General features: G+C 31.3%; 2 protein-coding genes across 2 annotated transcripts; one reads left to right on the top strand and one right to left on the bottom strand.

The window, feature by feature from the left end:
• Positions 1-37,177: 37,177 nt before the first annotated feature.
• LOC107445005 (protein toll) lies at positions 37,178-55,516 on the bottom strand. Its single transcript, XM_043054908.3, has 6 exons — positions 55,252-55,516; positions 49,207-49,518; positions 45,294-45,432; positions 41,637-41,828; positions 39,136-39,265; positions 37,178-37,591 (listed from the first exon to the last, which is right to left on the bottom strand). The coding sequence occupies exons 2-6, from the start codon at positions 49,429-49,431 to the stop codon at positions 37,300-37,302; spliced, it is 978 nt and encodes a 325-aa protein (XP_042910842.1). The 5' UTR covers positions 49,432-49,518; positions 55,252-55,516; the 3' UTR covers positions 37,178-37,299.
• A 1,530-nt stretch (positions 55,517-57,046) lies between these two features.
• Positions 57,047-57,595, top strand: LOC139426528 (uncharacterized). The gene has a single exon (XM_071185754.1). The coding sequence runs from the start codon at positions 57,047-57,049 to the stop codon at positions 57,593-57,595; it is 549 nt and encodes a 182-aa protein (XP_071041855.1).
• The last annotated feature ends 14,494 nt before the right edge of the window (positions 57,596-72,089 follow it).

The following is a 72,089-nucleotide window of genomic DNA, read 5'->3' as shown; positions in this document are numbered from 1 at the left end:
GCCTGAGGCAATCCTCGTTTTTGCCATTCAATAGAGTACACCCAACACCGTGTCTCTCTAAAAACATGACGCTTCACAATGAAATCAAGTAAAGATTATCATTTTTGTTTGAACACACGTGCTGTAATATCATGACGATCCGATGATGATTGTCCTGGTAACAAAATATCTCTAATTTCAACCCAAGCAGAATTGCACGTAAATGTAATAAATAAATCTAGGAGCCCATATGCGAGAACATATGTCATTGCATCCTGTGAGTATTCATACATGTACCTTGGAGTCCAAGGCACATGTATGAATACTCAGACATGTATGAATACTACATTTGCAGGGAGTCCAAGTTTTTCTCCCTGCAAATGTAGTCGGCAATATAATCATTTTCCCCACATCATTAGGATTAACGTTACCATCATTAATTATTGCATCCCGTAAATGAATGCATTCTTCTGAACGTAATTTGGTTTGATTTAATTTAATATACAGTAGGCGTTCAGTTTCAATTTTCGCATACATATCGACAATGTGTTGATGAACTAATTGTCGACATTTTAAAGTATGATTATCAGCGTTTTGGCAATCATTAATCTATATGCATAAAAACTTATTGCACTTGCTTTCTTATTGGTTTTCTCGCCTGTTTGCGGACTTCTTAATTTTATGTTAAAATAATATCCCTCCTCTCCTCACCAAAATAAAATAGGATATTGCAATGCATCATATGATCGATACGTTTCTGAGAACTCTTTGAACGTCACGATTTCTGCGATGAAGAACTGTATCGCGGGAGGTAAATTCTTCGCCAGCTATAACAATAGCCACTTCATCCAATGTTGGCGCATTGTATTTTTCTTTGTGGTGGCCTACAGGTGTTTTTTCAGCTCTAATAACAACTTTGTAAATATCGGATGACATTTAGTCTAGGGCAATTGTGAACAGCCTAATTAACTGATTATGTTGATCGAAAAATTTTTGTAATACGGTAACAATTTTTCGTTTAGTGCCATTGTTTACCTGACAACGTTGATTGACTTGATCATTTGTGTTATCCATGAAATAAATTTGTAGAAATTTATGATCTGCGTTAGGCATTGAAAGAAGTGATCCTTGCACGATGATAAATTTGGCCTTGCACTTTGAATGTTGGGATGTAATTCTCGTTCAGGATACGTGTAGCACCGAATAAAGTCATTTAGAAACACGAATTGTACCGGCGTATATGCGCCAAAAAATGTTTCGATTGGTTTGTTTGACCTGATACGAAGGTTGATAATGTCTCGGCAGGCGACGTAAAATCTTGTAGTTTCTGTATGCTTCTAGAACAGCAAATTTCAGCTGTTTCATTTTTAAATTTGAGAGCATTACAAAACATACATAATTGATATATTTCTCCGATGATGACACTTGGGGGAAGACTATAGTTTGTTGTCGGATCATAGTGAAATGCACTGAAATTCAAATCAGAGTATTGGCAGCGTCTGAATAGCGAAATGCGTTCTCGGTCGGTTTTCATTCTTGCTTCCCGTTGCTCTGATGTTTCCGACGAACGGGCTTGTGTAGTTCGTAGTTGATTTGTTGACAGTCTTCTTTCCTGTTGCTCAGATGTTTCTAAGGAACGGGCAAAAGCATTCTGTTCTCGATTAGTTTCAAGTCTTTTTCCCGTTGCTCCGATGTTTCTGAAACACGGGTAGTTCTCTTTTTGCGCGCTTGAGATGTCGACCGACTAAGAGCGATTTGCTTAGGCGGCATATTTTTGCAAATATTCTTTCTGACAACGAAAAAGAAATGTAAAAGTTGGCAGTGGTCGCAAATTTGCTAAATCGAAATATCACATACATATTTTAAATAATAAAAAGAGCAATAAGAAGATGAATAAGAAATATGAAAATTATAAGATTTAAAACAAAAATCAATTTTATAAATGAAAGAAATAAAATGGATGAATTCGAAAACTTTGCATAAATAAACAAACAAACTAATAGTTTTCAAATGACAACTGTCACAGCACTGAAATCTTCGAAAAGTATATTTAATTTTGCTAACCTAAAATTACGTACTAAATATAAATATTTCTGAAAACGTGCAATTTGAATGAAATTTGCTTTTGTCTTTATATTTATTAAACAGTTTTCACAGTACTGAATCCGTGATACGACCAACAATTAAGAAATCTATTCTCGTTGATTTTACTTGCTTGTGCTCACTTGACATAAAGAAAAGCGTGAATTAAAAATTAAAGTATATGCAATTTACTTTAATTTACTTTTCTAAATGAATAGAGTTATAAGATAGAAAATATCACTGTTGTTATCTTCAAGATATTTGAAAATTGAATCGTTTATAGCAAAATTTAAAACAATGGCTAGCTTTTAACCAATCAGAAAATTCCATTTCGACTTTCACTGATATCGCTGGAACGGTTTATCGCACGGGATAAAAAGTATCCTATGTCCTTCTCCTGGCTCTAAACTACCTCCCTGCCAATTTTCAGCTAAATCGGTTCAGCCGTTCTTGAGTTATAAGTGAAGTAACTAACACGACTTTCTTTTATATATATATATATATATATATATATATATATATATATATATATATATATATATATATATATATATATATATATATATATATATATATATATATATATATATATATATATATATATATGACGCCCGGTGGCTGAGCGGTAGCGCTTCGCGCTGCCGTGCCGCAGGTCCTTGGTTCGATCCTTGGGCCGGGCAAGGCCGACTCAGCCTTTCATCCCTTCAGTGGGTCGATAAAATGAGTACCAAGCTTGCTTGGGAACTAACACTGGGGGTTCCGCATTCGGCTGACCACCTGACTGGAACACATGCTCCTGCACCCCAGAGCCCAAGGTCAAGAAAACTGAGATGGGCACAGTCGGCCTTGGCCCTCTTAATGGGCTGTCGCGCCACTGAGTTAGTTAGTTATATATATATATATATATATATAGATTATTTATCAGAGCGAAAAATAATTGTCTTGTATAGTGACCGTTGAACAAGCAGTTTAACAAATTTTATCCGTAAAACAAACAAAAATGGCTGTTGAATCATTATAACTATTTGTGTTTAGTGCAGTGTAAATTGGATGGATATATATTTCTCAGGGAAAATCTCTGAAGCATTGTCTGCCAAAAATCAAAGGTTTTCAACCTATCTGAGAACTAAGGGCAAAAAGAAGCCATACACTTATGAGAATGTGGATGAATCCAGCATTTTCCTGACTGGCATTGTTTTCAAAATTCCATCTCAGAGAAAACAATTGAGGCCGATGAGAGAAAACAAATTGAATAGAAAATTGAAGTTTCGATTAGAACATCGGCGAATTGGATAAGAGAAATTTTTTTTTTATCCTGAGGCAGATTGGGAAAGAAAATCTTTCAAGATTTTGACAAACAGCATAAGTCACATTACGTGCCAATATGTACGTTTTCTTTTTTTTTAAATTATATCTTCTCACAATTTTCAATTAGAATTTTAAAACCAGGAACTAACAATTGAACGACTCTCTAGCGCGTAAATATGATTTATAAAAATAATAAATATTAATAATAATAAATAATTCAATGAGGTAGACTGGAGAAAAAACTTTTCAAGATTTTGTCAAACAATGAGTCCCATTGTACGTTAATATATATTTTCTCATTTTTTAATTATTTCTGCTAACAGTTATCTATTAAAATTAAAAAAAAATATCTAACAATTAAACGAGCAAAGAAGATTTATAAAAATAATTAATGATTAAAAAATATTTAACTGTTTAGATGCATACTTTTGCTTATTTGACCCCCCCCCCTCATAAAGGAAATATTTCCAAAAAGTTGACTTTAGAAGCAGTTGGCGTAACTACGTTACGTGACAACTTGGCGTAACTACGTTACGTAATAAAGTACGCCGGTAGTAAGGATATGTTTGCCTAACACATTTTTGAATTTTTACTAAAAGGGAAAGTAATGAAAGCGAATTTAAATATTATAATACCAATTTCTCCCACTAATTGGCGATTTTAATTACTCTCTTACTGAAGTAAGCGAAAAATTTAATCGAAATTTAAAACTAGGCAAAGTAACCCTAATTGACGGATTAATGCCATTTTAGAAAATTTCTAAAATTTCGAAATATTTTCAGATTTTAGATGTAAACGAGACACGATGCAGCTTTGAAGAAGACAGAGAGAATATGAGAGGGAGAGTAATAATTACTCTAAGTGAAATCGAGCTTTGTCCTAAACTAATACGGAACTATATCTTAATGGGGGTAGGTGGTGCGGGTAAGTATCAATATCAAACATGTCTTGAACTACAGAAAAGTTATGTTAAAAGATGCTTTTCTTTTATCATTTATGTTGTTGTTTTTAATGTCACTTGCCTATGTAAGCAAGTAACCTCGGTGAAATTTAATGCCGATGGTGCGTTTCTTGCTTATCAGTGCTATGTCCAAAAGTACGACTTCAGCTGTACACTCCTCACAGCCCTTTTTATAGGGCGGAGCCATTCACATATTCATTCATTCATCCACAGAATCGTAATTCTAACCTGAACAATAGAACAATCAATCTCCAATTCAGTCCTACGAGAGGTATAATTTGTTATGGGAACATGGAGGACTTCATGACCCGACAGATTTAATGCGCACCAGTTACCACATACTACAAGAAGAATCTCCGACAGAACGGGATCGAATTCAGTACCTCTTAGATATGGGCCTAACACCTTTCCAACCAGGCTATCCCGGCCCTTCTATCATCTATACCAAAGTAAAGCTAGTTCAAAAATCGTCAAAACCCAGAAATCTCCTCCAAATAAAACGTTATTAAACCAATTGCAAACTGTTGTGTACCTTTTACATTGTGAATGAAAATCCAGATAGTACGCAACACTATGTTAAACGTTGTATTTTCATTTGGTCGGCATAGAAAGATTGATCAATCAATCTTTTTTAGACTTGGAAGAAATATTAGTATGCAAAATTTACAAAAATGAGATATTTTCGTCTTTTACTGTAAATCTTCTTTTTGCCTTTTTCTTCTCTCTAGCTTTGTCCAAGCTCTGAAATGCAGAATTATGTTTGCGTTGAAAACTTGTGATTAGGCTAAATTGGTTTTACTTTTTCACTTTTAGAGCTTTAAAGAAAGTGTGAAAAGCGCGAATAAACCTTGTTTAAGTGAGGGTTATAAATTCTAAATGAAATCTTGGAAAGGTGAATTTATCCTCGGTTTGGAAACGCTTTTCTACTGTTGATTTGAAAAGGATGATTTATTCGTGATTTCAGAACGTTTTTCTAGTCTTGTTTCGCAAAGCCAGATTCAATCTCGATATAAAAGGGTTGTTTTTGCGAAATTAATGCGAACATTGGTAGCATAGTTAAATTTCAAGCTTGCATGGTTTATTTGCTAATCATTTATAACCCTAGTACAGGGGTTGCGATAAAGGTTGTTGATGTCATTAAAATCAACCTTGCACTACTATCTGGGATTACTCGACCTCATGTTTTCGGCTTTGGATGGATTGGGTAAGTAGGGGGGGGGGGTGGGGGATAATATTACGAATCAACTTTGTAAAAATAATTTGCATTTTAGAGCTTCCTTTTTTTAATTTATTAAAACTTACGCATTAAATTGTCCATAAGAACAAAGCAAGGAAAATATAGCAAGCATATGAAGTTGACCTTATTCATGGACAGTGCATATTTCGATTTTATTAATACTGCTCAGAACTGTATGCAAAAATCATTATCTTAATATTAGTCCCATGTCTCGATATTGTTATCCAACGGTTCAGGATATTAAAAAATACAAATGCAGTTTTGCACAAATGCAGAAGCAAATTTAGAGAGGAATATTTGTTTTCTCTTCCCCGTTTCATTTAAATGTAGTGGTGTGTTGAATAAATTTGAATCAAATTTACAAAATAAAGAATCATACATTAAAACATTAACTCAGCTACCACTAGAAGAAATTTTCACAAAAAGATCAGAAAGTAGGCAGCCTAGCGTTTTTTTCACCCCCCAGATTCGATAAAACTAGAGAGTAAGGTTAATGTGGGCAATTTTTATTAATTTGCCAGTAAAGATTCCTAATCATTATTTTGAGCATATTAGAAAAACTGTTATTTCAATTTGAATGGTTGTCAAAATTTTGAATGATATATAACCTAATTTTGGGTGTATATATTACTAATAAACAATTTTCAAAAATAATTGTTTTTTTTTATTCATACCTTGCAGTGATTCTAATGATGACAGTGGCCTCCATTTTGTTGTATTTCCGATATCGATATCATTTAAAAGTGTGGCTCTATTCGAGAGAATGGAGATGTTTCAAGAAACGAGACAAAAGAGATGACGGAAAACTATTCGATGCTTATATTTCGTTCACTGATGAAGACGCTGCTAGGGTCCGAAAACACTTTCTGCCAGGTAAGTTTAAAAATGCCTTAAAATCTCAGCTTCTTGCTTTACATTTTCTTAAAACAATTCATAATCGTGTGGTAGCAAAATCCTCAGAATGCCAGATTAAACTTTTATATTATTTTTAAGTGCGACAAAAGCAGGCCTGCCAACTACTAACGCTTTATTCAAAATATTTTGTAGAGTAGTAGACATTTAAAAACCAAAGCTTTCTGTGTTTTTTCCAATGTAGCCAACATTTTAAAAGCCTCACCATGAAAGAGCTGGAACAAAATGGCGTTGAATATGAACTTTTAAATCATTAATGCACAGTGGTGTGGAAAATAAGTTTAAAAAAACTAAAATTAATACATTTAAGCATAATAGTAGCTACCACTAAAATAAACCTTTTAGTGACGTTCTGGGAAACATTCCTGAGGATGATCTGAAGACGTGCCATCCGAATTTTGATCCTCTGCAAAGGGGTGCTGCCCTGATTCGGTAACAAGACGACCTTCGAGAAGTCGAGCTTTTCACGGTAGAACAGTTTAACGCACCTCACACTCTAGATCCATTTGCAGGCAGATCAAAGTGGTCACTCACCCGCGCACTGACCACAGCCAGTGATGCTTGACTTCGTTGTGCTACTATGAACACTGTCTAAACGATCAGCTCAATGAGGAACTGTTTGCAATTATAAATGTCATTTCACAGAGTTTAATGAATTTTTTTGTCAAATTATATAATTGAACATACGGTGGTTGCAATAGTTTTATTTCTTATGACATAAATTTATATTTTTATACCATTTTTCTGAGCAACATAAATTTATATTTAAATTGGTTTTCACCGGCATTACAAGTAAATAAATTAAACATTCATGTAAACATATGATAGTTAGATGAGGGTGTGTTTAATATCTCGCGAAATAAAAAAAAGGTCTCAAATTGTAATTCAATTGCCATTTTACGAATATTTGGGGAAATTGATTTTGGATGAAAATTTTCTATGTTGGGTTATGGTAAATGTAATTTTTGTTTTACTACCACTAGTAAAAACATCTCTTATTTCGTGTAAAGTTCGGCAGCTATGTACTATTGTTTCATACATATAGGGAAATGTTCAAGTTTTAACCCTAAACAGGTAGACGGGATTTGATAATAACATGGGATTTCATAACTTCTATTCAAAAGAACATATAATGCAATTTCGCCATGAAAACTACATACTGCTGTTTCTTCATTGATCAGCATTTAATTTTTTTTTATCCTCTATTTTTTTTTCTTCTATATTTTTTACTTCTTTTTATTCTTTCTCTTCATATTCTTTTTTCTTCTTCTTCTACTTCTACTCATTTTCTTCTTCTACTTCAACTCATTCTCCTCTCTTACTTCTATTCATTCTCTTCTACTTATTCTCTCTTTTCCTCCTCTCTCTCTTCCTCGCCTTTCTACTTTGTCTTCCATATCACCATCTACTTCTTCTTCTCCTACATCTTCTTATTCTTATTCATATTCCAAATGGGTGAAAAATATTATTTAAGTTAGAAGGAGGTAATAAACTGCATTTTTTACCATTGTTTATTTTGCTTTTCCTTAGAACTGGAAGAGAAACATCCATTTTATAAATTATTTGTCCCCCAGAGAGACCTCAAAGCTGGAAATTTCGAAATAAACAATCTAATGGAACGAGTGGTGGATAGCAAACGAATCGTCATTTTGCTCACTAAGTAAGTGTCATTTCTCTTAACTATTTTCAGCCTAAATTTAATCGATATAATAGCAGTTTAACACAGTGAGATAAGCTGTTCATGTGGTTGCTGAATAAGTAGTTCGAGTACTTTGCTGGAGTTAATTAAAATAATTGGAAATAATAAGAAACAGCATGCTGACAAACTTTGGTTTGAAACTAAACTGATTTTAAAAATAGAAAATCCCTTAATAACCAATAAATTTAATTATTGAAAGAACAGTCTCTTTTATCGAAACAAAAAGGTAATTTTTTTTTCTTCTTAATTCCTAGATTTTATTCTTGCAAATATAGAAATGGCAACTTGCTAAACATTAAGTGATAACCAAATTCATGTCTAATATTTAATATCTGATACTAGGTTTCAAAAATTAAGGAAAATTAATTTTATTTACAACTCCATACAACTAATTAACATATATATATATATATATATATATATATATATATATATATATATATATATATATATATATATATATATATATATATATATATATATATATATATATATATATATATATATATATATATATATATATATATATATATATATATATATATATATATATATATATATATATTATACTAGCTGACCCAGCAAACGTTGTTTTGCCATATGAATTATTTCTAGAGTATGAAAATATATCTTATTTATTGTAAGTGTGTCAGTATGTGGTATATGAGTGGAAGAAGCATGGAGAGCTGTGAACGATGACGGAATGTGAAAATAACAACACACCAAATAATAGTTTTTTTTAATTTATTGTAACATTTTTTTAGAAATTATATATATATAACGAATTCGGAAAATATTAGTCAACAAAATTAATCTCTTAGTGCAATGGAGTGTACAATATTTTATGCCATTCCATCTTTAGCTAACACAAATAAACTGAATGGTTTGCCCACTCGAGAGCATGCCGCGTATAATTGTACGTGTGAAAAACATGGTGTGCTCAAATCTAAGACACAAACAGACATAGTTTGGCTTTGTCATTGAAAATGTCAATCTAATGGGAAACTGAATGCGTTTAAATTGAATTGGCACATCTGTGGGTATAATAGGGATTCTTGGAAGTAATATACTTTCACCCCGGAAATTGTCATTTAAAATAATGACTTCGATTGCGTTGTTCATTAATTTTGTAACGACTAATCGCGTGCCGTTGCACAGCCGTGGTGGGTTCAAATTACGAAGCAAAATAACCGGAGATCCAACTTTGAGTGCTAAATTATGCGGTGGTATGCCTGGTAAATCCAATGAGTTTAAGAACTCTGTTGGAAAATGTGCAGCTTCAATGGGATCGAAAACTGCATCAACGGATTTATTTGTCACCTAGTTATCTGGCAATAACTGTTATATCTTCAGATTCAATTCGTTGACGTTCACATTTTTTGCTGCTAAAATCACCCTTTCTGACAGCCACTCATGATGAATGTATTGTGTGTGTACAGTCAGCAAAAAAAAAAAGATATCACCCTGAATAACTTTTGTTACAATGATCGGATTTTCACGATCTAAGTGTCAATCTTAATGGTTCCCGGAGGTGACCTCAAATATGCTAATTAATTAGTGCTAACTATTAATTAAGTTACGAAATCTGACACAAAAACGTACTTTCTCTGAATAAACATGTATTTTTTTTTACATATTTGGATTCCTAACCTTCAAAATATAGGGGGTAGCCGCAATCTGGGAAATGTGGTCCACATAGTTTGGTCAGGAGAGCGATCCAAAGTTCGTACCCCTTAATGTTAATTTCGCTTTTTGCGTTTTCAGTCATATTTTCGAAACTAATGAAGCAATTCAAAAAAAATTGCACCCACTCATAAAACTCATTTACCCAAAGATAATTTCATGAAAAAAGTAATTTTTAATAATTATTAATTATTTTTTATTATTTAATTAAATTGAGGATGAAAAAATTTTGAATTATAAGGTATGAATTTTTTTATACCATAATAATTTACATATTTTTCAATAGAAAAATCTAAAGTTTCAACTGTTTTTATTTATTAGAAGCTGAAAAAAAATTAAAATTAATTATTTTTAAAAAAACAATTTGGCGACAATAAAAAAATGATTAAATGGGGCGATTAATATTAAAATGTGATAAACTTGCGAGGAACTTGACTTCGCGCGCGTAGTGTAAAATTTCATTCATATTTTTTTCGCTAATAATCGTTTGCTAATCTTTTTATTTTTATTTCTTTCAAACTATAAAATACGATGTTTCTTTTTAGTCATTTAATAACGTATTTGTAATTTAGTAAAGAAATTATGAATAAAACATTTCGAATAAAAAACACTTTATTCAACGAATGTCTAGTTTTATAAAGGCGTGCTTCTGATAGAATATGATTATGCACCAGATTGTGCTTACTTAATGTGATTATTTTTTTAATTTTTGATTTTCTTTTTCAATAACTGATACAATTCCAATAATATACACACGTATGCATAGATTTGGAATAATATATTTATCAATTTCCTGAATATATATTTTATAATTATTAATACGAATGCGTAGTCAACATTTTTAATCATCTTAAAACTTCCCCCGGTGGCTGAGCGGTAGCGCTTCGCCCTGTCGTTCCTCGGGCCGGGCAAGGCTGACTCAGCCTTTCATCCCTTCAGTGGGTCGATAAATAAGTACCAAGCATGATTGGGAACTAAACACTGGGGGTTCCGCGTTCCGCTGACCACCTGACCGGAACATCTGCTCCTGCACCCCAGAGCCCTAGGTCCAGAAAACTGAGATGGGCATAGTAGGCCTTGGCCCTCCATGGGCTGTCGTGCAGCTGAGTTTAGAGTAGAGTTTTTTGAAACTTCTTTACATCTTATATATCGCCTTAATCTTAAAATAAATTTGTAAATTACCTGTCTATGCGTGTTTCGCAGAATTATTTTTCTAACTTTTTTATTGAATTTTAATGCAATTTTTTTTAAACTCTATTATGTATATTTTTTTCCAATAATATACTAATCAATTGTTTAAGTACTTTAATTTATGTTTTTCTTTAAAATAAAATTACTTTTTAAATTATTGCTAAGTTCTTATTGAAAGAAAACTTAAAATTATTGCCAGCTATCTGAGAATTAAATCTTGTTAAGAAATTAAAAATATTCTACTGATCACACTCAATATCATTCGAAGCAGAACAGCTGACTATTTACTAAAAATACTATTGTTTACGAAAAATGTAGATAAATTATTAATTTTATTTTTTTTATTACTTCTTATTTATTCGAGTAATGAAAAGTAAATGCGTATGTGCGTACAGGGGAAAAATTTAACAGATTGTTTTGTTTTTTAAATGAACAAAAAACTATGGGCATGCAATTTTAATTCAACATTCAAAGTTAATCTTGTGCGCTAACCCTTTTAAGTTACCCTTTTGTCTTAAAAAGTTGAAAATATTTTCTTTAAAAGTTGTTTGTATAATTTCTCAACTTTTGCACAGTTCAAAAAAATATTGCTATATCAGGAAAATGTTCGATATGCCTTGTTTTGTTAAACAACTACTAAAATAAAAAATTGCACAAAGATTTGAAAAATGTGCTATTTTTAGAATCATCATCTCAAAAATTGTTCTTTTACTCCATTTGACTTTTTTCTTCTTAAATAACTTATAATCATAGTTTTAACACACGTTTTGAAGAAATTATGTATACAAATTTCTCCTAATATTTCGTAATAAAAAAACAAGAATATTAATGATTTATTTATACAGTGAAACCTGCCAAGTTGACCACACTTGTAAGTTTTACACCTGAATAAGTTGACCTCAATTATCAAGAACGGAAATTTTCCTACATAATAAAGAAGCAAAACCTTTGTAACTTGACCACCTGTCTATCTTGTATGTTGACCACTGAAATAAGTTAATTTTGTCTAGGAGTATTATGAAATTCTATTCTAAAACCCTCATAAATTGACCAGAAAAAAAAAATTCAGAAAATTTTCTGTCATTTCGCAATGTATGTTAATATTTCACTTGTTTGGTGAAATAGTGTAAAAAGCTAATCTAAACCTTTTTGTGAGTTGACCATCTGGGGAAACTGTAGGGAGTCAGCTTTTGACCATTTCTTTCATTCATTCATTGAAAACAGGTGTGTTAGTTGAAAAGTTGCTCTTCCAGTTGCAATAGTGAGCAAATAGGCTTGTATGCGTAGTAATAACAGAATAAATTTTAAAGTGTTAAAATAATTTTGTTTTGTTAAAGTTTTCAATGTTTTCGTGTTCTGATATTTTAAGAAATTATTTTTATTAAACACTTCACATGCATAACTAACAAAATAATTTTTTTTTAAAAGTTAGTTAAATATTAAAATTATTTCTGTGTAACAAATTGAAGTTCGTTTAGGTTTAAACACATTTCTTGAGATATTCATTTGGCCATTTGCTAAATCAAATTTTTAAGTCAAGTAAAAAAAAAAATTTTAATGTATAGCAACATGTAGGAAACGAAAAAGTAAACAATGTCCCACCCCTTCTATAAGTTGACCACTTGTCTACGTTGGCCACTAAAACAATGCACATGAAGTGGTCAACTTACCCAAGTTTTACTGTAATTGTTTCATTGAACCAGAGTAGTTAATTGTTTTCGTAATAATCGGCCTTACAACTATTTAACTTAGATTCTTTGGACTAGGCGTCACTTCATGCATGTCTTTCGAGATTGAAATTTCAAAGATAAAATGTAAAAATTACAAGAATGCGTAAGCTGGTTTCAACTAACAAAAAAAAAGGGACAAAATCGTTGGCAAAAGAAGTTATCTCATGAAAAGAGTGTCAGAGTTGAAAAATTATTGTAAAAACTGTAACAATTGTTACTCTTGTTTAATTAAGGGTATTATAAACCTAATTATCTTTTAATCATGTTTTTTAAAGAACTAACGAAAGGAGTGTGTAAATAACATCAACTCTTTTTACTGCAAACTAAGTTTACTTAATATCATTTGCAAATATTAAGAAGTACAAATTCTTGACTTGCTCCATAAAATAAAGTTTTATTTTAATCGTAGTTGAAGAAGTACGGATATAGTTAAGGGAGGTATGCGACATTCGGAAAAAAAAAGTCGTGTGATAGAGATAGTTTTAAACAGAACGAATTAGTTCTTTTAATTGAAATGCTGACAATATCATTACAGCATTTTGGTTAACAAGTGCCATGAAAAAAGGTTCTGAACTTAAGATATGGATTTTAATATATTTTCCTATTTACATACCTCCTTGATCTCCGCACCGTTTTAATATTCTGTGAAGCATAAAATGAAATAATGTTGAATAAAAAAATAGATTTCAAATGAAATATTTTATTTTCCTTAATACAGGGTATCTGTTACATTTTAGATTTTCAAATTCATAACTTTTCATGTCTAATTCCAAGAATTTTCATGATTTAACGAAGTTACTATTTTCTCCGATAAAAACAGAATAATAAATTCAAAAAGCATTATAATCACATTATATAAAATAGGTATAACCAAAACACTGCAGTAAGAACGCACTTTAATACAAAACCCCTCTATTTAAGCCTTTAGCTCAATTTCCGCTTTTGGTTTCATATTTTGTAATGTGGCAATCTTTTTCGAAAATATTTTAAATAATTCTTTAAAAATTTCACGTTCATGTAATAAGTTCATTTGAATTCGCAGCTCGCTTTATAGATTTCGTTTCATGTTTTATTCTGTTTCTTCTTTATACTTAATTTTCTGATTTCGCTTGATATTTTTACTTATTGTGTTCCATTATGTTTGTAATTTTTTTGTAAAATTTTTTTGAGTGCTTCTCAAACTATTGCATTGATATATTTTACTTTGGCTATATTGATACAATAATAGAAAGTACTATTTTTTTGCTGATATAATCGTGTAAGCTGATGAAAAGATTATATCTTTTATTTTCCGGATATTTGTAGAATTTTTTTTCCGGTTTCTTGCTGTTTTATTTTTTCTTATTATTTTTCTTCCCCCCTTTTTTATTGTTCCGTAATTTTTCCCAAGTTTTTTCTACATTTTGAACTTATTTACTTATTTTATGAGTTCTATTTACTTGCAGCTTATGCGCAATAAATAAAACTTATTATTTTTCGTAATTTTCTTCGTGTTTTTCTTGTTTTTATTTATTATGATATATATATATATATATATATATATATATATATCAAAATGCTTTTAAAATGCCTTATAACATTTATTAAGTTTTACAATTTTATCGAAAATAAATACCGTGATTTCTATAAAATTTTGCGATTATGCATCAGAATAGCTATCTTTTTTCAGGTCCACCTTTGCTTGATCACTTTTTTTTCCTTTCCTAAGAAACTCGAAGTGCGGGGCAAAAGCATTTAACCCTACAACTCTTCATAAATTTATGATAACTTATGAAAATTTGGTTTTAATTCAAAACTGTCATACAAATTACATTAAAACAGCTTTACAAAAATAAATAATGTCAGATAAAAATTCAAAGATTCTATAATCTTGGAGAATCAAAAATAATTTATTAATTTATTTAAATTTCCTTTTTAAAGGAGATTTAAAAAAAAAAAAAAAAAAAGCCCAGAAAGCAACGTGAAAAATTCTTTTGGTTGCTTAGCAACGAGAAGCACTATCTTTTCCCATCCTGTCATTCATTCAGTTTCTTTATGGTTGTTATAAATTATTTCCCCTTCTATGGCGAGGTAATTTGGCATATTTTTAAACCATCGCCAGATATATAAATCCCTATTGCGACCTAATTTACAACCCATTTTTTTCGAAATTTTGTCTACCCCCCCTATTTTAAGGGTCAGAATTCCAAATATGTAAAAAAAAATACATGTTTATTCAGAGAAAGTACGTTTTTGTGTCTGATTTCGTAACTTAATTAATAGTTAGCACTAATTAATTAGCATATTTGAGGTCACCCCCGGGAACCATTAAGATTGACACTTAGATCGTGAAAATCCGATCATTAGAACAAAAGTTATTCAGGGTGATATCTTTTTTTTTTGCGGACTGTACATCGGGAAATATTAGGTTAATGAGACCATGTTGTGAATCAATGATTGTGCAGAAATTGTCCGGCAATCTTATGCATCCAGTCTCATCCTTAGTAACTTTTCCATCACCGATATCTAACAATTGTTCTGAGAATGTTTCAGCAGATGGATCTTGAGGCATTTAGACACGCATATTTACCTTCAGTTGAATTTTTTCAACATTACGCAACAGTGGAGATGATTTCAAGCAAGCATTGATCTCATCTGCGTACGTTGAACGCGGAATGACGGGAAGTGTTTGGCTGAAAACACCTGAAAGGAGTAACAGAGAGCAGCCAAATAATTTGTCATTGTTTTTTATATCTTTCCATGTCCTGCTCAACGCCTCAAGCGAATGTTTGTGAGTCATAGTGCATTCATCCCAGATGATAATTTTACAGTGTTTCAACACTATGGCCATAGACGATTGGTTTTTTATGTTGCACACTGCATCTGGGTTGTTTTGAATATTCAGTGACAATTTAAATACTGAATGAGCTGTTCTGCCTCCATCCAATAAAGTTGCCGCAATGCCAGATGGTGCAACGGCCAACGCGATGCCATTATTTGATCGTATTTCAGCGAGAGTTAGTGAAATAATAAATGTTTTGCGAGTTCCACCTGGTGCATCCAGAAAAATCCACCTTGACCTGCCGAAACTGCAAGCATAATGCGTTCATAAATGTTCCTTTGTTCCTTATTCATTAGTGGAACATTGCGAGTAACAATCGCTGCCTTTTCTACCGTATTGTATTGAAGTTCACGACTCATGTCAGTGTTTAATAACTCAGAGGCACTTCGGTTTGGCTGAGGCATAACGAAATGAATGAGTGGCAACTTGGCAATAATGATGCAAAGATCCTCAATAGCAATCAGTGCTTCATTGTACATAGCATCGCTGAATGCTATCGTTAGATCGTTGCAACGTGTGCGATGTTCATACCGCATATCATCCGTCATCGAATCTTAGTGATTGTCCCATAACGTTTCTGTACGGACCGGGAAACATGTAGTTAATACTATAGCAAATAGAAGGCGAATTTGCTTTGCAGTACAGTTCAATGCTGCTTCAGCAAGCATACATTCCCATTGATTGTCGTCTTCCAGCAAGCCGATTGCAAGGCATGCATCTTATTACGTTGGATGCTCATGTCCATCGAATTTACGTATATCTTGAAATGACAATGAGTCGGTGACATTAACCAATAAAAGCACTCAGTCTGCCTTGGATTGACTGTAAATACTATCCCCAAGGCATTTGATTTGAATAAACCGTGACAGGCATCAATCGATGTGCCTTGCTTGCGGGGTGTCCATTTTTTTTGTTTGAGCCCATGTGAAATAGTGTGGTACTTCTGAGTAGAGTAATGTCCGTGCAAAGGCACCAAAAGCATCCGCACGATTACACAATTCAAAAAAATTCTATGAGTGTAGTTTTTGGTGGATTTAGAGCTCGGTCAATCGCTGTCTCGTTCGTGAAATATACGCTCTGACCATTTTCAAGATGGACGGCTAAATGACTAACGGTTGGATCCCGTTCATGAATTGGGAATCCAAAGATACGCCAAATAGCTTCATTGGGGCTGATGTACTGTCCAATTTGGCACAGCGTTATTCCGTCATGGTTATTCATTGGAAGAGCAGTCACTTTGGTATTTTCAACTCGAAATACTGCCATACTTGCAAATATGCTTGATGCTCTTCTTTTAAGGGCGAGCATAAGTATTAGAGTTTAATATGACTTGTTGCAACGTACTTGAATAATGTTTTTTAATTGTTATGTTTCTATGTCTAGCATGTATCCGAATACGATTAAATAAAGATATATTTAAAATATACTTTAAATTTGTCCCAAAAATGAAAAAAATTAGTTATAAACCTACTCTCAGACCTACTGAATATACACATAAAATTTCATCAAAATTGGTCAAGCCGTTTCGGAGGAGTTTAAACACTAAAACTGTGACGATATATATATATATATATATATATATATATATATATATATATATATATATATATATATATATATATATATATATATATATATATATATATATATATATATATATATATATATCTTATTTTATATATATATATATATATATATGCTGACATTCACCGGTGAAAGTGAGAAATAAGGGTATTACTCAATTAAAAAGTAAATTAAACAATAAATAGATGACGATTGACAGATTCGGTAGCCTATCCCCGAGAAAATTAATTAATATCCACTTTTTTTAAAAAAACACACAACTTTGTTGTTTCATGTCATATTGAAATATGCAGAAAAAAATGGTCTGAATTAAATCTGATGTCTGATTCTATTCTTGGATAGGCGCTATCTGAGAAACGAGTTCTGCATGGAGATACTTAGAGTGGCATTTGCGAATTCACTGGAGGAGAAATCGCATCGGATCATCCTTGTGAAATTTGGACCCTTTCCTCCCATGAAAGAGATGGATCAGAGTCTGAAGATAGTGATGGAATCTTCAAGGTGTCTCAAGTTCAGAGAGAAGTTATTCTGGGAAATGTTGCGATACGAAATGCCTGAAAAAAGACCGAATATTGATGATTATGAACTGCTAGATGACCAACCTAACGATGTGCCTTTGATACAAGAATTCTAGATGTGTCGGGAAGTTCTAGTTTTATAAATCTAACCTTTTTTGGACCTATATTTTTATTTTTTATAACTGAAAATTGCAGTTGGTAAGAAACATTGTAATTAATGTACAGTCAGAAAAAATTAAACACTATGGAATACGTTTTAAATTTTTTCAATTTTGATTGTAACTCAAAGAAGCTCACATGAGATAGATGCTATTTAATTCATGGAAGCTATAGACGCAATCATATTAACTATTCAGAATGTTTTGGCCTATTTTCTCCTTTTTGCTGAAAATTATCACTCAAAATAATGTATCTATGAGTCAACATTTCTCATGTGTAACAAAAACAACAGTTTTTTTACTGTTATGCACGAAAACATTGTAACATATGCTCAGAAAAATAAACACCATGAAATGCACTGTAATTTTTTTACATACAGGGGGGAGACATAAGGGATCAGGAGAAAATTTCTTTCCCCTACGTATAATTTGAGGAGCCTCACAAATTGCGATGGCATGTCTTCGGTTCATCCTCAGGGATGTTTCCCAAACCGACGACAATAGCTCATTGTGCAGCTCAAGTGCAACGTGAATTAAATATCTACCTTCCTATGTTAGGGTATCACAAGCAAAATAAACGTCAAGAATTTCACGAATTATGGTGATGAGGCAATACCTCCTGAATCAGAAAACCTTCACACGGTTTTTTATAAGTTATCTGCTCAAATTATTTAAAAAGTGAACCAGTTGTGCGCATGAACCCAAATTCTATTTCGAAACTAATTGAGAGCAATGCGTTATATATATTTGAGAATTGAATCTGCAGTGGTTGACAAGGAAATGAAACGAACCAATCATATTCATAAATTGAATAAATTTTTTAGACATATATTTGCTACCACTTTCTTAGTATTACTAGATTTTCTATTAAAGAACTCTTTCGTAAACTGGTTTACTTTGATAGTGGTTTGATCGGACTACCTATAAGAAACCGTGTGGAGGCTTTCAGTTGTAGAATGCGTTGGATGAAGACACCGAATTCGTATTTTAAAAGGTATATGAAACTGCGATCCTGTTATAATAATATTTTCTCTTTTAAAGCATGTTTATATAAACTAAAATTATAGAAAGGGAACTAATAAAATAAATTTAAAGATATCAACTAAGCAATTGGAAAATTGTCGTAAATTCTGAATAACACGTTTTAAATAGTTACAGAAAAAAAATTATACTTATTTTAGTTTATTTAATTGTGTTGTGATATGCTTTTCAGTATTGAGCATGATTTTTATTTTGTTGATTAATACGATTTGCTAGTTATTTACTTTCTCGTTATTTTTCATCCCTTACGAAGAACTAGCATTTAACTAGTTAATAACAAAAAAAAACCATTTAATAAATTAGTTTATGAATAAAGTGCAGTAAAATATGAACCTCGAGAGAAAATTATGAAGTTTGTATGTACAATTTAAGAATAATAATAATCCGTAACAAAAAAAAAAGAATCATGGAAACTTTTGTTTTACAAGAAGAGGGTGGAAAATTATGTATTTCTGCTTTAAAATGAAAAAAATCTGGAGTATTGCGGTTATTAATTATAAATTTAAGTCATATACTTGTTTACAGTCGTAATTATGTTTTTAAAGTAATACTATAATTAAAATAATTAAATAAGTAATAATATAATTAAAATAGCCAAAATAATGCAGAGTTTAAGTTCTTAGTAAAAAAGGCTTTTGTATGGAATAAATGTTGTCTCATTTCATCTCCGCTAGTTTTTTTTAATTCAAGAGAGTTTTCTTTAAATGCAGAGAAAATGACTTTGACTTCTTAATTCTAAGAGTTTTATTAGTAATATTCCATCCTCAATTTCTTTTTCAAATAAAAAGAATGAAACCTCTCTAAAACCTCTATCTAGATTTGCGGCACTCTTCGACAGGGATTTGCAAACTATGTCCTGTGCAACAAAATCACAGTAACTGGCATTACATTGTTAAATATCTGGCATAAAATAACGTATTTTTATTATATTTTAAAATTTAAAGCGTCAGTAAATCTTGCAAAATAATAATCAGGACAATCGCAATAATTGGGGATCACAATGAAATGCACGGTTTGAATTGTAATTAGTTATAAAATTTGTCCTGAAATTAATCACGAAAAACAGAATAATTTTTTACTGATTTACTCTTATATCCAGTGCTAGAGGCTTGTTGGCTTGTTTCAAAAGCACAAATTATCACTCATTTCAAAACTACTGTACGTTTGTATGTGATGAGCTAGTTAAAAGGATAAACGCCTTAGAATACCCATAATGCCTTAAATCAAAAGACTTTAAAATAGGACTACGAAATCGAAAATGAGAAAAATTTTGAAGAAGTTGGAAAAATTTGTTGTAAATTTTTCGTTGTTGTATTTTATTTATTTCGTAATACAGCAGATCGATGGTCTATTGGCAACGGTATGAGAAACATCCCTGAGGATAATCCGAGCACATGACATCACAGTTTTGATCCTCTGCAGAGGGAAGGGAGGGCATCCCCGCTTCGGTAGCTCGACAACCTATGTGGGAAATGGAGCATTTTACGGTAGAACAGTTTAACGAGGATCAGGCAGGATTACATAGTTGACTTTTTCATCTTTGTTGAAGTGGAAAATAAATTAATGTTTTTTTTTAGTGTAACTTTTTATATTTAAGTAAAACTATTTATATCCATTTGTTAGAAAAAATATCTTGCAATTCGAGAGGGGTTGAATCCAAAGATTCCTAGGTGCTTTTATGCCAAAAAATGCTTTTATACCAAAAAAGAACCATGACTTCGTTACCTATTCACTGTTAAATATTTTTATACTTTTTATTATTTTATGCTGATTTGAACCAAAGATATCTGGATTTTATTTGTTCATAAACGAATGTATCATGTGAATTTTCTATACACTGCCTGAAAACAGGAACTACTTGGAAAATGAGTTATACATGGAGATATTTAGAGTGGCATTTGCGAATTCAATGGAGGAGAAATTGCATCGGATCATCCTCGTGACGCGTGGACCCTACCCACCCCTGAAAGAGATGGATCAGAGTCTAAAGAGAGTGATGGAATCGTCAAGGTGTCACAAATTCGGAGATAAGTTGTTCTGGCATATGCTGCGATACGAATTGCCTGAAAAATCTCCTGATACTGGTATTGATTACGAACTGCATGGCGATAGCTCTGATGATGTTCCTTTAATACAAGAGTTCTGAGTGCTTATTATATCTAGAAATAAAGTGTGTAAATATATTTTGATTTCCTATAAAAAATAAATGTTCAAGAATCTGTATAAACTTTTGCTTATTTAAATTTTAAGCAAACATGGTAACATGCAGTCGGTAAAAATAAAGCAACATTTAATACATTCTGAGTTTTTGTATGTGACTTTCCCGACTCAGTTATGAATATAAATATAGTTATTGTTTTAATTTATTTATTGACCTTATTCATAATGATTATTTATTTCATTCTACTTAAAAAATACGGTATTCATCTAATATTCTCATTAACATGTGAAAAAGGCATAAAAATAATATAAATAAATTTTCAGTTTGATATAATACAGGGTGTTTATAAAGTCCCGGACCCATTTTGATGCTTAATAACTCATAAAATAATAAAGGTAGATTAAAATTAATAACATAAATGGTTAGATAGACTCAAAAATTTACATATCCCTTGTCAAAGAACTTCCACGTGTGCCCTCTTCGTCGCACGGAGAATATCAAGTCGATAGTCAATTTCACGCCAGGTAGCGGCAAGCATATCGGCATCCACAGAGGCTATTGCGGTTGTTTCCAGTTTCTAGAAAATTCGTTTTCTAGAGCAAGATGCTGCTTTTGGATGGAGGATCTTTTCGGAAAATTCTTCAGCAATTTCTCTGTGCTTGCACTATCGATTTCGTTTCTATGAACCACCATAAAATCTGTGCTTTCTCTTGCGGCGTATGCATTCTCTTTAATATCCGCTCGAATAAAACATCATATGGAAAAGTATTACATAGAACAAACATATCAAAAGTAAACATAACATTGCAATAAATACCAAAAACAAAAGAGAGAAAAATGCAATTAATAAGCAGACAATATTTAGAAAAGTATAGATATTTAGACTGGAAAATGAAATCATCTGAAACTAAGCACACGCGCGGACGATATTTACAAAAGTAAAGATATTCAAACCTGAAAAGGAAAATATATGAGTTATTCCACCAATAAATACCATAAGTTTGTTTATATCTTCATTATTTATGAGTTATTAAACATCAAAATTGGTCCGGGAATTTATAAACACCCTGTATAATATAAGTTGATCAAAAGATCGCAGAAGCACGTCCAGAAACCAATATGTGTTTGTTTAACTATAAGTTGTTTTGCTAATTGCAGTTCTGATGATTTTCCTCTAAAACAAGAGTTCTGAATAGATATGGAAAAAAAATTCTAGAAATAAGAAATATTTATGAATAAATATTCATTTCTGAAGCTTTATTATAATTTTCTACAGCCAAAATAAAAGTATAAGAATTTGTAAAACTATATTTTTTTCATTTAACTTTAAGAAAGAATGGGAACATACTGTCAGAAAAAATTAAGCTACTTTTTAATACAATTCGAGCTACTTTCCCGACAGAGTTATGAATTATTAATGTATTTATAGTTTAAATTTATATTCATTAATTTTATTCGCGATACTTATTTTATTTATTTCAGTTTATCAAAAAATGGCACGGATCTAATATTAAAATTAGTATATGTGCCAAACATAAAAAAAAGAAAAAAAAATTTTCAGCATAATATATTTTATGTCATCTTGCTCAAAAGACTGTAGAAAAACGCCCGAAAATACAAATGTAGCTTTTAGACATAATAACTTAATATTAAATGTAGATAATTCCGCTTAAAAAATCTTCCAAAAAGGTGTGTTTATTCATATGCTTGCCCAAAAAGTCCCCTTATCTTAGGGCTTGGGTACAAAAACGGACAACGCTATTGAATAGTTGCACGGACAAAGTGAAAATTGCATTGAACGAACAAAGGAGTTGAAGAGCTGATCATCCGTTTTTTAGATCAACAGTTAAACAGCGATAATGAATAAATGAGAATAAGATAATTCAAAACATGACTTTAATTTTAAAGTATAGCTATTGGGATTATTTCCAATAAAAAATAGATATTTATGTTGTTAATTAAATAGGATGACCATGAATGTCTCGTCTCTCATTGATAAACTTCATGATTTAAATAGTTAAGTGACCAGTCTTGCTCTTTTTGAAAAATAGTTCATAACAGGCCTTTGTGTTTTATTCGGTTTCTTTTTCCACAATAGAACTTTTACAGTTTCATACTTCCCTTCTTGAAAAGAAAAAAGTTTGGCAAAAATAATTCATACTCACATTGTAATATGTAAAAAATGAAGTTTTTACGGTATTACAGCTTAATAAATGCACGTGACCATTAATTTTATATTTACTAATTGACACTGCCCTCCTCTTCTACTCACTTGGCTCACCAACCTCCATGATTTCTGCAATCATTTTTTGTTTCTAGAATATGAATGGTTGACTGAATGTAAACAATAAAAAGCTTCACAAAACAGGAAGAAATTTTGAAAACTTCCCTCCGCTTATGTTATGCTTATGAGGCGATGTAGGAACAGGATTTTAATATTCTAGGAAGTTTTATAATTATGATTTTTATTGGGAAATTTTACCATACATAAAGCTTTTCTGTAAATTATATACACTGAAGAGCAAAAAAACTGGTATAACAGCCTAACATCGTGTAGGGCCCCCGGGAACACGCTGAAGTGCCGCAACACGACGTGGCATGGATTCGACCAATGTGTGAAGTAGTGCTGGAGATAATTGACACCATGAATCCTGCAGGGCTGTCCATATACCACTGGGCGTAAGAGGGGGTGGGGATATCTTCTGAACATCACATTCCAAGGCATCCCAAATATTTTCAATAATGTTCATGTCTGGAGATTTTGGTGGATTTCCGATACTCACGGTATACTCGTGAAATGGTCGTACGTGAAAATCCAAATTTCATTGCTATCTCGGAGATGCTATGTCCCATCTCCCGTGCGCCGACTATAACACCTCGTTCAAAGTCACTTAAATCTGTATAACCTGGCATTGTAGCAGCAGTAACCGATCTAAGAACTGTACTAGACACTCGTTGTCTTATATACGCGTTGCCGATCGCAGCGCTGTACTTTGATTGGCTCCACACCCCTTTATTTGCGTACTCATGTCTGTAAAAGTTTTTTTTTTGGCTCTTCAGTGTATTTTTACAGGTCGTGAGATAGAAAGCATTTAAGAATTAAGTTTAATCCATTCTTCGTTCGAATTCATTTACTCTTTGTTTCTTTTAAAATTGAATTGAAAGAACGTGTTAAAAGGTAAACACTTCGAAAATAATAATTATGTACGGCGGGCTTTTTCAAGCGTATACATTAAAATCAATCGAAAGTAATAACCCGGAAGACTTACTACTAATTTTAACCTCTAGAGCCATCTGTGCATAGACTTACACGGTCCATAAACAAATTATTATATATAAGTTAAAAAGTATTCAGATCTCTAAATCGTTATAAATATTTGGTTTTACAAATTTTGTTCTCAAAACTTCTTGAGATAAAATTCTAACCTATTTCAATTTCCATAGTTACCATGAAATTTTCCGGTAATTTTTTTTAAAACTCTTTTTAAATTTTTGAAAAATTATAAAACTTTGCTGAATGTTTCTCGCCGAAGAATTTTTTTTCGTGTCAATTGTCATAATCGGTTGTAACTATTTGTATTGGGCTCTTTAACTAATTTATAATAACAGGGGAGAATTTAATTAGATTTGATCACAGTACATATGATCAGAGGCTTCTTAAATTTTCAATATTTTGCTGTCAGAAAGAAAAATGATTATTTTTCTAACAGCAGCTTCCTTTAGTTTAATTTCTAAGAATGAGTAATATTTATTTAAAAAAAAAAGTTATTGTCCTTAAAAAAAAATTCAGAGCATTGTGTCTCCAATTATATCATGTTTGAAAAACTTTAAAATCTGACTTTGTTTCATTAAATCAGTTAAGTTGTCACTACTTCTCTTCATCTGATATAATGGTAAATAACATAAATATTTTGTAATTACTTAATGTTTCGAATTTACCCCTTAATGCAAGATTATTAAAATTAGAATAGTTTTTCTGCAAATCTTTGAAAACATGTAATGCAATTTTTGACTATATAATTCCTTAGATAATCCTTTTATATTGTATGGATAGAAAATATGTATTAAAATGTGCAGATACGAGAATAGTCACTGGAACTGTTTCTCCAAGATAAGCCTCTGCAGGGGATGGTAAAATGTTGACGGTCTTATAAATTCAAATCGGTGGTGGTATCACTTTTCTTTTGTTAGCGACACGCGTTTTTTTCTCTTAGAAAATAATATTTAAGCAACCAATACTTTTGACAACTATATGTGTATTTTTGTAAATAACTTCAATAATCTACTAAACCAAACATTTTGGGCACAAACTTTACATTTTTAGGCATTAAAGATTTTAAATATGAAAACTATACTTCATTTAATTAAAATATAATACGCATTTAAAAAAAATTCTAGAGTTTTATTATTTCTTTGATGTTGAATGAAAACATTTTCTTTACTTTTTTGAATTTTACCATTTAAACTCTTAATTTATGACATGAATAAATTTGAAAATAAAACCTTAGTGCAAAATTTTTGATTATGCGAGATTTCACAACGGAATATTTATATCCCAAATTAAGAAATCGTCATTATTTGAAATTCTAAAATTATTCTCTTTTAAATTTAAAAAAAACTAAATATAATTTGTAATTTAATGACTTTCAAGAAGTTACATGTGTATATGAGCGCATTTTTTTTAAAGAATTTTTCACTTATTTCCTTAAATAAAAGTTACAATATTTATCGAATTTGATCTACAAATGTTTTTATTACTACAAATTGAATAATGGAAACAAAATTTCTAACTTTTTAGTAGTATTAAAATTAAAAATTTTATTTGGAAACATGGAATTTTGTATTCTGAATACTTTCATTGTTCACTATTTCACGGAAGTTACATTTTCATTCATTTTAACAGTTTTATGCATTTTAATGAAAATTTAATATGTTTTAAATTAATACTATATTTTCTTACATTTGTTTGATTTAAGTTTATTTTGAATTTTCAATTTCCTTGAAATGTACTTAAAAATCGTAATTGTTTTGTACCTGTACTCTTACGCGTACTCGTTACTTGTACTTTTTTACTCGTTACTTTTCAAAATCAAAACTTTTAACAATTTACTCGTTACTTTTGCCTAAAGTAATGATACTTTTACTCGTTACTTTTTAAAAGTAAACGTTCCCATGTATGATCTGAAGTAGAGAATATGCAATGTGGTCATCGACACAATGGAATTGTATAATGTTTACTGATCAATCCTTGTTTACCTTGCAGTCTGATTTATGGCGGACTTTCATAAGGAGAACGCCAGGTACCTGTTACCTAACAAAACCGTTATAGTGGTTCAGGATTGCTCGTTTCTGGTGGAATTATACAGGGTGGAATTATACAGATCTGCATGTTCAAGTCGGGACCGTGAAAGACAAAATTTATCGGGACATCATTCTAAAACAACAAGCACGTTTGTTTAGGAGTGCTATAGGAGCAGAATTTGTGTTTTCGGAGGACAACACCCGTCCTCACCGAGCAAATATCATGAACAAATGCCTTCAATCCGAGGATGTGATGCCACAATTGGCATTACATATTTATTTCCTATCTTTTAAAAATATCTTTCATGACTTAAGCTTATTTTTATTAATAGAAGAATTATATTTAAAATAAATCAAAGACTTAATCTTTTAAAACGAACATAAAATATTTATTTCTTCTCTTCTAGTCAATGTAACGGATACTTTTATTTCATTACTAATGCAGACTTATAAATTCACTGTCGCCTCTAATCGAAAACAAAAATCTATTTATAACTTTTTATTCTAAATTTCCAACGGCTAAATGTTTCGGTTGCAGGGTTGTAATAATTCTCATAAATTTGTTGGCGACTCGTGATCGCCAAGGTGTTCTTTTAAACCCAATATTGATATGCTGGTTGGCTTTGTTTTGGCTATGGTATATTATGATAAATCGCCAATTTTGGATCTCCTACCCATAATTTCTATGTCTGTTACGAATAATTATATTCACTGTTAATTTCAAATTTGTGGAGGCTGGCAGCCCTTTGGGGCCTCCCCTGTCTCAATTTCTAACCGTCAGAAATGATATTCTGGCTTTATGATCTCTTAATAGAGATTATTCTGATTTCATCCCTTTGATAGGGATTTCATATATCTGTTTTGGATACAGAAATGGCCATTATCTGTCACCAATTATGCTGAATAAAATAAATTCATGTTAACGAGTTATATATTGTTTCCTGTAGACTTAATTGTTTAATTCATTCATTATTGGCCTAAATGAACAATCATGAATTTCACTATACGAGTATTGGCGGCTACTGATGGAGAAACAAACCTCCGTCATAGAGGATATCACCCGTAGAGAATAGTCAGCATTCTCACCAAACTTGAACCCGATAGAGCCTGTGTGGGACATTCTTGGCTGATGAGTTGCAAACCGTCAGCCACCTTTCAAAACTAGCTCAATTATTTATTACTCAGAATACCTAGGTGTTGTCCAGAGTGTGTTTCACTGCATGGGCGACATAAAAGGAATTAACCATCATACTAACCATGTAATTTTAAGTATTGTAAAATAAGTCACTTCTGTTTTGTTTCTGAATCTTTAATTTGCCAGAGCTGGTATTATCCTTCGTTTATGGATAAGAGTAATTAGAACCAAGATGTCTTGATCTCTTTTTATTTATAAAGGACTAATCCATGTGATGCATATGCCCAATAGAAATGCGGGAAACAGTAGTACCACAATATAATTCTTTTCAATAAATACCGTTTTGTCAAGGAAGTACAATTCTTATAATCACAAAGTAAGTGTATATTTTTTCAAATTTCGCTTAATACTGCAGAAGAATATTATGTAGAATATCTACACATAACTTTATTGCTTCATTTCAAACCAGAAAATGTAGGAAAAAAAATTTTGAAAAATAAACTACGTTAAATCTGATGTCTAATTCTATTCTTGAATAGGCGCTATCTGAGAAACGAGTTCTGCATGGAAATATTTAGAGTGGCATTTGCGAATTCACTGGAGGAAAAATTGCATCGGATCATCCTTGTGAAATTTGGACCCCTTCCTCCCATGAAAGAGATGGATCAGAGTCTGAAGATAGTGATGGAATCTTCAAGGTGTCTCAAGTTCAGACAGAAGTTATTCTGGGAAATGTTGCGATACGGAATATCTGAAAAAGATCCTGATACTAAGAATGATTACGAACTGATAGACGTCAAATCTGATGATTTATCTTCGATACAAGAATTGTAAATATCCAGAAAGTATTTTTTTTCTTCAGAAAATAGTGTAGTTTCATAAATCTATCTTTGATGGCTTTTTATTTTTATTTTTTACTAACAAATAAATGTTCAAGCAGCAGTAAAAATTGCATTTTTGTTACTAATATTCAGAAAAATGCAATCTGGAAATATACAAAGTACCGATAAGAATTGTTTTAGTTTTGATTATAATTCGTGGATCTCCCATAAGATGTTAAATATTTTTCATGGCAGTTATTTCCTACACAATCTAATAAACTTTATTAAAAATATTTCAGTCAATTTTCTAAATATTGTCGAAAATGATTACTCAAAATACTATATCTTTGAGTCAAATTTATTTATCTTTTCTTTCTTGCAAATACCGTTTTTTTAAAATTACCATTGAAGTTTGGTCATTGTAATAATTTTCAGCCCATCTGGCTAGAGATTTCTAATGTGCTTGGATGTGGCAACTCAAGCCACGAATAAGATTAAATCCCCACAAAAGGGATTTCTACTAGGCGTCTTCCCTAACCGAGGGAGAATTCAATCAGAATGAATCTTGAACTGGCGAGATAAACATCTCGTGGAATCGGAAAAATCCGATTTGAATATATAATGCACAATCAGAAAAATTTTATGTTTATTTGTGTTTATGTTTAGTGTTCCTATTGTTCTGTTTAATAAATATATAAAAAGGGAAAATTTGGAAATTCATTAAAACTTTCTGATTGTGCATTATATATTCAAATCGGATTTTTCCGATTCCACGAGATGTTTATCTCGCCAGTTCAAGATTCATTCTGATTGAATTCTCCCTCGGTTAGGGAAGACGCCTAGTAGAAATTCCTTTTGTGGGGATTTAACCTTATTCGTGGCTTGAGTTGCCACATGCGCAATGTTTATTTTCGGCTCAAACAGCTGAAAAATATAAGTTGTTTGTTTACTTTCGATGAAGACACCCACACTTTCTATGCGTTGAATGAACATAAACTGCGCAGAAGGGGTGGATAGTGAAAGATGTTACAATTTTTGACCTCTGGCACACATAACGCATCTGGACAAAACTTCAAAAAAATGGAGTACAAGGGAGTTTCAGAATACTTGTAACAACCTTACTTACAGCTAATTTTGGCAGCTAGAATAATAAACTACGCCTTATGTTCGCCAAATTGAAACCTTCATACAATAACTCTCAATATTTTGAGTGAATAAATTATGCAAAATATTTTGTACTTATTAAATTTAAAAAACAAAACAAATTTGACGAATAAAATATGATATATTTGATAAATATGAAAGGAAATAATGTGATGTTTGTACAATCAGTTACACTTGTCTGTCCCTGATAAGTTACACACCCCTCTTGAATTAAACATAAATGAGCTTAAAAAAAGTCAAATAAGTAAATAAAGTATTCCTCTACGTTTATATTGTTACGGAAAGGTTAAAAATCATGTTATCGCTATAAAGAGACCTTATCGAAAATTTTAAAACGATACTTTGACGTGAGTAAATATAAAATGACATCTCGTAACTATGAGATGACAATTTCGATAGTTTTAGTGAAGCCATAAGAAAACAAACCAACCGGTAGGCAGAGAAATATTTTTATTGCCTCAGTATATTTTTAAACTTAACCCATACGTTCTTAACAAGGGACCGTTCTTTTTTTTTATAATTAACATTAACATAATTTTGTAGAATTTATTTTGCAAATACAAAATTGTCCTGTCTATCATAATGGATTATAATCATAAATATTCATATTAGGATCTGAAGTAGAGGCTCCATCTACTACGGGGTCTTAGTAGTATCAGAAAATAATTTCCTTAGTGGTAGAAAGGGTAATGTATAAATAATATTTTAATAACTTAGAATTACAAGTATTTTGCACGCCACAAAACACAAGAAATTTAAATAGATGCATATAATTTCGCATTGACAGACCTGCCAACTTTCTACGCTTCTTTAAGAGAATATATTCTTCTGGTATCTAAGTTTTGAAAACTTGCTTTTATTTTATTATTATTAAGCTATTTTTCACACCATTGTATAAGTATAACAGCATTAAATAATTGTAGTCTCTGCTGTTGTCAACGCTCAAAGCATTTTGATAACCAAATTTATATTTAAAAAAGATAAATATCCATTTAATTCCAGCATATATATAACTTTCAAATTGAACAATCGTGGAAGAAAATATTGGTCATGGAAATTTCATGCAGTTAAAAAGATTTTTTTTCCTATTTAAGCCCTTTTAAGTGTTTATCATTGGTGAAAGTCAAAAATTAATTACGGAGAAAAAAACACTGAAAAAAAAATACGCTGGAAAGAGTATCTCGTTAAATTCTTTTATAAATTTAACGTTCCATTCGATTGGGGTCGTTAAACCTGAATTAAATGTAATTAAATAATTATTCTGGCGTATTTATATGTTTTAAAAGAATAACTATGGCACAAAGTTACATTTTTTTTTCTGTTTAAGTCCTTTAGGTGTTTATCAGTAATGAATTAATCGTCAAAGATGAATTCCGGAAAAGAGGAACATTTCCATACATTTTTTTTTACTTTATAAAATTAAATTTTTTTTTACTTTGGGATATATTTTTTTTCATAAAGTAATCTCAAAAATGTCTTTATGTTTAAAAAAATACATCTTTTTTTACTTGAGGAACTTTTATTTATTCATAAATTTTTACTTGTAAATGCAATTATATAAACTGTATACAGTATCATCATAAATAATGTATCAAATAACAATAGCCCCATCGGAGGTTAATCTTTTGATAAGTTAATAGTATTAACAAAAAGAGTAAAGTATAATTTAATTTTTTACTTGAGGAACTTTTATTTATTCATAAATTTTTAATTGTAAATGCAATTATATAAACTGTATACAGTATCATCATAAATAATGTATCAAATAACAATAGCCCCATCGGAGGTTAATCGTTTGATAAGTTAATAGTATTAACAAAAAGAGTAAAGTATAATTTAATTTTTTACTTGAGGAACTTTTATTTATTCATAAATTTTTAATTGTAAATGCAATTATATAAACTGTATACAGTATCATCATAAATAATGTATCAAATAACAATAGCCCCATCGGAGGTTAATCTTTTGATAAGTTAATAGTATTAACAAAAAGAGTAAAGTATAATTTAATTTTTTACTTGAGGAACTTTTATTTATTCATAAATTTTTAATTGTAAATGCAATTATATAAACTGTATACAGTATCATCATAAATAATGTATCAAATAACAATAGCCCCATCGGAGGTTAATCGTTTGATAAGTTAATAGTATTAACAAAAAGAGTAAAGTATAATTTAATTTTTTACTTGAGGAACTTTTATTTATTCATAAATTTTTAATTGTAAATGCAATTATATAAACTGTATACAGTATCATCATAAATAATGTATCAAATAACAATAGCCCCATCGGAGGTTAATCTTTTGATAAGTTAATAGTATTAACAAAAAGAGTAAAGTATAATTTAATTTTTTACTTGAGGAACTTTTATTTATTCATAAATTTTTAATTGTAAATGCAATTATATAAACTGTATACAGTATCATCATAAATAATGTATCAAATAACAATAGCCCCATCGGAGGTTAATCTTTTGATAAGTTAATAGTATTAACAAAAAGAGTAAAGTATAATTTAATTTTTTACTTGAGGAACTTTTATTTATTCATAAATTTTTAATTGTAAATGCAATTATATAAACTGTATACAGTATCATCATAAATAATGTATCAAATAACAATAGCCCCATCGGAGGTTAATCGTTTGATAAGTTAATAGTATTAACAAAAAGAGTAAAGTATAATTTAATTTTTTACTTGAGGAACTTTTATTTATTCATAAATTTTTAATTGTAAATGCAATTATATAAACTGTATACAGTATCATCATAAATAATGTATCAAATAACAATAGCCCCATCGGAGGTTAATCTTTTGATAAGTTAATAGTATTAACAAAAATAGTAAAGTATAACTTTGTTAATTCGTATGAAGAGGGAAAAATTTCTTTCCGTAAACTTTAAATTAATCCTTATATATCACTTAACTTTTAAAAAAATACTTAATAATATCTGACTTAATGATAAGAATCGAATCAGTTGTTAAATTCATATAATTACTAACGATGTGTTTTTTTCCGGTGCTCCTTATTCAGACAATATTTAAATTCCAAAAAATATATCAATTAACTCACGAAAGAAAATTAACGGAGCCTTTGTGTCGTTACTTATATTTTAAAAACGACTGCAAATTGGGATTCTGGAAATTGTACATTCCTTTCCTGATTATAGACCAGGTGAAATAACAATTAAGGTGAGAAAAATTTGTTTAATATAGCTGTCACTTAAAAACTTAACAAATCTTACACATTTGTTTTATTTGTTTCAATATCATGGTGGCCAAATTATTGTATATCAACTTTACCAAAAATAAAATATTAAGTAGTAACAATTGCTACCATTTTAAAATATTCCAGAAAAGCCTCTCTTGCTAAAACAGAAAAAGTTGGAGTCAATGTGTTTATTAGGGTTTATCAAAAGCAACTTTTTTTAACAAAAAAAAATATTTAAAGAAAATGCATCTAAATTAGCATCTGCATCACTGCAAGTGAAGATAAACGTTCAAATTCTAATAAAAAATATTACTCGATTTGTTTAAAATTATGACTAGGATGCTTTTTTTCAATTTTGTTTACCTCTCTCCTATCTGATTTTTATAAATTATTTGGCTACTATAAAAGGGCAATTATTATATTTTATAGCTAAATATATTATTTAACAATAAGAGAGAAGTTAATCCTTAACTATGCTTTGCTACTTTAAACACTTGTTATGCATTAAATTATTATAATTGTAATTAGTTGACTAGTCGCAATTGTATACGAAATTTATAAAAAGTAAAATGTAACTAATTTATTGTTCAGTAAAAGTATAAAATATTTAAATAATTAATATGGTAAAACTTATGCTTAATACGTAATACTTGATACTTAACACGTAATACTTAATGCTTAGCTTTTTTTTCATTTTTGATAACTAACAGTCCCACAGTAATCAAAAGAAGCGATTTCCAGTAGATCTTCGAAGTCAAGCATCACTGGCTCTGGTCAATGAGGGAGTGATTGACCTCATAGATTAGCCTCCGATGTATCACGGTGTCGACCTTCCTTCAACTACAGTACGTTGAATGAACACGTCATCGGACTACCAATGCAAGAGAACCATCCGTTTTGCAAAAGATAAAAATGCGATGGCATGTCTTCAGATCATTCACAGGGATGCGTTCCAAACCGCTCGCCAATAGCCCATCGTTCAGCTCTCATGCAACGTAAATAACTCCTAATACTACTGTAAAACTTAAGAAAATAGTAATTAGTGAGAATGATGTCATGTGATTTCCCTGTCCAATACTGATCGTTAGCACGTATGATTTGATTTTATAACGTTCGAAATTGAAACATTAGGTAGAAAAAAGGAATATACTTATAAAATGTATCCCTAACCCACTCGTAACTTGATATCAGTTTGTCGTCAAAAAGAAAATGCTATTTAAGATTCTTTGCCAGAATAGCTAAATGATTTTTAATGGTTACAAAAACAACTTTTACATGTTCTTCTTGTAAGTTTTAGTACAATTATCCACATTGCAAACATTGTTAGGTTTTTTGCCTTAAATTTCTGCTCCACAATTCCAATTTTCTACAAAAAGCATTAACTTTATCTCTCGTATCCGATATATGTGTATTTGCTTCTTGGAGTTGAAGATTCAAGTTATTTAATTTCTCGAATATGTTGACCAAGTAGCTCAATTTAATCATAAGAAAACCATCACGAAAATTCCCGGCTTCCGGATTGTTTTCTTTTGCTAGGAAAATGGTAATTTCTTGCATGGTAATTTCTTTGCTAGGAAATGGTAAATCTATCTTGTCTCGCCAAAAAATAGTATTGCTGAATGTACTGAACCGATGTCTTTACAAAGTGCAGAAAAGATTCTCGATTTCAGGGCTCTCATTTTTACATAATTTGCTACGGTTACGACCGTAGTGAACACAATATTCAGACCAGGACTAATTTTTTTCGAAGCCAAAGCTTCTCTGTGGATCAAACAATGTGTTCAAACGCACTGAAGTGATTTTTGTTTTACAAGTGCTTGTATACTTTGAAATCTTCTGGGCATTGAACGAGCACCATCGGTGCATATTCCGACGCAATTTTTCCAATCTATGTTTGCCTCGTTCATAAAATCATTTAAAATAGCAAATAAGGCGAGCGCTATTGTTTTGAGTTCTATTGGTTTGCAGAAAAGTAGTTCTTCTACTACTGACACATTATCATAAAATTGAACATAGGCAATTAAATTAGCATCTTTATTACAATCTATTGCTTCATCGAACTGTATTGAAAACAATTTGTCACGCAACTTCGAGAAAAGCTGACACTGCACATCTTCTGCTATATCACCAATTCGACGAACAGCAGTATCATTTGATAGAGGTATGGACTGCAATTGTTTTGAAAAATCCATTACAATCAGGTTACAATTCATTTACATTGCACTGTAGAATTTTGAGAGTCTTCATGTATGATGGAGACTATGGCATACTTATCGAACGAGGCCCTCTGCCTAAACTTCGAGCGAGTCCCTGATTATTCCAAGTGACGGACAATGCAGCTTCAAAATCATTGGTCAACTGGTTCATGATGAGGTAATTTGCAACTTCTGTTTGTCCGAAGACTGGAGCACCCGGAGGTAAAAGACTGTCTTAGCTCCTCAGACACCCAAGCCGCTTGTAACATGCAGAACAGACGCTGTGCGCTGGTTTGGATAGGAGTTTTCTTTCTCCTAGGTATCTCTCTTAGTCTGACTCCTACCCAACGAAGACCTGTCCGGCATGGGAGACCCTACCAGTAGCGACGCTACTGCCGGCATAACTATCTGGGATGCTGGAGCACGCAAGCCCACCCACCTCGACAAGGTGACTAATTTATCTTGAACATCACAGTTAAAACCACTAAAGTAACATTCATTTTTGAATAGATTGCAAGGAGCGAAAGTAAGGAAGAAAGAAGGCATGCAGATAAGTCTCACGTTAAATTATCAGAATATATCGTAATTCCGAAAGAATAGTGGCTTGTCGTGAAGTAATCCAAAATAAGAAAACAAATCTTACGCTAAATCAATCCTATTACAACAATCATTTGCATTACTTGATAATGAAAATTCTTAATACCATTTTGTTTTTTTTTCTTTTTCTGATAAATAGAGTTTTAGAAAAGGAGATAATCTTCAAAGTATAAAAATTCTGTCAAAAGGAAACTTTTTGTGATAAACTTGAAGAATGTCAGTTTTAAAACAAATGTTGATTCCAACGATCATTTTTTAAGCTGATCAAAGCGGTTAGTCACTCGGCAAATAATTGAGATTAAAATAGTAAATGCATAATAAGTGCTTAATGTGACACAAATCCCCATTAGAAATCAATTTCTTGCTTATTGTTTTACAATATATTTAGCTAGGATGGTGGTAAACAATAATAGTAATGAAACTCGTAGAGTTATAAAGTCATTTTTTTCTGCATTTAAAGAAAATTCTCTAAAATTTAAAAAGTTACGGAGATAAAAATGAGACAACATTTATTCCATACAAAAGCTTTTTTACTAAGAATTTTAACTTTGCATTATTTTGGCTATATTAATTATAATATTATTTAATTATATTTTTACTTATTTAGTTATATTAATTATATTATTACTTTAAAAGTATAATTATGTTTGTAAACATGTATATGACTTAAATTTATAATTAATAACAGCAATGGTCCAGATTTTTGTTCATTTTGAAGCGAAAATACACAATTTTCCACCATCTTCTTGCAAAACAAAAAGTTTCATGATTCTTCTTCTTTTTTATGGATTATTATTTTTCCTAAATTGTATGAACAAACTTCATAATTTTCACTCGAGGTCCTTATTATACTGCACTTTATTCATTAACTAATTTAAGAAATGAATTTTTTTGTTATTAACTATCCGAATGCTCGTTCTTCGTACGGGATAAAAAAATAATTAGATAGTAAATATCTAGTAAATCGTATTAATCAACACAATAAAAAACATGCTCAATACTGCAAAACATATCCCAACACAATCAAATAAACTAAATTTTTTTCTATAACTATTTAAAACGCGATATTCAGTTGCTTATTTAAAAGTTCTAAGCTAATTTTATTAGTTCCCTTTCCATCATTTAAGTTTATATAAACACTCTTTAAAAGCGAAAGTATCATTTTAGGAAGAACGTGGTTTCATATACATTTTGAAATACGAATTCGGCGATCTCATCACCATACATCATACGTGAAACTCTTGACGTTGATTTTGTTTGTGATACCCTAACAAAGGTAAGTAGGTACTTTATTCACGTCGCGCTAGAGCTGCACAAGGAGCTATTGTCGACGGTCTGGGAAATATCCCTGAGGATGATCCGAAGACATGCCATCGTAATTTGTGAGGCTACTCAAACTGCACATAGATCTGTAAGGGAAAGAAATTTTCTTCAGATCCTTGTTTCCATAGTACTGATTAATGACCGACCGCAGGACTATCGGGTCCCCAGATTTTACGAGCACGTATATTGCATGTACTCATTGGGTCCCAGTGGAGTCGAAGATTGAACTCCATCCCCTCTGAACCGGAGTTGATATAATTGTATCTTTAACTACCATGAATAAAATAGCATGTATCTCATGGGAGCTCTTGGAGTTACAATACAAAACTGAATAAATTAAAAATATATTCCATAATGTTTAATTTTTTTTCTGACTGCATATTACAATGTTTTTTACAAACTGCAATTTTTATGTATTTCAGATATAAAAAATAAAACTATAGATCCATCAAAGGTTAAATTTATAAAAAAAATTTCTCGACACATCTAAAGTTCTTGTATCAAAGGAACATCATCAGTTTGGTCATCTAGCAGTTCATAATCATCAATATTCGGACTTTTTTCAGGCATTTCGTATCGCAACATTTCCCAGAATAACTTCTGTCTGAACTTGAGACACATTGAAGATTCCATCACTATCTTCAGACTCTGATCCATCTCTTTCATGGGAGGAAGGGGTCCAAATTTCACAAGGATGATCCGATGCAATTTCTCCTCCAATGAATTCGCAAATGCCACTCTAAATATCTCCATGCAGAACTCGTTTCTCAGATAGCGCCTATCCAAAAATAGAATCAGACATCAGATTCAATGCAGACTGTTTCTTTTTCTACATTTTTCAATATGAAATGAAACAACAAAGTTGTGTGTTTTTTTAAAAAAAAGTAGATATTAATTAAATTTCTAGGGGATAGGCAACCGAATCTGTCAATCTTCATCCATTTATAGGTACTTACTGTTAAATTGAGTCACCATGTTTTATATACTAGTGAATTGTAGTTCAATAAATGTAGTTGTTGCTACGCCACAGTTAGATATAATTTTAGAGATTTCTTTGAGATATTGACATATAACACTTTACATAATGAAAATCCGTAATCAAAAGGTTGATTCAATTTTTTCTAACTTTGCATATAACTTTTATATATACTTTTTACATATAACTTTTGCATATAACTAACTTTGCATAACTTTTTACAGCAAGTAAATAGTTCTTTTCGTTGCTTTTTACTTAAGCTTAAATTGCTTTATATTTTGACTAAGTTCCAAACTTAAATAATTATATATTAACAATATGTTTCGCTTTATTAGAAGAATTCATAAATTGGTACAGTGCTAAATTTTACAACTTTCATCATTTATTTTACTATGGAAAACTGTTTTAAAGTACCACTATGGCACAATCGAAACAAAATGATATTAAACACACACAATTTATTTTCCTTAATTTTCTAAACCTAGAATCAGATATTAAAACATGAATTTTTTTATCACCAAATGTTTAGCAAGTTGCCATTTCTATATTTGCAAGAATGAAATCTAGGAATAAAACATTTTTTTTACTATTTTTTTTCGATAAAAGAAACCATTCTTTCAATTATTAAATTTAGTGGTTATTAAGGAATTTCATAAATTGGTACAGTGCTAAATTTTACACCATTTATCATTCACTTTACTATGGAAAGCTGTTTTAGAATTGCACTATGGCACAATGGAAACAAAATGGTATTAAATACACACACGCTCACAATTAATTTTCTAAACCTAGAATCAGATATTAAAGCATGAATTTTGTTATCACTTAATGATTAGCAAGTTGCCATTTCTATATTTGTAAGAATAAATAGGAATAAAACATTTTGTTTCACCATTTTTTTATAAACGAAACCATTCTTTCAATTATTAAATTTAGTGGTTATTAAGGAATTTTCATTATTTTATCAGTTAATAGATTGAAAGATAAGTTTATTTTAGTATTCAGAATTTTTTTTATATTTAATCGCTTTTAAACTTAAGTGTGTTAAATCAATAAATAACCAGTATCTAAATGAGAAAAAATGGTAGTAAAAGACTTTAAGCTAAGTAAATCATGACTTTACCTATATCATATCCTTGAGCCAAGTGCATGAACCTCATCTACAGCCAGCAAACTAAAGTTTTTGAGCAAGCTGCTTCTTATTATTTCCAATTATTTTAATTAACTCCAGCAAAGTGCTCGAACTACTTATTCTAACAAACACGTGGACAGCTGATCTCACTGTGTTAAACTGCTATTATATCGATTGCATTTAGGCTGAACATAGTTAAGAGAATGACACTTACTTAGTGAGCAAAATGACGGTTCGTTTGCTATCCACCACTCGTTCCATTAGATAGTTTATTTCAAAATTTCCTGCTTTGAGGTCTCTCTGGGGGACAAATAATTTATAAAATGGATGTTTCTCTTCCAGCTCTAAGGAAATGCAAAAGAAACAATGGTAAAAAAACAGTTTATTACCTCCCTCAAGCTTAAAAAATATTTTTCATGCATTTGGAATACGAATAAGAATAAGAAGATGTAGGAAAAGATGAAGATGATGATGTAGAAGAAGGGCGAAGGAAAAAGAGAAGAAGAAAACAAAGAGAGAATAAGTTGAAGAGAATGAGCAGAAGTTGGAGAAGAAAATAAGGTGAAGGAGTAGAAAAAGAAAATGAGTTGAAGTAGAAGAAGACGAAGAAAAAGAAGAATATCAAGAGGAGGAATAAAAAGAAGTAGAAAATATAGAAGAAAAAGTTGAGGATGAAAAAATAAATGCTGATCTGATGAAAAACAGCAGTATGTTGTTTTCATGGTGAAATCGAATTTAATTTTCTTTTGAATAGAAGTTATGAAATCCTATATTATTATCAAATCCCGTCTACCTGTTTAGGGTTAGAACTAGAAAATTTCCCTAAATGTATGAAGCAATAGTTCATAGCTGCCGAACTTTGCACTAAATAAGAGATGTTTTTACTAGTTGCAGTGACACAAAAGTTACATTTAACATCACCCGTCACAGAAAATTTTCATCCGAAATTAATTTCCCCAAATATTCGTCAAATATCAGCTGAATTAAAATTATAGATCTTTTTTCTGATTTTGCGTGATATCAACTTACATGAATGGTTAATTTATTTATAAGTAATGGCGGTGAATTAAATTTATATCTGTTTTATATCTGTTGAAATATTAATTTCTGTCATAAAAAAAACATAACTATTGGTACCACCGTAAGTTCAATAATATAATTTGACAAAAAAAATTATAAAACTCTGTGAAATGACATTTTTAATTGCAAACAGTTCCTCAGCTGACTGATCGTTAAGACACTGTTAATAGTAGCACAACGAAGTCAAGCATCACTAGCTGTGGTCAGTGTGCGGGTGGGTAACCACTTTGATCTGTCTGCAAAGGGACCTAGGTTGTGTGGTATTGGTCCTCGTTACCCTTTTCTACAGTAAAAAGCTCAACTTCGCACAGGTCGTCTTGTTACCGAAGCAGGGGAGCCACCTATTTGCAGAGGATCAAAATTCTGATGGCACGTCTTCATATCATCCTCATGAATGTTTCCCAGACCGTCACCAATAGTCCATCTTGCATCTTTAGTGCGGCGTAAACCAGCAACAAACACATCAAACAAAATATTGCAAAAAATTTATCAGCCTTTGAGAAACCAAACCAAACATTATTTTCCTAGTATTAGCATTATTTTACTGGTACACACGCAGGGTTAAGCAAGACATGCAAAGATGCATGTTGCAATTTCGGTGTCATTCAAAACCCGCGACCTCCAAGCTACAGAGCCTTCGGTGAGTCGGTAAGGACGCTTGGATAGTTTATCTAGAGTTAGTATAGAACTTTATCCATTATTAAAATAAGCATCTGTATCCTTCAATTGTTTAAATATATTATCAAGACAGAGTTATTAAAAATTACATTTTGTTATCCCTTGAAATATAAAAAATAAATATTTCCCCAAAATCGGGACAGTTGGCAACTATGCTCAAAAAAATTAGAAACATAAATATTCAATTTTCATCAGACTTACATAAAAATATGGCAGTATTTTGTACCACTGTTTCTGTAAAACTCATTTTTTTAAAAATTGTTTTGGGCAAAATATATGCATTTTATTACTTTGAGCCTATCAAAATACAATAATAATATGCAGGGTGCAAATAAAAAATTAAACGCGATAAAAAATTAAACGCAAATAAAAAATTAAACGCGCCTGAAACGCGAAGCATAATACAATGATTTACCGGACTACCTGAGACTATATGCCAAACCTGAGATCGCTGAAAAAATTAAATTTCGTCAAGCACTGACTAATTTTCATTACTCTAATATCTTTATCTAATTAATTTGAATTACATTAAAATGCTTATCTTTACAATACCTTTTGCATAGCTACCAACTTTCAACACTTTTTGCAAAAGGTTATTCTAGTGGCAACTATGTGCATGCTTAAATATATTATTTTTCGTTCATTTAAACATATTTTCCACACCACTGAATAAAGTTCATATGCAACGCCACTTTGTACCAGTTCTTCCTTGGTAAGGCGTTTAAAGTGTTAGCTACATTGCAAAAAATTCTGAAAACTTTGGTTTCTTAAATGTCTAACACTGTATAAAATATTTCGCAAAAAGCGTATTAGTTAGCTAAGCCTGCTTTTGTCACACTGAAAAATAATATAAAATTTCAATCTTTCATTCTGAGGATTTTGCTACCACACGATTATGAAATGTTTTAAGAAGATGTAAAATAAGAAGCTGAGATATTAAGGCATTTTTAAACTTACCTGGGAGAAAATATTTTCGGACCCTAGCAGCGTCTTCATCAGTGAATGAAATATAAGCATCGAATAGTTTTCCGTCATCTCTTTTGTCTCGTTTCTTGAAACATCTCCAACCTCTCGAATAGAGCCACACTTTTAAATGATATTGATATCGGAAATACAACAAAATGAAGGCCACTGTCATCATTAGAATCACTGCAAGGTGTGGATAAAAGCAATTATTTTTTGAACAGAGATTTTGAATAATATATACACCAAAAATTAGTTAACATATCATTCAAACTTTGACAACTATTCAAATCGAAATAACAGTTTTTTTGATATGATCAAAATAATGATAAGAAAGCTTTACTGGAAAATAAATGAAAATTGCCTATATTAACTTTACTCTCTAGTTTTATCGAATCTGGTCGAAAAAAAGCTGGGCTGCCAACTTTGTGCGCTTTTTGGGAAAATTTCTTCTAGTGGTAGCTGAGTTAATGTTTTTATGTATGATTCTTAATTTTGTAAATTTGATTTAAAGTTATTCTCCGCACCACTACATTTAAATGATAAGGGGGAGGGGGAGGGGAAACAACTATTTATCTTTCAATTTGTTTCTGACATATTTTTTAATATCCTGAAACGTTTGAGAACAATATCGAGCCATGCGACTAATATTAAGGCAATGTTTTTTTGTGTACAATTCTATAAAGTAATAATAAAATCGAAATATACACTATACATTAGGACTGGGCTATAAATCGATATATCGCGACATATCGATTTAACGCCTATATCGGCAAACCGATACAGCAACTTTCATTCCAAGCGATGCATCTGAAAACTGATTTAAGCCGTCGAGTGAAGAAGACGATATAACGATATAGCGATACACGCAAGGACTTTCTCTTACGTTCCGATGCCAACTCGCGCTGTGGAAGACGATATTGTTTCGTTATGTTGAGACGGCCTTGACTGATGAGCGGTAGAATCAGAATCACTTTTGAGACTTTATATCGTTATATCACATGTTCGTTTTTGCACCTTCGCGATTTGAAATCGTTTCTTGTAGATTATTTTCAATGGGATTAACTTCGTGATCGCCGTCGTAACCTTGTTCTGAACGCAATCTATTATTGAAAAGAATTTATAAAGAAAAGTTTCTTCATTAATTAGATAAGTTTTTTATTTATTTTCTGACAAAACTTTTTTTATATTTTTAAATGTGAAAATTATCGGAAATCTAATTTAAGGCACCCATAAGGAATTAAATTACAAAGTAAATAAATTTGTTAGGTTATTTTTTTACTTTCTTTTAATTTATTAAAAACCTTTCGGATAAAACTTCTAATAATTTAATGAGCTTCTATTACTGATTTTAAATTTATAAATCTTGAGTTGTTTTTATTTTTAGAAATAAAGTTAAAACAAAACTTATTTTTTGGACATAAGTCAATAAACTTTATTTGTTCAAAAGAATTTGAAAAGTTTGCGAATTTTATTCATTTCTTTTTTTTTTATCAATTACTACTTCGTTTTATTAGAGAGTAAAATCATTATTTTTTTTTAATTTTCGTTTTATATTATTAGTTAATTAGCTAAATATATTACCGAATATCACAATTCTTTTGTTTCTATTTTTAAGAATTTAATTAAGAAACTTTGCCTTACTTTGTTTTTCGTTCGTTCATTATTTAATTTAATTTAATTATTTATATGAAATAATAATAAAAATAGTGTTTAAGAAGCATTTTTTTTCTAAAATTTATTTAGCTCTTTGTTTTAAGCATACAAATAATTTTTTAACGAACTTATTTTTTAAATTTTGTTCCTATGCTGTTAGGTAAATATATTGATAAATTTCACTTTTATTTATTTTTTTATTTTTAAACTAAGAAATCTTTTGTTATTTGCGTGATCATTTTTAGAAAATATAACAAAACTTGTGTTTACTTCTTTATTAAGAATTTGAACATTACGATCGAACTTAATAATTCTGTAATTATTTACGCATAATAGTACAAGCAAATATTGATTTGTTAAAAAAAGTTTCTTTTTTTAAAAAAAAAAAATATATTTTTAACACTTTGTTTTAAGTGTATAATGAATTTCTTAACAAACTTTTTTTTTAATTTTTTAAATTTTCTTTCAATAAATTCAGCTAGATATCTTTATAAAATTCCCTTTTTATTTTTAAACTGAGAAATCTTTCAGAGAACGAAAATTTTAAGAAATTATTACAATTCTTATGTTTACTTTTTAGTTTAAAATTCGAACATTTTTAATTTTAAACTTCGGCTTTTAGTCAATCTAACTTTTATTTTAATTAAAATATATTTTGAAATTTTAAAATCAGCTTTTGTTTAATAACAATATTTTTTTTCATTAAGGGTGTTTTAAGGGTTAACTTAAATTAAGACTGCTTATACCTTATAAACGATAAAGAAGTGCAAATATTTCATTCTATATCTACACACATTTTTTCAATAAATATTTTAAGTAAGATTTGTACATCTTTGTCAATTTATTTAATATCTTTCTTTAGCAAAACATATATATTTTCAAATTTATAAATTGATTTAAATCAATATGCGTATGAAGTCTTGATAGAAATCTGACTTTCTGTGCCTTAAAGTAAATGAAATTCAAAAATACTATATCGCGATACATCGCTATATCGCGATGCAAAACTGACGATATATCACGATATATAATTTCTAATATCGCCCAGTCCTACTATACATGAATAAAAGGTCAATTGCATTTGCTTGTTGTATTTTCCTGGCTACCCCCCCTTTTTTTCCCCCAATCCTACCAAAGCCTGAAACATGAGGTCGAGTAATCCCAGGTAGCAGTGCAAGGTTGATTTTAATGTAAGCAACAACCTTTATCGCAAACCCTGTACAAGGGTTATAAATGATTAGCAAATAAACCCTTCAATCTTGAAATTTAGCTATGCTACCATTGTTCGCATTAATTTCACAAAAAACAACCTTTTTATATCGAGATTGAATATGGCTTTGCAAAACAAGATTAAAAAAACCTTCTGAAATCACGAATAAATCATCATTTGTAAATCAACAGTAGAAAAGCGTTTCCATTGTAAACACTTTAAAACTGAAAATATAAAATCAGCTTGGCCTGATTTAATTATGTTTGTGTTTTCAACACAAGCATAACTCTGCATTTCAGGGCTTGGGCAAAACTAGAAAGAAGAAAAAGGCAAAAAAAAAAGGTTTACAGTAAGAGACGAAAAGATCTAGCCGAAGACTCTCCGAGTTGTAAATGGAGACTGGTGCACGTTATATCTGTCAGATCATTAAGTCCTCCATGTTCCCATTACAAGCATGCCTCTACGGTACTAAATTGAAGATTGATTGCTCTCTGGTTCAGGTTAAAATTACGATCTGTGGATGAATGAATGGATACATGAATGATTCCGCCCTACAAACGGGCTGTGAGGAGTGTGAGGCTGAAGTCGTATTTTTGGACATAACACTGATAAGCAAGAAACGCACCCTCGGTTTTAATTCGCTTAATTTCAGCAACAAGGCTTGCTGATATTGGGAAGTGGCATTAGAAACAGCAACATAGATGATAAAGGAAAAGCATCTTTTCAAATAACTAACATTTTTGTAGTTCAAGAATATGAAAGAAATGTTTGGTATTGATACTTACCCGCACCACCTACTCCCATTAAGATATAGTTCCGTATTAGTTTAGGACAAAGCTCGATTTCACTCAGAGCAATTATTACTCTCCCTCTCATATTCTCTCTGTCTTCAAAGCTGCATCGTGTCTCGTTTACATCTAAAATCTGAAAATATTTCAAAATTTAGAAATTTTCTAAAATGGCATTAAACCGTCATTAAGGGTTACTTTGCCTAGTTTTAAATTCCGATTAAAAATTTAGAGTACTTCAGAAAGAGAGTAATTAAAATCGCCAATTAGAGGGAGAAATTGGTATTATAATATTTAAATTCGTTTTCATTACTTTCCCTTTTAGTAAAAATTCCAAAATGTGTTAGGCAAACATATCCTTACTACCGGCGTACTTTGTTACTCAACATTGTACTTATGGGAGGATTTAGAGATGCGTTGTATTCAAACTGCCTCAAATGTCAACTTTTGGGAAATATTTTCTTCGTGAGGGGGAGGGTCAAATAGGCAAAAGTGTGCATCTAAACAGTGAAATATTTTCATAATTATTAATTATTTTTATAATTAATCATGTTTGTTCGTTTAATCGTTACATGTGTTTTAAAATTTTAGCAGATAACTCTTCGCAGAAATAATTAAAAAGTGAGAAAATGTGTATTAACGTGCAATAGGACTCATAGTGCGTGGCAAAATCTTGAAAAAAAATTTCTCCAGTCTGCCCCATTGAATTATTTATTACTAGTGGGCTGCTCCCATTGCTCGCTGACGCTCGCCAACCCCCGAAAATTGCTACGCAATCTTATATGGTCTGCTTCACAAACCAAGCTCGCTTCGCTCGCTACTAACTTAGGTACATTGCAAATGCACACAAAATTCTAAGAATTCAAAACAATCATTCAAATCCATATAAAAACTTTTTTTAAAAAAATTAAATCTTTTTAGTAAATTCTCAGTCATTAAAATAAATTTGAATTTAAATAAATGACATGTAATTCGTTAAACCTATTAGAAATGTGCTATAGTATAATTCGTGATATAAATCAAGAATCGTCAAATAAATTCGTAATATATAAATTCGTGAAAAAAAGCGCTTTCGACAAAATACTAAAATAGAGATCTATCGACAAAGACTACTCACTTCTGCCTAGCTTAATAGTATGAGATTGCTGCAGCTGATGCTCTCTCAGGTTATTTCAGTTTCCGTTTTTAAAAGATCTATATGTTGAGCTACCTCAGCTAGATTTGGCATGTGACATTTTTAGCGGCAATCATTGGTCGATTCACCGTGTAAGAGAAATAGTAATGTAAACAAAACAAAGCAAACGTTGCCACCGGCGGAAAAGAAATACAGCCGAAATTTGGAAGCCACGTAAGAGAATTATATATATTAGATTATTAATATTTATTATTTTTATAAATCATATTTACGCTAGAGAGTCGTTCAATTGTTAGTACCTGGTTTTAAAATTCTAATTGATAATTGTTTGATGGAATAATTAAAAAAAACGTACATATTGGCGCATACTGTGACTTATGCAGTTTAACAAAATCTTGAAAGATTTTCTTTCCCAATCTGCCTCAGGGTAAAAAAAAAAACTTCTCTTATCCAATTCGCCAATGTTCTAATCGAAACTTCTATTCTCTATTCTTCAATCCTTTTACTCTAATCGGCCTCATTGCTTCCTTTGAGATAGACTTCTGAAAACAATGCCAGTCAGGAAAATGCTGGATTCATCCACTTCCTCATAAGTAAACGGCTTCTTTTTGCTTTTAGTTCTCACATAGGTTGCAAACCTTTGATTTTTGGCAGACAATGCTTCAGAGATTTTTCGTGAGAAATATCGAAACTTCTTTTGATTTCAAGTAGAGAGCACTTTAATAAATTTTAACGCTTTAATTCATTTATATCGTTCTTTTTTATTAGAAAAATTGTATAACAAATAAAAGTCTTCCTTATAACTCCAATCTGAATCTCATGCTAGATATTTTGATAATCTGTGTATTAAAGTATTATCCCCATTTTCTAGTAACCCCATTTTTCTATGGATCATGGCGGAAGATTGTTAAACTAAAAAAAGTGTCACGAAAACTAAGGCATAAATATTCCACAACCATATCCATCCGATGGGCATTATATTAAACACAAATAGTTATAATAATTTATCAGCTATTTTTGCTTGTTTTACGGATTAAATTTGCTGAACTACTTGTTCAACAGTCACTATGCAAGAGAATAATTTTTCACTTTGATAAACTATAAATGAAAATGAGAACTCTTAATTTTATTTCATTTTATTTTATAACCGACGCTGAACAGCCGACTATATATATATATATATATATATATATATATATATATATATATATATATATATATATATATAGAGAGAGAGAGAGAGAGAGAGAGAGAGAGAGAGAAAATATGGAAAATAATTAAAAATAATTTTTCAAAAGTATTTAAAAAATATAACTTTTGATATCTAAAAATAAAAAAAGAACAAAAAAGAAATTTAAAATCCGGAAAACAAAACAAAGAAAAGATATAATCTCTTCATCAGCCCACACGATTATATCCGCAAAAAGGAGTGCTTTCTAATATTGTATTAATACAGTCAAAGCAAAATATATCAATACAATAGTGTGAGGAGCACTCAAAAAAAATTTTTTTTTATGAAAATTACAACAAATAAAATAGAACACAATAAGTAGAAATAACACGCTAAAACAGAAAATAAAATAAAAAAAAACAGTATAAAACATAAACTATAAAGCGAGTAACGAAATCAGATGTACTTACATGAACAGGAAATTTTTCAAGAATGATTTAAAAATGTTTTCGCAACAAGATTGCCAGATTGCAAAATATGAAAACAAAAGCGCAAAATGAGTGTAACTAGAGGGTTTTAAAGTGCCGTTCTTACTGCATTGCTGAAGTGATTTGTTATGCTGTGCATTGATTTGTTAGTTACCAAGGATGGGCCCGAAATGGATATGCGCAAGGTAATATTATACTGGATAATTTAAAAAAGTTGACCACAAAGAGTTTAAGAAAATAGATATTTTTTTAAGAAAAAATATAAAATGGAAAAGAGAAACATGAATTGCCTGTTTTGCAAATAATTTTAGCCATGGATCTGCCCACAATGGATTTGCACATGGAAAAATTATATAAATCATCAAAGAAAAAAATTTTTAATTGATAATTTCAACACGGATTTGCCCGAAATGGATTTGCACATGGAAAAATTATATAAATCATCAAAGAAAAAAATTTTTAATTGATAATTTCAACACGGATTTGCCCGAAATGGATTTGATATATATATATATGTATTTATATATGTATATATATATGTATTGATATATATTGATATATATTGATATATTTGATATATATGTATTTATATATGTATATATATATGTATTGATATATATTGATATATTTGATATATATGTATTTATATATATATATATATATATATATATATATATATATATATATATATATATATATATATATATATATATATATATATATATATATATATATATATATATATATATATATATATATATATATAAAGAGAGAGAGAGCGAGATAGTTGCAAAGGATAATATAACAGCTAGATGAAATTACGGCTAGAGAGTTATATAGTTTGTCTAAAGTAAGAACTTCCCTAGCCATTCGTCTGGACCAGTGGTGGTGACTATGGCAACGAGGTATTTCAATTAGGATTGTGGGACCATTGTATAGGATAGGTTTTGGTTCTTGTTGGTGAGAGAAGGAATCCTTTCTTCAGTCTACTGTGCCATCCCTAGGATGAAAAGAAGCTACTCCTCCCTGAAATGCTCACTTCTTCTTTCCATAGCAGCAAACGATCTCAGACTTTGTGGCGAGGGGAATTCTTACCTTAGACAAATTCTACCTTACCTTAGAAATTTCTGCCAGCATCCACTTTCTGAAAGGCAGAGTATCACAGTCACACTGCCATGGATTATGAGATAGAGTGAATGTTTGGATATTAGACGGCGGATTACTGTAGAATCTTGTAATATTGTTTTCTGCCAGTCGAAGAATCTCTACGTTATTCGGAAGACTGAAGTCCAACAGTGAAATGAAGTTGCGTTCCAGATTCAAGGTATGTAGCTTGGACATAGGAGGAAGGTTGAGCTCGATTGGATTAGACAAAAAGTTTTCTCGAAGATTTAGTTCAATCGTCAGTTCTGGAAATCTACTAGGAATCTAACAAAATGGATAGAAATTTTAATGAATAGAAATATCTTGAAAATTATGTGCGAGTACAATGCGCAAAGTAGAAAACGGACCAACCTAAATAACACTTGATATAATGATCGAATCTTCACTTTCTTAATGGGTCGAGGGAGTGACTTCAAATATGCTAATTCACGTGGACAATATTTTAAATTACGAAAACAGACTCAAAAAAGCACCTTCTCTGAACTTACCTTTTTATTCGATGGATTCGGATTTCTGAACCCCAAATTTAGGGGTTAACCGCAATCCGATAAATATGGTCGTGATATTTATGCAATGGTCAATCCGATATTATGCAATCCGATTAATATAGTCAGGAGAGCGGTCAGATGTTTGGATCCGTTAATTTTAATCTTAAAAACATTTTAAGCGAATAAAATTTGCACACAATTCTAAAATTTGTTTATCTAAAAATAATTCCATGAAAAAATAACTCATGCATGACATTCTTTGTAATTGTTTACTATTTTATTTAATTCTCGTCAAAAATCTTTTGCTTTGTATGGATTGCAATTTTTTATATCATTTTGAACAATGCAATTCTAGATGGAAAGATATAAAATTTGATTTGTTGTTGTTGTTGCTTATCCTCTTCTGGCCTGACGAAGTCAGACCAGATCTATGAACCCTTTGACCGGAAGAAAATCAAACACCAAAAGAGCAGTAGAGTAAATGTCTTCCCAGAGAAGACTAAGACAGTTCAGGATGTGATCGGCGGAAGCCCGGTGTAGAAGGCGTTTAGGGCAGAGGGGGTAGGTTTTAGTTCCCTCAGAAAATAGTAAACCTTTAAGATGGCCGGTAGCTAGGCGGGAGATGGTGGTGCAGACTCTCCTCTCAAAGGGAAGGGTCAAAGAAGCTCCTGGCTTTTTTCCCTCGTACCAATGGAGTGAGGGGGGAATCAACGAGTCTCTGAGAAGCTGGGATTTCTTCAGGGAGTAAAGTTCAAGATAGGTAAGATCAGAAGAGGTAGGGTGCGGTTGGCTGCAACCCTCTTTAGCTAGGCTGTCCGCTAAATCATTACCATAGATACCGACGTGAGAAGGAACCCACTGCAGGTGAATATTATGTTGGAGGGACAAGAGTTTTAGGTTGTTTACGATGAAAATACTGGTTTTGTCGCCAATTTGGGTCCTGTTGTTGAGATGTTGCAGGGAGCTGCGGCTATCAGAGAATATCCAAAGGTCTTTAAAATAAAGGTCATTTTGCATAGCAAATTCCTGACCCCTGTTGATAACCAGAAGTTCACTTCTGAAAACGGAGCAGAAGTCTGGGTTACGCTGGCAGAGAATAATCCCAGAGAAATTGATTTTTTTTCGTATTTTTGTATTTAACATTGTAATTTTTTTGTATTAAGTCGTATTTTTGAAATTGGTATGTTTATCAGTCGAAAAAAGGTTTGTTTATTCAGAGGAAGTAATTTTTTTTTAGTCTGATTAGCGTAACTGAAAGTATCAACTGCACTAATTAATTTGCATATTTGACGTAATCCCATCCAACCATTAAGATTGAATTGTATCTAGTACATGAACATCCGATCATTACTTGAAAATTAATTCATAGTGGTTTATTTTTTTACTATTTCTCATTGTGCTTTATGGTTTGCAATTGCAAGGTACACCATAAGAAAGCACAATTGAGTCTATGAGAATAGAATTTGTAAAAATGCAAATAAATCATTAAAATGTTCTGTAACTTTCTTGCAGGTATTACATTTTTGAAACATTTAAATAATCTATATGAATTTGATGCCATTTTAATATTGTAAGTCAAATTAAAAACGAAAAAGTAATCACAGTTATGTAAATTAAACATAAACTTCTTAAAAAATATTAAATTTAAAATAAGTTTATTTAATTATTTTTAAAGCAGTTAAAGTTAAAAATTCAATTTTAATTTAAAATAACTTTCCAAGAGTGATCTTACCTGCTTCAAATGAAAATTATTTTCTCTGCAAAAAATAACTATCTGACTTTTTCAGCTGTCAGAAAATTTTGCGGTTAACATTACCCTTTATTCTTATTCCAATATAAACAAAGAAAATACGAAGAAACTGTGTAAAAACTAGAGATGAAAAGATATTTTTCAATGATTATTTTACAGTTTGAAGATGCATGAACCTTACTCAAATCTCAGATTTTACTATAATTATTCAGGTAATGAAATTTTTCATCCATAAGATAAGTCTTTTTTTTAATATTTTATATCCGTCTTTAAACAGCCGACCCAATTTTAGGTTTACGACTACTAATGTTCAACTCCGCAGCCTTGTAATTTTGAACCTGTCCTGATGACAAGGAAACTCCTGGATCAGTACCCTCAGAGTTATTGATTTACTATGGGAACATGGAAGACTTTGCTACTCGAAAGATTTAACGGGCATCAGTCACCATTCACTACACGGGAGGTCTTCGGCCGGCCTGGGATCGAACAAACGAACTCTTTTGCATGAGCCCAGTGGCCTACCAACCAGGCTATCACGGCCCTATAAGGCTTTTTTTTTTTTTAAAAAAAATTGAGGTGCTAGCATAATCTTTTTTTTTTCAAATAAAATTCATTGCAATTGAATAATGGAAAAATGCTAGGCATAATAAAATGATAAACATCGTCCCTGAAATAGGTGGGTAAAGATGGAGATTGAAGAAGTAAAAACAGGAGTGGTATAGGTGCCACCTTGTACGGTCGTTGCATACCTGCCAACTCTTCCGGATTTTCCGGAGGATTTTATTTTCATATTTAAAGTGGTAGCAATACTCATGTTATTCCAATTAACTTTTTGAATTATAATGATAATTATAAATGAGTTTGACCACCACTACATATAAATATTTACAATAAATATATAAAAGCATAGTAATCCTTGCGCAAGTGAATTTCAACGAGATCAAAATATAAATATATTTTTGAGTCAGATTGTTTTTCGTTAACTGTATTACAACCACTCTGAAAATCCATTCTCGGAAAGAGTGAAAGTTGGCAGGTATGTCGTTGAGATTTTTCTTATTGGTAGAAACGTTTATATTTCAACGTAAAAATCTTCTATTTTAATAGGTAAGCATACCTGCTAACTCCTCCGGATTTTCCGGAGTATTTTATTTTCATATTTAAAGTGGTAGTAATTATATACCATTTTTTTTTATAATCTTAATTTTTAAATGATATTGATCACCACTATTCTTACAAAAATTAAGCACATATATTAATATGCGTTACTATCATGGTTGTCAACTTAAGTTTTCTCAAATACAACGTATTTGTTTGATTAAAATTGAAGTTTTAATTCCATTTTAATACCACTGGGAAAAATGATAATGGAAGGGATTAAAAGTTACCAGGTATGGGTAAGTTTTAAATTGTTTTACTTACAAGGGCAAATCACTTATTCTAAAAAATGTATACAGGATTAGTTAGTGATTGATATTTGGCGCTTCCCTGGATGAGCGGTATCACCTTCCTAGCTCTGTACAAAGCGTCTAGATAGCGGGTTCGAACCCCGCTGTTACCCTGGATGTATTTTCTTGATATCATTCTCTGTATTTTACTATCTGTCCTTCTATTTGATAAAGGTTTTTAAGCCTAAACATATTACACAAGCCTGAAAATGTATGCAATTCCAATAAACCAATTTATACTGCCAATTGCATTCTGCTAAACATTTTATTTTAATATTTATAATTGATTTTTGCTTTAACAAATTCGATTCAATTTGAGTTTTATTACCGATAATTTAAAATAGCTTAACCTATTCCGGTTCATTGTAGCCAGTCTGGTAACGCTAATTTAAGGTATACGGCAAACTTCTAGAAATGTAAAACTAATTGCTTTTAAACGCTTGCACCATTCTTTAAACATTAAAGAGATAAAGTATATCGTTTCAGTAAGATTATTGTCTATTGTCACAATTAATTTATTTCTATTAGACTATCTATTGTCGCAATTAATTTATTTCTTGATCAAAATTTTCGATCGAAATTTGCTGATCCGAAAAGTGTTAAACATATACACGTTTCAAGCCATCTTGTTATCTTACATATGTGCCAATTAGCCCCGCTTTGAAAAAAAATATATTCTTGTGGTTACGAATTTTAAGTGATTTTTAGTTTGGTATTTTTTATTTCAAATAATCTTTCCACCGCTACAGATCAAGAATTCAAAGTATCACATGAAGTGCAACCATTTTTGCAGTCATCTCGTGGGAACACTTGTATAGAGTAGGCGGAATTATCCTTGTTTACAAGTTAACTATATAATTCTCCACTAATTTATTAAAACTTTTGCAGAAAGCGGAGCAGTTGGCAGACTTCATCTTAGTGTGTTGTAAGTTATGGCTAAACGTGAATAAAATGTCTACTTATGATGCACTTTAATTACAGCTACCTTCACCGACTTTTAACAGCAGATTTTTGAAAAGTTTTCTTGTCCGAAACCTAACATTATTGGTTTCGATCATATAGTTTTATACTTGATAATAATTATTTTTTCTTTTATGTATATATTTTTCTCTATTTGAGTAAGTTTCGTAAGAAATTAATATTTCCATAATTACAAACATACAACTCGCATTCCTATAGCTGCACGTTTATTTTACTTCTTCTGTATTTTTTCTAACGGGTTGAAATGTTTTTTTATAAATATTTAAATAAATAGTGAATTAAATAAATAGAAAATTTTACGAATGTTTGCCACTAGGGTAACAAAAAATAAGAAAATCTGAAGGAGAAAAATTAGAAATTGCGTTAAAAACAGGTAAAACAGTGCTATTGGACACTGTTCAATATTAGACCAAGCTTAATTTTTATCAACATTCCTTATCGGCCTACAATCTAGGACCAATATTGGGTGTAATATTTTGTAACTGGTCCTAAATGAATCTTGGTTCAATTTTGCCAAACATTTCAACAAAGTCTTTTAGGACAAATATTCCATGGGTGAGACATCCCAATACTTATCCCTCTGTATACATGCAATAGACTTCTTAATAACTTAGTAGTCAGTTTTTCCTCAAACCAAATGAGTCGGTGACCGATATCGATAGGTACTTTTAATTTAATAGTCACTTTTTGCAAGAATTTCTTTTGTTGCTTGGATTAAATTACATTTTTTGAAAAAATTCACTTTTGAAGTAATCTACAGCTATAAAAAAGCTAATTTAATGCCAAAAATAGTATAAATATGTGACAAAATTTAGTTAAACATACTGATTTTGAAGAACTTAATGTAAAAATATTTAGCTAGGCAAAATGCTCGTAATGTATACATTTCAACTTTGAAATATGTGAATAGTTAAAGAACTCTTCTTTCACATGAGTATTTCCCCCAAAAATTGAAATATTCTGAAAGATTAAAATTTTGAATGGACACTTTGGATATTTTAACGAAAATTCTCTTTCTCAGATTCTTTCAAAAAGTGACTAAATTGTTTACTTAATTTAAGGCTTCGCTTTGTTTCACAAACTCGGTACGTGATGAGTTGTTATTTTCAGGTCTACTTTTAGGACCCATGTTGAGGCGAATTTAAGCATAACTGAGAGGGGGGCAAGATAAAATTGTTATCAGGGAGGCAGATTAAAAACATGAAAAGAAATTCAGTAACTATTCAGAATTCCATTCTTAACAAGGCTTTGTTTTTAATTTAACTAAATATTATGCAATTATAAAGTTAATTAACCAAATAGATTTTTTGAAGAAAATAATAATAAATACCCGGCTCAGTCTTTTTGAAGAGCAATTTACATACGCATATCCCTCCTCTTGGTAAGGAACACATGAACATTCACAAAAACGGGTTGGGCAGTCTTCTTTCGACCAGGATAGATCTTGCTTAGTCAATCTATTCAAGATTTTTGATTTTATACTGAATGGTGATGAACAATTGAATTCATAATTTAAATTCTTTAACTTTGCATTTTCACTCCATTCTTTGATCCATAAAAGGCGGCAATCACACACCCAATTATTTCCTGCAACATAAAAATATCACAAAAGCTGAGAATAAGGCAGAGATTTTGATAATTTTCATCTAGGTTGATAAATGTAGCGAAATTGGCGATTTAAAAAAAATTAGCAAGTGTGACATTGCGTCACTTAATCTCAATTTTCTGTTGGGATCGTGACCTAAAAATTAGACCGAACCCTGACCCCTGTGACGCCTCACTGTCTGTCGACTTTCACGCCTGTGACCTTCGGCAGCCTTTGATGTGAACACATGGAGACTGGTTAGCTGCAGTTACAGTTTGTGAATAATTGTAATTTGATTTTTCGCAGTTAGTGTATTCACTTCAAATCCCATTTTAGGGAGTTTAACTTCCACTTCTTGCTGTTTCTGTAAATATCGCCCATTTTTTTGAGCAGGGGCATTCGAATCAACTTCCGTATCAATACTCTACGATCCCTTAACAGGGATTTTTCATTTTTACCCCCTCCTCTCTTTGAGAGACGGAGTTCTTTCTTCCACCCACCCGTGGGTGCCGTTTGCGGTCCGGTGATCGTATTTTCCTTCGCCATGGCCTGGTTGGTTTTTCTTCCTTTGGTTTTTGAAGTAAATCACAAGCGTAGTGAATCCGTATCCCGTGTGCCCTGGTGTTTTTGACAAAAAGCATTCCAGTTCATCATAGCCTGGGATCGTGATTGTAAGATCTCGAGTAATTGATGATGTGTTTTCTACAAAGTGTTGTGAAATTTCTTAAAAACCGTGCTGTGTCCATACCTTAAAAATAGATGTTGTGATTCCCTATTGTGAACATTCCGCAGCAAATAAAAAATAAAAAGAATATGTTTTAGTCGCAACCAGAACTCATTTCTTCTGTTTCTTTTTAAGATCATTAGTTATTGTTTCAGGAGATAGACAGCTCAAAGTAAATCTGCAACAGGTATGTGGAACTCAATTACAATGACGTATTGATCTTTTTGTTTGTTTTTTTATGTTTTTTATTTCTAAGGGTTATTGTTTGCAATTTTTAAGTACTTTTCCACTATTGGAGTAGTCACGCGCCGTAATTAACTTGTTTTTTTTACAACCTTGTAACAAAAGAAATTAATTACCTAAATCCTTTTTTTCAATTTTCCCAACCATAAATTGTAACTTTTTGTACCTCACCAATTGTATTTTTATGTTAGTTATTGAGGCACATCTTTTAAATTTTACCTTTTTTTCTGTTAATTTTTTTGTAACAACAGCATCCCCAAGCAACAGCAAGTTTTAAAATATTTAAGTTATTTGATAGTTCTAAAGCCCAGATAATTCTTCAGGGCAAGATGAGATATATACACTGCTGGCCACCGTAAATGCAACACCCTGAAGAAAGCATGCAAATAACATGAAATTTACAACATGCTTAGCGGAGGTGAGATATGCAAATGATTAGAATTTCAGAGCAGACTTAATTTTACTCGTGCCTGTGGCACCACTTTAAAACGCTATTTAAAACTTGGACATTTCGACGATTTCAAGTTCGGCAATTGTGTTTTTCTTGTGCTTTTTTTCAAAAAACGTTCTCTTATGTCTCGTAGAAAACAGCGATCATCTTTTGATAAAGTATCCGAGTTCGACAGAGGAAGGATAGTGGCCTACCGAGATTGTGGATTATCTTTCAGGGAAATCAGTAGTCGTGTTGGACGAAACCATACAACTGTAATGCGGATATGTGATCGTTGGATGCAGGAGGGTATGACGGTCCGACGTGTTCGATTGCATCCACCTCAGTGCACCACTTCACGTCATGACAGGCGAATTGTGCGCATGGCAGTGACTGATCGCTCAGTCACATCACAAACCATGGCACAGCACATTCAGTCTGTAACTCATCATCCTGTGTCTGCTCGTACCATTCGACGCCGTTTACAACATAGTGGTCGTCCATTGCTTCGCCTACCCTTGACGCCGAACCATAAACGTCTCCGCCACCAATGGTGTGATGAAAGAAGGATGTGGACGAGAGAATGGAATGAAATTGTCTTTACTGACGAGTCACGCTTCTGTCTGCAACACCTGCTGAACAGCTGCGTTATGCACCGCCACACTGGTCCTGCACCGGGTATTATGATATGAGGCGGTATTGGATATCACCCTCTGTTACGCATTACCGGTACTTTAAACAGCCAACGCTACATCTCCGAGTTACTGGAGCTAGTTGTCCTTCCCTACCTTCAGAGCTTGCCCACAGCATATTTCAACAGGATAATGCGCGACCACACGTGGCACGCATTGTCCAAGAGTTCTTCGTCAATTGCTAGATTGAATTACTTCCCTGGCTAGCTCGCTCTCCGGATCTTTCACCGATAGCAATCATGTGGTCCATGATTGCTCAGCGATTGACCCAGATTACATCCCCGTCTGCCACACCAGATCAACTTTCTCAACGAGGGGAAGCTGCTTGGTTTGCTGTACCCCAAGAACACATCCAAAGTCTCTTTGAATCAATGCCGAGGCCTGTGGCAGGGGTGATTTCCAACAATGGCGGCTACTCTGGCTACTGTTTTTGGCAGGAACCACACTTCACAGAAATCTATAAATTTAATCATTTGATACTTGATCAACATGTTATCTACAAAATAAATTTAGTTGTGATATCTCTTGTCTTTCTTGGTGTTGCAATTTGGGTGGCCAGCAGTGTAGTTTAAAAACATCACTTTGCTTCACGTTTAAAGCACCTAAACTGTGGCTGTTTTTAATTTGCTTTGGCATCAGAGCTTCGAAAAATCATGTTAACTGTGTAAAAGAAGGGATTTTGCACATTCCACGGGTAGACACGGTCCACTAAAATACTAAGAACTGGTAGAAACTCAATTCATATTTATTTATTACTCATTGGCAAAATGGTAGTTTTTTTTTGGGGGGGGGGGTGATGACGCGCACACCTTATTTAGAAGTCATCGCACTTTTCAACCGAGTTCAAGAGTAATAGTAAACAGTGCGCATGCGTTGCTATGACGACCACTGCTGTTTGATATTTTTTTTAGAATTCTTTCTCTTACTTTTAATTTTGTTACGCATTAAGTTGGTGAGTTTATTTTTCAGATATGGGACCAGAGAAATCTCATAAAGACTTCTTGAGTTATGAATAAAAGAGAAATTCCTCATTTGAACGATATTTTTATTTTTATTGTTTCAATTAAGAATCAGAAATTCTAATCTACAGTTCAAACTGGATCGTTTTCAATGCTAATTCAAGCGAATATCACAAATAAAGAAGGCCCTTAACTGATTGATAGGGTCCCGAAGGTTAGGCAAGAAAAAAAAAACGATGACAAGGCCTAAACGTACCGAGGCTGAAAAGCTAAAGCCAAAGAACGTAGACGGGAATACCTTAACCCTTCAATGGGCCATTTATTTCTAGTACAGGTAAATAAAAGTATTTTTGGAATCGAAATTGTTTTAAAAATAGTAATTGATATCAGAAAAAAAACTCAATTAGTTTATAAAAATGCCATTTTTTTGGTGGTAAATATATTTATAACTTTTATACGTTTTTTTAAATAAACAAATGGTTGCCAATTTTATTCAAACTCACTTCAAGAAAGCAGAAGTTATTAACAAATGGAGACCTACACTAAAAGTGGTAAAAAAAAGTGGTGGTAAGTATATTTCCCACGGCCTTCGAAAGGGTTAAGCGACACACAAACGGAAAAACAAAAAGATTCTGACGCAAGGGTAAGCCCGTTCGTTCTTCACAAAACATGAATCATGAAAATGCATTGAATCGTAAAAGTCGTTACAAGAAGCGCCACCTCACAGACTTGAATAATACTGCTCAAGTTACAGGTGTTTAGAACCAAAAACATGAAAGCAAACGGAACAGACAAACGGAAAGACAGCGTGCTCAACGCATGCGAGAACCGTGGCAACGCTGCATTCACTAGAGTGGAGGTGTGAAAAAAAGTTACAAGAGCAGATATGATAGGTGGACGGGGAAATTCAAACTACATCCGTCCCATAACTTTTAATATGTGCTTGAATAATCAAATTATTGAGGTGATCAGGAATGTTAAATTTTTAAAAATATGAAATACTTATTTATGATGCAAATTTATCACTACTTTAGATTTAAGAATCTACTGGACGTCTTGGATCCGAGAAAAAGTAAGTAGTGATGAATTTTTGCTATTAAGAATGGCAAGTAACAGGGATGCCAAGTGCCTCGCTTTTGGCAGATTATTAAGAAAAGTGGGATAGGAAGACAGAAGTTTGTAAAGTTATTTGTATATCGTACTTTTAGGTTACTTGTAACCTAGCAAGAATAAAACATATCGATGTTTTGAGATACATAATATACGTTGTTGTTGTTGTTTCTCATCCCCACTGGTCTAGCTCCGCTAGACCAGGTTCATGAGTCCACTCACCCTCAGGAAATCAAAAAACAAAACTGGGTCGCGCAGAAAATACTTTTTTTTCAAAATCCACACAGCTAAGGAGGTGGGAAGCATTTGTTGCAGGTGGGATAGACCTTTCGCTGCTGTTCATACCTTATGCACTTTATGTGACCACTGGGAATCTAGTGAAAGCGGTCTGATTACCTCTATTACCTCTGAAGGTCAAAGCACGACCCGGCTTATCCCCAGAGTATCAGAAATGTACTGGGGGAGTATTCCAGACTAGATGGACACCTTTCTTTCTAATGGAGTGAATTTCCGAGGATGTGAGTGCCAAACTTTCCGGCAGAAGCTCGTTTGTGCCAAGTTTTGCCAGCGAGTCACGATCTCATTCCCGTATAGACCAACGTGAGATGATATCCACTGCAAATAAATAACCCGTTTCACGGAAAGATTACTGAGAAGTTGTAAGATTGCCGTTCCAGCCCTATCTCCCACTCTGGGCCATGCACTCAAATATTGGATAGAGTTTCTACTATCCGTTAGGATCCAGATAGGGTCTAGCAGCGAATCCTCTTCAATTGCATGCAGTCCTGCCTCAATAGCAAGAAGCTCCGATCGGAAAACAGAACACGAATCCGGGTTTCTTATTTAAATGTTGATATCGCCATCAGGTCTCTTGATGTAGACTCCACTTCCAGTACGACTCCGGTCGTCCCCGCTACCATCTGTAAAAAATATGTACATGTATATACGTATATACATGTATACACGTATATACACGTATATACTAAAGTAAATAACATACGCATATACATGTATGTCCATGTATACATTCTGGAATTGAATGACGTTGAACATTAACCTTGAATTAAATGCACTCGTTGCGGTTGAGAAATTTCTTTTCGAATTTTCTGATACTAATTGAAAGAGAAAAAATATGCTTACCAGTTGTAATTATTTGTTGAATCTTTAAGGCTCTAGGAAACGATTCTCTTGACAAAGTTGTTAGTCTGTTGCGAGACAAATCAATCTTTTTTAATCCTTCCAGCTGAGAAAATGCTTCCGAATCAATCTGGGAAATATTATTCTGACTGATTATCAATTCTTCAAGCAACGGTAGTGATGAAAAATGATTTCGTGTTATACTAGAAAGGGAGTTATGTCGCAAATCAATAGTCTTCAATGACTGCAATGAGTGAAAAGTGTTATTGCAAGATTTAATCATGTTATTACTTAAATTGATGTACTCCAAACGATAATTTTGAGCAAAACAGTTTCCAATGCTCCTTATGAAATTGCCTTCAAGATTAATAACCATCAAATTTTCCAAATTGTTGAAAAGATTTTCGGGTATGGTTGACAATGCATTAAAGCTCAAATTGATGCTCTGTAAAAAAAAAGTACGTAATTAGTTAAATATTCATTTGTTGTCGCAGTAGTTCTCAAATTCTTCTGCTTTAGAACCCTAAATAATCAATCTTCTTTTGGCAGATTATATAAATGAAGTTTATTAAAGTAATTTTAAACATTATAACCTATAAAAGACTAAAGTAGTTAGAGTTATGAAGATTTTTAATTGTCTTGTTATCAATTATCTTAAATTATATTTCATGTCCGACAGTTGAATTTGCTGTCCTTGTGCTATATTTAGTCAAGTTAGGAATTAGTATTCGGCGTGTATACATTTGTTGAAAATGAATTAAAAAAAAAAGAATTATGGTTTACTTCAAAATAAAAACTTAAAAAGAACTGCGTTGAAAATGGTTATTAGGGAAACATATTTCATTATTAAAGATATTAGCTATTTTATTTGGATTTGAAAAACGCGATAGGAAATACCAATGCAATATTCTCTAATTGCTTGTTCTTTTCATATTTTCTTCAATATATTTTTATTGGAAATATCATATTTTCTTTTAAAATTGTCATTTATATTTTTTATTAAGGAAACCGAAACATTAAATAAATTATTAATTAAAATTTGGATCTAAATATAATCTGATGTTTTAGAACATTACTGATGGTTATAAAAGCGCTAGCTAGCGGAACACCATTAACTCTTCAACGGAACCCTAGGGTTCCGCGAAACACCATTTGAGAACCGCTGAGTTAAAGAATTTACAGCATGAACTAAAACAATGAATTGCGTTTTAACCCTTTCGCGCCGACTGTCACAAATATGTGACAGCAAAAAACCGTATCAATCAGGGTAAGAAGATAAAACTGGTAATCAAAGTATTTCTTTAGCAGTTTATTTGTGGGCGGAGTTATAACTTTTTTGATTTATTTAATTCACCATTACTTTGTTCAAAATAAAACTATTTAGTTATGCTTTGAATTAACATTGATTATATATATGATTAAACTGACAATAATTAAAATAAAAGCAAAGTAAGTCTGTCAAATTAGTAACGACTACATTTAAGTTACCGTTTTTTATTTAATTGCAACTTGATTCTGATTTTGTACGAATGCTTTTCTGAATCACCCGTCCCCAAGGGGTTAAGGCCGTCCTTAGACAAATAGAAACAAAAACTTCAGGAAAATCAGTAGTAGTTGGCAGCAATGGTTTTTATTACTAATTTTATACCTCCGTGCACTCACCAAGTTCCTAAAGTTGACAGGGAACTTCTGGGAATACTCATTGATAGGATAAGAGTCTTTGATCCTATAGTCGGGAATCGGGTGTTGTGGATCGGGATGTGAATCCATCAGATATAAATGGGAATTGATTCAAAGTAGCTTGTATTGGATGCTGCGGCTCACAGGGATCATTCATAAATATATAAACTTTCTTTCTTGAGGTATGTTCAATGATAAAATTTTATCAATAATTTAAATATTAGGTGGACCGGAAAGTAATGTCGCTTCGTTGCATTTGATATTTCTTATCAGGATTTTACTCTTAATCAATAATGTATTCATTCTCGTCAGCAACAACCTTTTAATGCCGGATCGAAAATTAATTGAAATGGATGGTAAAAAATGAAGTGGTTTTTAAGACTAACGAATATTTAATGCGCCGAAATGACATTACTTTCCAGTCCCCCTAATATTTCAAGAGGATTTTATTGGAAAGAAAATTCCTCTCGGTAATTAGTTCTTTAGTATAATGAGCAAAAAAGAAAAACAGATATTACCTAGAATTAATGGTTTTTTAATGATCACAAACTAAGGAGCAATCTTAAACGTTTTGAGAGATGATCTCATATATTCTGATTAATTAGTGCTAACTATTAATTTAGTTACAGAATCGTACTCAAATTCGTACTTTCTCTAAAAAAACATTCATTTTACTGGGATGGATTCGGAGTTTTGTTTATCAAAATACTGTGGACAACAGCAGTTCGCAAAATAGGGTCCCAAATATTTTAGATAGAAAAATTGTTAAAAGTTTAGCCTCTCAATGTATATTTTATATATTATGCGTATTGTTAAATGTCTAGGAATTTTTAAAGTGAATCTAGCTATTATGAATCTTTTGAAACTGAATTTTTTTTTAAAGCTAAACGTTATAGCACACAATTATAAAATTTAATTATAAAATTCGATTATCAAAAGATGTGAAAATAATTTTCTATAGATATTTATTATTTTTTAATACTTTATTTAACATGATTCGAAAATTTTTTAAATCGTAAGATATTCAAATTTTTACACCGTTTTAAAAATTTTGCTTACTATGCATGGAATCGCTACGAGACAGATATTCTAAATATTCAAAAGTGACATTTTTGAGTAAAAATTTACCTCTTGCCTATAGTCAACTATATAAGAATGGATTGTTGAAATACTCTTTTGATAAGAAGATAATCAGTTAATTATGTGCTTTAGGTTTTAAAGGGAAAATGCACTATGCCGTTGAACACGTTTTCGGAAATTTCTGATTGTTAACTCTTATTAAAACAAAGAATAACAACAACAGTCTGTTGTATACTTGGAGGATTATGAATGTTTAATATTTACAATTTCGTGACCAAAGATATCATAGTGGCAATGAGGACAGCATTGCGTACTGACTGTTTTTACTTCCCAGTCAATCTGATACCGAAAATTCGATCTGAAACTAGGTGTGAACTTCAAGCCACTACAGGGAATGGAACCTCAATACCTCATAATCACAACTCATTGCTTTAACCATGAGACATAGCGGGTTTCATTACATTCCTCATCGAAATAATTGTTTAAGGCAGAAGAAAAAATATAAAAATATATAGTAAAAATTACCATCAAACTTGGATTTTGAAATAGACCATCAACTGTTATGAGATTGTTCTTGTCCAATTTAACCAATTGTAAACTTGGGCACGGATCAAATGTTTTATTATCTAAACTACTCAACTTATTGCTCGTTAGAATAATTGATTGGAGTTTCAGATCACCCAAGAAAGCACTGCTTAATAGTGAACTTATTCTGTTTTGAGTCAATGAGAGGTTTACAAGTTCAAACATTGATTGAAGTTCAGTTGTAACCTCAGTTAATTTACCGTCTTCAATTTCAAGTGTTTTCAAAGTCTTGGTGTTACGAATAGCACTTGGAATTCTATGAAATTTTGTGTTAGAAAGATGTAGTTTAGACAGTAAATGAGTTCGGGCGAAGGCATTGTCTCCGATACTTAGTAAGGGGCATCTCATATTTATATAATGTATCCTGGTATTAAAAAAAATATTATCAAATAAATATGACACTCGCCATTTTTTTCTCACTTTGCACTGGACAAGCACTTGATCGAAAACTTTTGATTCGAAACCGGGAAACTTTTTAATAGTATAAATGTTATACACATTTTTGCAAATCAGTCCTTAGCCTTTATTCACTAATTGCGTCTTGCATATATTCTGTTTCGTATCAACTACCAAGAAAATGCAACTCATCACAATTAAAATCATTGAATTAACATTCATTTTCGAATGGATGGAAAAGAGTAAAAGTTAGTTCTTGGAAGAACGCTGGCATTCAGAGAAGTCTCAAGTTCAATTATTAGAACTTTTAATTATTCTGCAAGAAAAGTAACAGGTCGTAAATTAATCATAAAAACAACCATCCTACACAAATCAATCCTACAATGACGATAATCTATAAAACAGAAGTTTTTATTTTTTTTCTTCTTTTTATTCTGATAAAATGAGTTTCAGGAAAAGAAATTATCTTCAACGTAATAGTATTCTATTCGAAGGAAGCTGTTAGTGATAAACATGCGCTTTAAAAATATCAGTTTGAAAACAAAGATTAATGCCAACGATCACTTTTGGGATCTGCATACATATTCCAGTTTTGCGGGGGCGGGGAATACAAAATACTACGAAAATAGTTTTGAAGGTTAGCTATTTTATGATGAGGAATCTAACATTCCTGATTAAAAAAAGATTTTAAACACTGGTTAATAATTTTTATTACAGCACATTAATTCAATAACTTTACTGGGATGCCAGAAATCACAAGAACTCTCTCTAAAGACTACTCCTCATTCTTCACTGTATATATATATAGATTTTTTTTCTTACCTTAATTTTATCTTTGTGTTCTTTTTGTGTTAATATACGTTTGTCATGTGTTTTCTTTGTTTGTTAATGTAATTTTTTTTTACTCCTTGTTTATGTCCACTTAAAGCTGAACTGTATATGGATTAGTATTTCCAATAAAGCCATATGTAACAACAATATAATTCAATAATAGTATTCTATCATTTGTTCTAATTTATTCATTATTTTTTGGCACAGAAGTAAGGGTCTAGCAGAAAAAACTCTAAATAAATAATAATAATGAACTGTAAGTTTAAAATATTCGACCCTAACAATGAGTACGAATAAAAAAGATTTTCGTTTTCATAATTTCTTTTTAATAAATGGATTAAAATTGATATATGTGAAGAGAACTATTTTTCTGTTATAAAGACACAAAAGTACTTCTAAATAATACTAAAATAGGTGCTCGATTACTTTAATATAAATGTGGAAAAGAATATTCAATCTTTCTACCTTAACAACTATTTCTATTTCAAACATTGTTAATAATGATATGTTCATACAAAACCCCTTACCTATATATCCATACTTGCCCCGGGAAGTCATTAAATTGTTTAAACTTATTGTTAGTAAATTAAAAAGAAAGCGCAAGAAAATATGACTATTAAAGTTGCAATTAAAGCGCAAATTAAAAAATTACCTTATCACCATAAATGCCATATTTTTTTTATTTGCAAATTTATCAAGTGTCCTTTCTTATAACTAAATATGAAAATTAATATAAATTAAAGAAAATTACCATCAAACTTGGATTTTGAAATAGACCATCAACTGTTATGAGATTGTTCTTGTCCAATTTGATCAAACGTAAACTCGGGGACGGATCAAATGTTTTATCACCTAAACTATTCAACCTATTGTTCGTTAGAATAATTGATTGGAGTTTCACATCACCCAAGAAAGCACTGCCCTATAGTGAACTTATTCTGTTTTGAATCAATGAGGGGTTTACAAGTTCAGGACATTGATTGAAGTTCAGTTGTAACCTCAGTTAATTTACGGTCTTCAATTTCAAGCGCTTTTAAAGTCCTGATTCTACGAATGGCACTTGGAATTCTTTGAAATTTAGTGTTAGAAAGATGTAGTTTAGTTAGTGATCTAGTATGGGTGAAGGCGTTTTCTTCTATACTCAGAAAGGGGCATCTCATATTTATTTCAGATATCTTGTAATCAAAAAATATAGCTTTAAATAAATGTAGCTTCTGACATTTTTTCGTCACTATGCAATGGAGAAGCACTTGAACAACTGGTTTTAATTTCAAATCACGAACTAAGTAACTTTTTATAGTATATATAAGTTAACCACATTTCTGCAAATCAGTCTGAGATTTTTTTTCACATATCGCACCTTTCATATATCCTTTTTCGTGTCAACTAACAAAGAAATGCTAGTTAAAACCAGTAAAGTAACATTTATCGTTTTAGAAATGATAGCAAAGAGTGAAAGTTAGTATTTCGAAGAAAGCAAACATGGAGATAAATTTCACACTCCATGAATCACACTATTATCAGAAAGTTTGATTATTCTGAATAAATAGAAACTGGTTGTGAATAATAAAAAAAGAACAATCATCTTAGACCACATCAATCCAACTATAGTGATGTTTTCAAAACTCTTTGAATATTTTTCTTATTCTGATAAAATGTGTTTCAGAAATGAACATTATCTTCAACGTATAAGAAATCTGTTAAAAGGAAGCTATTTGTGATTGATAAACATACGCTTTAAGAATATCAATTTGAAAATAAAGGGGAACACCAACGATCTCTTTGAGATCTGCATACCTATTCCTGTTTTGCAGAAAAAAATAGAAAATACTATTAAAATAGTTACGTAAATTAGCAATTTTATAAGCGAAAAATAATGTTTTTGTACACCCTATGCCAAACAATAAAGGGTTAAACTTGTAACTTTTTGTCAATTGGATTGATTATTGTAATGTGTCAATTGTGTTGTATATTCCAATGCAATAACTGAACAAAATTTCGCAAATTTAGCTTAAATATTCATGAAGATATGGGCTTTTTTATCTAAAAAAGGGACTAATATTTTGACTCGTGTTGTCTTACTAAAAATGCAGAAGTATTCAACAAAATTATTAAACAAGTTATTATGAAATTATTAAAGAAATTATTATAGATATTAATTGTAATTTTTTATTGATAACTAGCCGCCTAAGGCGGCCAGCTGTCCGCCACGCTAAAGGTTTTCACAAATAAAGTTTTTTGAAACATAGCAGGAAATCTGAAGATTAGTGGACAATTAAAGTGTTCCTGTCCTGCAATTTTGTCTTCATATCCAGTTCTGCTGCAGATGTGTTATAGCTCTTGAGGATGTTTGAAATTTTATAGTTACAACGCTTAAGAAAAAAAAACTGAAATGCTAAATACATGAAAAGAACACGAAAACGAATTAATTTTTTATGGTATCAATTTCTATATAATTTTTTATGGTACCAATTTCTATTTCTATATCGCTTCAAAAATTATCGTTTTCGCTTAAGAAAAAAAAATAGAGCGTGGAAAGAAGAAGAAAAACTTATTATAACAATTATGAACAGCGACAAATATATCAAAGCGAAGTGTTCTATTTAAGTATCGAATATGTTGCCACATTTTTAATACAAAAGTTAAACTTTTCTCCATTTTGATAAATATAAACTAATGCGAACCTTACAATTAAATTATTAATTCCTTCGTATATTATTGGTTTAAGTTGTCGAAAATTAATATTTCAATTGTAAGGTTCGCATTAGCATACATTTATAAGAGTGGAGAAAAGTATTCGCGATCGCAACGCTCGAGTACGCCCTCTAGTGGGAGCCTGTAAATATCAGACATTAATTTATCACGCTTTCATTTAGTTCCATCAAATCAGAATCAGACGCCATTTTTTAGCAGCAAATAAGAAACAAAATTTCCCTAAGGAAAAGGCCGAAGAACTTGAAAAAAGTCTCCAGAATATTAGTAAATCTTTCAGGAACAGAACACGCCGAACATTTGAAGAAAAATTCCTCAATAATTTTTAATTCCTATTATCAACAAACTTGCAACTGATGACTTCCGATTTCGGATACTGTTACAGATGTGTGTATTAAGGTAAAATGCATTTCTTCTGTCTTCAATTCATTACAAATTAAAGTGAAGTCAACATTGCTTTCGTCATTCCAGTGAAAAAATATGAATTCAGAACATACAGAATTGTAATAGTTATAGAATATTCTTCTTCGTTATAGAATAGTATATATTTCTGTATCCAAATAATTCGGAAAACAACAATAAAAAATTATCCAAGTTACTTGAAATAGTGCCATTTGTGCTGATTCTTAATTAATTTTAATCGTTTTCTTGGTAAGTATTTTTTAGTTTTGAAGGAATAAGTTCAACTAGAATTCAGCTATTCTGTTTTTAACTACATATTCAAATTCATATCAATTGGGTATAATATGAAAAAAACACAACTACTTCGATTTAGTAGGAACAACATCCCATATAGCACTCATCTTCCGAAACCTTTCCCTAGGACCTCCCAAATGCATCCCTTTCTTCCGAGGGAAGATGCGGATAAATAGGGGAAAGCCGAGGGAAATTCCATTCTAACATTCCTACGGATAACGATACGTAGGAAGTCCTTCGGAAACATCGCCTACGGATATTCCTCCACCGGTCATCCGTTAGAAATCAATCCAATGGATTTTTCTCCCTGGTTATTCCGTAGGAGCATCATAATTACTTATGTCTGTGTGTGCAACCGGCTGAGCAATTGCGCATACGCTAGATGTGTTTGACTAGAATTTAATTCTCACCAAAGAATTTTTGAAAAGAAATTCCGCGGAGGTATACATAGTTTGTTGCTTACAGGTGTAATCAAGTGTAGCTATGTTGACTGTTCTAATTTTGAGTTCTTCATTTATGATTCAGTAAATAAAGTAAGTTAATCGTTTTGAATAATTTTTTTCAGTTTATAACATTGAATCTATGTATTTTAAACGTTTACCACATTTTATAATTCTAATTATCTGTGTTAAAGTAGTTAATAATTTCCACGTTACTGAGTTAGGCCTAGTAACATACTTGTTCTCCGATTTTATCTTTGATATAATAAGAAATGTCTGTTAATAAAAAGAGTATTATTTTAAAGATACGATAGTTTATTATTTTGTACATAAAAACTATAATCAATAAAAAAATTTCTAAACTGTTTTATTCTTTTATGTGTGTAGAAAAGGTAAAATATAATAAAAGGTAGGTGTCAATGAACCATCATTTACAATTAAAAGGTTTTCAATTGTAACTGATGGTACATTGACATTGATAATTACTTTTCTTTAAAATTATATAACCGTATGTCGTAATGTGGTAATTGTAGACTTGTATATCACATTGAATGAAACTTAAGTTAATAAAAATCAGCACTGTAATAAATCTATCAAATGTTATCTGATACATTTATTGTTTCATTAATGGTGTAGTTTTTAGTAAATGATGTATTTAGCGACATATTTTCAACTGAATCTACTTGTGCAAAGTGCCAGTAAAGTTAAGATTATTTTATAATTATTTATATTTTTCATCAATAATTGATGAAATACCAGAATGCATATAAGTACAGTAAGATTTCCTAAGCAGAGGTTGTGCAAGCATTACCTTTAACTGTGGAGAAGTGATCAAGTTTAGCGATTATCTATGATGCACGATGGCTCAGTGGGGCTTTAGTGAGGGAACTTGTTTATTATTTTGATATCAAGTCTTTCCTTCTATTGCCCCTTCTAAGCCGCATCGTTTGATTTCCACAAACAACTTGGAGTTTTTGGGAATCTAATAATGTAGATGTATTAGTAAGTATAATTATGTGTATTAGTAGCCTAAGGGAAAGCCATAAGATTCAAATCTACCTCAGCACTTCCTAAAGAGAGTACCCGAGGAAAGTATGCGACCTTGAAACTTCCTCAGTTCTTCCTTAGGAGACTGCCCGGGGAAAGCCATCGGAAAGTATGAGACCTTGAAACTTCCTCATCATTCTTCCTCGGCTCCTCCTATGGAGTGACTTTCGGGAAGCCCGCCGGAGGAACTGAGGAATTGAAAGGTGCGGACATTTTGCATTACTGAGGAGCTCCGCGGGAGTAATTCGGGAAAAGTCGGGAGCTCCGGGGGAGGTTGAGCGATTCCTCCGTATGAGCTACTACGGAAGAATTTTTGCTATATGGGATATGACGCAATGCTAAACGAATGGAATTTAGTTGCTGTTTATTTAGTTATTGTTATTAGTAGTTGTTGTCATTTGTCTTAGTTGTTGTTGTTTATTTAGTTGTATTTAGTTTCAACAACTTTTTTTTATAATGCAATAAAATCTGGCGAGCAGCTATTTAAACGATCGAACACTTCGTTTGTTTATTTGTGGCTTGAAGTTAGGCTCGCAGAAAATGCCGTTCATGGGTTAAATTTAGTAGGAACAACACAACCTGTGACGTAGGCTATATTATACCCAATTATAAAATTTTGCTGTGTAGTATGTTATCTAAAAGTAATGGAGGGATAAATTATGTATCTATTATTTGAGAATAAAGTTTTCAAACAAAGAACATATCATTTTGGAATTCTCCGGGAATTATAAATCAGGTAAGTGCAATGATTTTTACAATAAAAAATTTGCTTGTAAATATTTTTTTTTTCATTTGATGATACTTCTCTACAGAATGCTTTTTTGCGTCTGATTAAGAACTATAAGAATAAAAAGAAAAACAGTATGGAAGTTTTTTATTTCAATATGGGGAATTTTTAAAATCGTTTTTTTATACTAAGAATTCTTTATTTTACGTTTTTTAGTTCATAATTCTTTGATAAAAATTGTTAAAATAATCGTTTTGAAAAATTAAATCTTATAACATTATGTGTTAATGTATACTTCTTGCATATTCTAATGTTTGAAGTAATATGATTCAAAAAAGTATGGAATAAAAATTCGGTACTTACGTAATAACGTCACCGCAACTACAGATTTGGCGGTTTTTAAGTGCCACTAATCTACACCAAACTTTTTGCGACAAATCATAAAATGAAACACTTTATTTAAAATCAAAGTAGTTTATCGGATTTCGGTGGACAAAATATTTCGCTCTTGAAAAAATAAAATTGCATCTTGTTCTATTTTTGGCAAATACCAAAGACGCATTTTCGTAGCACTAAAAAATGGTAACAAAAATCGAAGAACAAATCATTTCGGAATTTTTCTGATTTATAAAGCAGGTAAGTGTTAATTTTTATGAAAAAAAAATTTTACTTATAAGTAATTTTTTTCTTATTTGATGATAGTTTTCTATAGAATGGCTTTCTGCGTCCGATTATGAATCAAAAAAGAAAAAACATGAAAGTTGTTTATTTTAATGTAAGGAATTTTTAGAATTGGTTTTTTCTTTTTTGCTTTGTATCGTAAGCATTCTTTATTTTACGTTTTTTAGTTTCTAAATAATGATTTTTATTAAAACTTAAAATTTTTTGAAAAAAATTGTTGTCAAAGAACTTTTTTTTACAAAATTAAATTAAATAAAATTATGAAGCTTATGTATACTTTTTGCTTATTTTAATGTTTAAAGTAATATGATTCTTAAAACTATGGAATGTAAAGTTTAAATAGGCCTCTCAGGTTATATCATTAAATTTAGTGAAACTATTTCTCAGGCATTAGGTTTTAACTCTAATAAGAA

This window comes from Parasteatoda tepidariorum, chromosome 5, assembly GCF_982258835.1.
Source record: "Parasteatoda tepidariorum strain Cologne lab strain chromosome 5, Ptep-v5.0, whole genome shotgun sequence".
NCBI classification, from domain to species: Eukaryota; Metazoa; Arthropoda; class Arachnida; order Araneae; family Theridiidae; genus Parasteatoda; species Parasteatoda tepidariorum.
Note: the sequence above shows the minus strand (reverse complement) of the source record. Positions and strands in the feature narration are given on the sequence as shown.

Excerpts from the sequence above, each read along its gene's own strand:
- LOC107445005 (XM_043054908.3), bottom strand. The coding sequence starts at position 49,431 with ATGTCCAAGCTACATACCTTGAATCTGGAACGCAACTTCATTTCACTG. Across the intron at positions 41,829-45,293 it reads AATGGGAGTAGGTGGTGCGG|TGATTCTAATGATGACAGTG; the intron begins GTAAGTATCAAT and ends CACACCTTGCAG. Across the intron at positions 37,592-39,135 it reads ACCGTCATTTTGCTCACTAA|GCGCTATCTGAGAAACGAGT; the intron begins GTAAGTGTCATT and ends ATTTTTGGATAG.
- LOC139426528 (XM_071185754.1), top strand. The coding sequence starts at position 57,047 with ATGTCTCGTAGAAAACAGCGATCATCTTTTGATAAAGTATCCGAGTTC.